The sequence below is a fragment of the Hippopotamus amphibius genome, chromosome 1 (assembly GCF_030028045.1).
Source record: "Hippopotamus amphibius kiboko isolate mHipAmp2 chromosome 1, mHipAmp2.hap2, whole genome shotgun sequence".
NCBI classification, from domain to species: domain Eukaryota; kingdom Metazoa; phylum Chordata; class Mammalia; order Artiodactyla; family Hippopotamidae; genus Hippopotamus; species Hippopotamus amphibius.
In genome coordinates this window covers 143,395,428-143,467,516 of record NC_080186.1, presented here as the reverse complement: position 1 = coordinate 143,467,516, position 72,089 = coordinate 143,395,428, and positions in this window count along the sequence as shown.

The following is a 72,089-nucleotide window of genomic DNA, read 5'->3' as shown; positions in this document are numbered from 1 at the left end:
GGTAAAACAGGTAACACCTAATCTCTTCCCAAAGGAATCAACTTTGTTTGCAACAAAGTGTGGAGTTGAAGCCAAAGGATGCTCTCAAAAACAGTGGAGATAGTGGTGAAAAGCAAGTGGGAAGAGATTCCTAGATTCAAAGAAGATGTACGCTAAACTGTAGGCTGACTACCTTGTGGGAGAAAGCTAGGAAAGGAGGTAGCTGGGAGGAGCCCTCCTTTAGTCAGAACAAATATCAGACACTGACCTCAGGAACTGTTGCTTCAAGGGAGCCCAAATCCCAGAGCAATTTATGCCCAAGGACATTCTTGAAAACAATAGAGTAATCAGCTAGCAATCAGTAGAGCCTTACTGGGCTGTGTGGTCAGAGAACGAGATGAAGAGCACTGTGACCAACCATTGTCATCCAGGGTGTCTGTGAGTATACCCCAAACTGTGCCTCCCTGAATTGTAACATCAGTCTTCACACTGTGACAAAGTGGGGGTGCAGGGGGATGGACTTCACTAAAATAATCCAGCCAATCGCTAAATAAAAAATGAAAGCAATGGCACCAGGTGATAAGGAAGTACCCAGATAATACAGATTTATTGAAAAACGCTAACATATCCAGGAAGATCAGTGAACTCCAACAGGCTAAACACAAAGAGAGTCACAAACAGACATGTCATAGTAAAAATGATGATAGTCAAAAACAAGGGGAAAATGCTGAAAGCAGCAAGAGCAAAACAACTCATTACTTACAGGGAAACCACAGTAACATTCACAGCTGATTTTTCAGTAGAAACAAAGGTGGCCAGAAGACAATGGGGTAACATATTCAGAGTGGTCAAAGAAAAAACTATCAACCAAGAATACTATACTTAACAAAGCCATCTTTCGAAAAGATGAAGGCAAGATAAATAAAATTTTTAAACAATCCCAGATATACAAATATGGAGAGAATTTTGTTGCTAGCAGACTCATAAGAAGTATTAAAGGAAGTTCTTCAGGCTGAAAGCAAGTACTTTTTCAGTGATAATTCAAAAAATCCCCCCACACAAAACCAAAGAGCACCAACAAAAGTAATTATGCAATTATCAGAAACAGTATAAATACATATTTTCTCCTTTCTTTTGTTAACTGATGCATATTGAGCTGGAAGTTCCAGCCACCAGTCCCAAGTAAGGATTCCTACTGTGTGAAGAATGGCAAAGACAATAACAATGCCAGTTGCCAGTAGTAGAAACCCACAGATTTTGGCCAACTGCATCCTCTATGGGTTTGGAGTCACCAAGGAGAACTCAGTACAGATTCTGGTTGAAACAACACCTGACTCACAGAAAGTAGAAAAGGTGCAGCAAGATCAGCATCTGCAGTATGCCCTTATCTCTCATGGCCAGTGGGTCCCTCCCAGTAGCTGATACAGGGTGATGGCCTACATGCACACCTCTCATACTTCAGATGAAGACCTGTTCTCTCCCCTGGGAGGAATATATACTAGTGGAGTTCCCAGGTGCTATATGATGCACACATTTAAGCAATACAAGGAAGTTCACTGTATAATCAGAAGAAAAATTTTTTCTCATAAGGAAGAAGAATCTGAGGCCAAGCAACAGCTTGGTACCTGGCTACCAAGTAGGGGAGTGTTCCAGGCTCAGGGGACTGTTTTGGAAATCCCAGGGAAGGGCAACACATCAAGCAACAGCTGCTTCCCCAACAATATAAAAAGCAATTGTACAACCTAATATGTGTGTAATGTATGGTTGGCCTATCATATATAGAAATGTAATATATTTGAAATATATTTGCCAATAACAGTACAAAGGAAGGGTGTGGGAGCAAAGCTGTATTGGGCAAAGGAAATGACTACAGGTGGTAAAGTAATAATTATAATGTATTTTTAGGTTTATAACATTAACAAATATAATACATATAATCCTGGAGCAGGATTTACCATATAAAAGAAAAAATTCAAAAAAGTAAAAAATCATTCATTTAAATGCTTCATTAGAAAATATTCACTTAATGCAAAAGAAAGCAGTAAAAGAATAGAGGAACAAAAAGACATGAGACACATAGGAGCTAAAGAGTAAAATGACAGACATAAATCTGATTATATCAATAATAACCCTAAATGTAATTAGATTAAACAATCCAATCAAAAGAAAGAGATTGTCAGATTGGATTAAAAAAAAATAAGATCCAATCATATGTTAACTATAAGAGGCACACCGTAGATTCCAAAATATAAATAGAATGAAAGTAAAAGGATGGAAATATATCAATATATGCCATGCAAATAGCAACCATAAGAAAACCGGAGTGGCTATACCAATATCAGACAAAGGAGACTTTAAAACAAGGAATGTTACTAGAGAGAAACAGAGACAGTTTATGATGATAAAAGGTTCAATCTGCCAGGCAAATATAACAATTATAAACATATATGCAGATAATAATGGCACCAAATACGTGAAGCAAAAACTGACAAAAATGAAGGGAGAAATAGACAATTCAATAGTAATATTAATAGTTTAAGGCTTCAGTACTTCACCTTCAATAATAAATAGGACAATTAGAAGATCAATAAGGAAAAAGAAGACTTGAACTACACAATGAACCAACTAGACTTAACAGGCATCTACAGAACACTCAACCCAACAACAGTATATATATTCTTCTCAAGTGTACAGGGAACATTTTCCAGGATAGACCATATGTCATATGAAATTAGAAATTAATAACAGAAGAGAAAGACTCATAAATGTGAAAATTAAAAAACACTCCCCTCAGCAGTGGGTCAAAGGAAAAATCAAAACAAAAATCAGAAAATACTTTGAGATGAATGAAAATGAAGACACAACATACCAGAATTTATGAGATGCAGGTAAAGCATTGCTTACAGGGAAAGTTATAGCTATAAATGCCTATATTAAGAAAGAAGAGGCTTCCTAGGTGGCGTGGTGGTTGGGAGTCCGCCTGCCACTGCAGAGAACACGGGTTCAATCCCTGCTCTAGGAAGATCCCACATGCCGCGGAGCAACTAAGCCCATGTGCCAAAAAAAAAAAAAAAAAAAAGAAAGAAGAAAAATCTCAAATCAATAACCTATTCTTCCACCTTGGGACACTGGAAAAAAGAAGAGCAAGCTAAACATAAGGAAAGTAGAAGAAAGAAAATATTAAATATTAGAGCAAAATAGAGAATAGAAAAACAATACAGAAAATCAATGAAACCAGAAGCTAGTTCTTCAAAAACATTGACACAATTGACAGACCTTTAGCCAGACTGATCAAGAGGGTGTGGGAGGGGGGACCTCAGATTACTAGAATCAGAAATGAAAGAGAGGACATCACTATAAGCCTTACAAAAATAAAAAGTAAAAAAAAATTATAAAGGAATACTATGTACAATTGCATGCCACTAAACTAGATAACTTAGATAAAATAGACAAATGTCCTAGAAAGACACAAATGACTGCAAAGGACTCAAGAAGAAATAGACAATCTGAATAGAACTATAACAACTGAAGAGATTGAACTAATAATCAAAAACTGCTCCCAAAGATAAACATAGGCCCAGATGATTTTGCTGTTGAGTTCTACCAAACATTTAGAGAAGAGTTAATACCAACTTTTCACAAACACTTCCAAAAAATAGAAGGAAACACATCCAAACTCATTTTATGAGGTCAGTATTACCCTGACACCAAAGCCATACAAAGATGTCACAAGAAAAGAAAGAGACTAAAACAAGGGACTAATATTATTTACAGATATAGATACAAAAATCCTCAACAAAACACTAGAAAACTGAATCTTACAACAATCTGGCAATACAAGAGATCCAATTTTATAGTCAAAACAAGGAAAGTTCCTATTTTCTATGCAGTTTTGTCTCCATCTGATTTATAAACACACTTTCTAGGGAAGAAGACCTCCCCTACAAGTGTGCATGCAGCTTGAGAAGTCAGCTGCGTGGAAAGGAACTGGTGGAAATGAAAATTTTCCTGAAATATTCAGAGAAAAGAACATATGGAATGCACCTGTTACTTTGTGCAATAAGCCTTGGCCTCAGAAAGTCATAGAGAAAATTCATTTTGCTTGGCTTTGAGACTTTCTTAGAAGATAAAATATTTTTTTCCTCTTATATCCATACATGTTAAGTATTCCTAGGATTTCTCAAACCCTCTATCCAGAATTCAAAATTGTCTAGCCATAAGTTGCAGGCTCTCGCAACTTTGGCTTAATACGAATTCCTAGAGCAAAGTGATAATAATTAGGTCTCACACTGGTGTTCTATCAGGATACTTTTGTCTGTATATAACAGAATACCAGATCAGCAGTGGCTGAGACAATACAGACATTTATTACCTCACCTAACAAGAAGCCCACAGGTAGATGGCTCCTGAACTAGTTTATGAGCTCAATAATGTTGCTAAAGATTTAGTTTCTTTCTATTTATTTTATCATCTTTAACCATTGGCGTGTGCCCTCATGCTTCTTGCCTCACTATTGCAAAATGGAAGCTACAACTCTAGGCATCACACCTGTGCTCAAGGCAGGAAAAAAGAAGAAGGGCTAGAACCAGCAAACTCTCTTCATTTACTTGTATCTTTTATAAAAACCAAATTCTTTTCCTAAAGTTGCCCAGAAGACTTTCACATATATCAGCATAATACTGGACAAAACTGGGTATCATGACCATGCCTAGATACAAGTGAAACTGGAAAAAAGGCCGATTAGTAAAAGTGAAAGAGTGTCAAAATTGGCTTAAAACAATCATGGTTTATTTTTTGAGCCTGGAAAAAGTACTTCCTTGAACAAAATCGGGATTCTCTAGGCATGAAGGAAGCTGAGATGACTGTGGGGTGGACTCCTCACAGCATTTGCTACAGCTGCCATAAAGTGTTCTTTTCCCAAGCCCTTTTGTCCTCATATTCTATCCCATCTCATCCTCACAACCTGCCAGGTGATCACATAGGTTCTGTATGTGTTAAAGATAAATAAAGTTAGACCCTAATAGGTGAGTGGCTCAGAGTGTTCTGTAGAGCTTTCTACAATGCGCTTCTCAGAATGAAAACTGCATTCTATGGTCAAAATCTTTGGGGGAAATATTATGTTTAAAACTTGCTGTTAAATGTCTTGCAGAGTGCTGTCTGAGATATTTGTGTCTGACTTAATTCCTACAGTTTCGCTCCCTCAGTGTGATCAGAGGAAAAGCTAACAACTGAAACTCTAAAACCATATCTATGGGATAGCTAAAGATGGATGACCATAATGTTATATACATTTGGTATCATGTTAACAAAATATCCAGAATATTGAGTAAAAAAAACCCTGCTGTTGAAACTATGTTTAACACTTGTTGAGTACCTCATAAGACCAGAACTGTGTGAGGTGCCTTAGATGTACTATCTCATGTAATCCTCTCGGCAAGCCTATGACATAGGTTCTGCTCTGATCATCTCATTTTTACAGATAAGCAATCCAAGTTTTGACAGCTTAAATAAAGTTTCCAATGACACGCAGCTGGTAAGTGGCAGAATCAGGATTCAGATCAAGGGAGTCTCTTTCCAAAGCCAGCACTCTTTATGAAAGAATGCTACAAAGCTAAAAAGATTGCCTTGCCCTGGGACTTCTCAGAACATTTACTGTACTAGGATGTATTGTATAAGCTAAAATGTATTAGAACCTCCAAGAGGAAGATCTAAATCATTGACCATGGAACTCTATTCATCAAGTACCTAGCAGGACTTTGAATTATTGTCCTGAGTAATAGAGCTCTGCAAATACTGGTGCAGTGAAAAAAGCATTAAACTATGAATTGGGAAACATGGATTCTCTCTGCCATTCCCAAATTCTACAGCCCTGATTCTTCCAGCCAATTCCTACTTACCTCTCAAAACTTCAGCATCTCATTTCAGCATATCTTCTCCAGGTAACTTTTCTGGATCTCCAGGCCCGATTTTGATGTTTTATTCTGTGGTTTCATATTGCTCTATGCAGTGATTTCCCAACAAGGAGCAAAAGTGTCTGCTCCCCAGGAGACAGTGGCAATGTTTGGAGACATTTTTGGTTGTCACAACTGGTGTGGGAGCAGGGTGCTATGAGCATTTAATAAATAAAGGCCAAGAATACTGAGCATCCTACAATGCATAGGGCAGCCATCCCGCCACAATCAAGAGTTAGCCAGCCCCAAATGTCAAGAGTGCTAAGGCTGAGCAATCCTGGTCTATGATTATTTGAAATATACACTTACCATGCTGCTTGAGTCTTCTATTTATTTGTCTGTGTTAGTCCCTCACTTAACTGTCAGCTTCCTAACTAGAAACCAGGATTTCTCAGCTCACAGGAAGGGCTCAACAACAACTGTCGAAGGAAAGCAGTTAGTGCTAGGTTGTTGTAGGTTCCTTTGGGGTATCTACCTTGCACACACCCCCCGCCCCATTCTGGAGCACTGCTGCCTGTTAAATTGGTGGGTCCCAGAACCCATGTTTGTACTACATGACTCTGCTCCTTTGTCCTTGTTATTGGAATAGAGGTAGATACCAGCCCCCACCCCAGACCATCTTATTTCCTCTCCAGGAAATCTAGATTGATCCTGAGAGGCACTAGTCCGTATCTGCTAGTTATTTGAACTTGAGGCTTGTAGAGCGGCCATCTTTGCCATGGTGTGTGAAAAAACTCTGATCAAAGGAAGAGGATGAATCCATTGCAGATGAGTACAGACAGGAGAGAATGTGGCGTTCCAGAGACAGTAACCCTGGTATCCAATAGCTTTCCGTTTGCTGGTTCCACTTCAACCCATGAATATTTCTCTTGCACTTTCTCCGGGTTTCATTCCTGTACTCCTATAATAAACTCCCTCTACTTTATTTTTGTCTGAGTGGGTTTCTGTTTATACAGTACCAAAAAATCTTGATTTAGCTACAGGTCAGGAAACATAGTCCAATTTTCTTAACCTTTAATATGAGATTCTTGCTTCCCCCCAAAACATGAGAGTTTGGAGGAGAAAAGAAAAAATAGAGTCAGAGAGAGTCTATGAAATGGACATTAGAAGGCACCTCTATCATCACATTTTCAACTACAAAGGGTAGCAGGAAAGGCCATCCCTATTTTTAGATGATTACCCAGAAAGAGTGACTAATGCCTGGGGGGCTTGCTTTAGACTCTAAACTATATAATGCTGCAGAGGCTTGAGTTCCCCTCTGTAAATGAAAGGCATTAACAATCTGCTTCAGTTTCAATACATCAAAAGAGGCTTGTGGGGACAATTATTTGCTGAAGGCGCACATGACCTTGTTGGACCTGACATTCATTTTCTCTCCCTTTGAAAACAATTAGAATTATACAGTTGATATTTTGCACTTCTAATCTTTTGCTTCTTGATGATTACCACAAAGAAATGATGATGATGGTGATGAATGATTAAATCTGGCTGTTAGCTTGAAATAGACTTTGGAGTCGTTTTTTAAAAAAAGGAAAAGAGACGAATAGAAAACTTCACTGGCTGTACAAAGTTTCCAGGGATATGGCCACACAAATGTGAAGCACTCCTAGCTGTGATGGCTGGAGAAGCATAGGAAACAGCAGCTACAGTTGCTGGTGTTAGCCTGGCCATCAAGTTGGAGTTCTGTGGCTGGCTCCAAGTTGGCTTGAGAACAGGTTCCGTCAATGGTGTGTTTTCACATGCAGGGCCAGCCATTTCCCTGAAGTGCGCCGACCCTCTGCTTGTTCCTTGACCTCCTCCTACAAGTCTGGGATCATTTTCTAGAGAAATTGTGATTCCCCCCCCATCTTGTCCTTGATTTACCCAGCACAAATGCCAAGGTAACATTTACATGATGGATGAAGGACCCTCTGAAATCATCCCTGTGTTCTGTGGTAGACAGTATATTTACAAAAGCTTGACTACACTCTGGTCAGCAACTGGCCATTTGTTCTTTTTCTTTACCTTTCAAAACTCTACCCCTTATCATTTGGGACAAAGGGCAGGGGTCAACTTCTCACCTTTGTTTCCAGATCTCAAAATAATTTTTTCCTAATCTGTTTTCTGTGGTGATCCCCAACTTCAAACACCTTTCTCCTTGCTGCTGGTTGAATTACAAATTTTTAAAAATCCTATTTTCTTATAGCCTTTATTTTAGACTATAGATCTTCATTGGCGCAGAGTGTACTAGGCGAGCCCTTGGTTTGGCAAGTCTTTGCTTTCTGCTCCCTAAACCTTCAATGTCAGGATTGGATGTAGAATAAAGAGTTTAAAACATTATGTTAACTTCGTTGTCAAACGATAATCTCAGATTCAGAAAATTTTCCATTGGCATGAAAGAATTTTGTACATTGATTAAAAGAAGAAAAGAATAGCAAAAAATAAGATGATTTCTGGGATGTGAGGCCAATAATCAGAGTCAGGATTTCTTTGGTTCTGGAGAAAAATACAATGCTAGCTCACTCACATTTTTTTCTTTCAGAAGCCTGTATTAGAATGTGGAAAAGCAGCAGGGGGGAAAAAGTCTGTAATTTTAATGGGACTGCAGAGACCACTTTGAAATATTGAACATTTCCATGAGAACAAATATAATAGCTTCCACCTGATGTCACAGCCGCTTTTTCTCTTTAAGAATCCAAGCGTGTAGGCGAGTTTTCCTGACGTAGGATATGACTGGGTCCTTCAGGACACTGAACGGTGTCGCTTGCAGGGCACTGTTGGCTCCCTGCTCTGTGACTCTTCCGTGAGTCTGGGCTTTGATTTCAGTGTTCCTTCTCTAAAGCCGTAGCCACTGCAGCCGGGCAGTGACTCAAGCAGATGGCTGACTGTGACAAGCCTCTTCTGATTGGTAATAAAAATACCAGAAGCTACACTGCATTGTGTACAAATACGTGAGGCTATTGCAGATTCCTTTGTATCTCTAGATTCTGTTTTGAGAGCGGGTTGATCTTTTCCATGCAGAACCCTCACGGAATGAGCAATCACACCAGGTGTGTGTTTGAAGCATCTACGGCAGTTCGTGAGAGTCAAGATTTTTTTTTTTAAAATCAGCCTTCTAAATAATATTCTTCCCCACTAAGGTTTTGGACAGGCTGTGCCTGATTTACGGGTCGGGGAGAGAAGAATTTCGATCTTCTTATGCAAAAACCATCAGAGGCACTCCCAAATTGAAAGGCTAACCCAGACTATCTTGCCTCTCTTTCCTTTAGAGATGCTGCTAATGAACAAAACAAATGGGGAAAGGTAGAATTGAGGGTGGGAGAGAAAGTGCGGGCAGAATTTAAATGATGAGGAAACCACTCCAGTCCAGTCGAGAGTTGATTTTGAACTTCCTTTGCCTTAGTTTATTGCACTGGGTCACAAACATCTCAGCATCAGAATCACCTGGAGCACTTTTACAAAACTGCAGCTTGAGGTCCTGACTGAGCACATTTAGACTGGAGCCAGGGTATCTGCGTGTTGAAAAAGAAGCCTAGGTAGTTCTAACCTGCCACTGCTGCATTAAAATGTGATATTAATAAGTTTATACATCATGGGGCCAATTGCAACCCGAGTCAGCTATTAATGCTGTGGCCTCAATCTGCCAATCATGAGGATTCTGGGTGGGGCAGTGAGGAATAGTGGAATGGAAAGAAGAGATAGCAGATCAGGAATCAGAAGGTTCAGTTTCCAGTCCTCGCTTTGTCATTTATTAGCTGTATGACCTTGGGCAAATGTCGCTGAGGCTCAGTGCCTCGTTTTCAGAATGGGGCCCATAATTCACGCCCTGTTTTCCTCATTGGGTCAAGAGGATGAAATGAGAAATAACTTTATAAGACATTGCATATTAAAAGTGACAATATTTGCATAAAGAGGCAGTGTTTTCTCCCTTCAACCTGATGATGGTGTACTCAAACCCAAGCACCTTTGCTCAGTGAACTGAAGGAAGCCTGGTGCATTGTCATGGCTGATTCCAAACACAGTTGTCACAACCTGGAACGCAGTGGTTTTCAGAATTGCCAGCTGCATGCATAAAAAGGGGAGATTCTGGAGCTCCATCCTGAAGCAGAGTCTCCAGGAGTATGGGAGGGAATCTGCCATTTTAATAATGCCAGAGATCGTTTGTATGATATTAAAAGTAGGGGAGTCACTGGGCATGGTAATATAGAAGTTGGGAGCCTGAGAGCTGGATGTGACTTTGCAGGCCTCTTCCTTACCTCCTGTGGCCTAAGAATGAAATGTGTCTTTGTACCTGTATCGTCTTCTTTATCTCCCACCCTTCTTCCCTCTCCCGTAAGCTCTTTTTACCTGCCCCCTGGCCGGTCCAGCTGCACACTACCACAGCCTTTGACCTCTGCTCCAGAATCATCACCCTTTATCAACACTGTTCCCTTCCTGCCAGTTCTTAAGCTACCTGTCCCCAGTGCAGTTCCCATGATGGTGTTGGTATAGGTTCTGGCACTCTTAAGACTCAACTTTTGTTTTTGAATAGATTTTTTGCATTTTATCATTTTATCAAAGCATTCTGTCAAGGCATTCCTAGAAAAATTTTGGTAGAGGAATATGAGTCATTAGCACCAAGTCAGCCGGAATAGTATTGGGGACAAGGGTCCCCGCCCCCCCAGCCTGTGTAGCCGTCACAAGCCAGGCCAGCAGGCCTCCATGCCAGTCAGCCTGATTCCTGGATTCCTTCACTCTCCCTCCTCTGCTCTCCCTTCCTTTACTTTTCAAAGTAAAGCAACAGGGTGTTTCTGCATGTGGAAGATCTCCTTCCTCTGGCCTTTTGTCACTTTCTTACGCAGCTCCAGAGAGTGTCGACCTCGGCTCTGATCTGAGATGGCTGCCATAGATTTCCTAAATGCCACCAATTCCTCTCCCACGGAGCTGGCAGTCTCCTTCTGGGCAGGGCCTGACCCAGGGAGCCCTGTTTTTCTGTTTACAGATTTATGGTGTGACTCGGGGCTCATCGTATCAGAACTCTCAAGGCCGATGTTTCCCCAAAGTAACATTAATGAAAACTTATTTCATGAGTACTGTGTTTGACGAGAGCAGTGTGTCTTCAGCCAACATTTTTAAAGATTGTTTTTGCCTGGTTTGAGGGAACGATATTTTTTTTTAACTTCCTTCTTTTAAATTGAGAGGAAAAATAAAATGGACAGTAGATTAAGAAGATAAATGGGGAGGTGCAGGGTTGAAAACAAGACTAATTTTAGCAATCTTCAGTGGCGGATAGGAGATGACAGACCCTCCAGTTGGTAAGACAGCAAAGTCAGGCAGCTAAGGGTCAGAGAATACCGGAAACTAGTGAAACTGAGAGGGACTAGAACATAGTTACCCTTTTATGATAGCCTATGTCTTATAGAAATACTTTCAGGAATAATTGCCTGAAAAGCCCTGCTGCATCTCGTCAACATCTTGAACAGGGGTCAACAAACTGCCATCTGCCTCCCGTTTTCATAAATAAAGTTTTATTGGAACAGAGCCATGCCCGTTCCTATTGTCTAAAGCTGTTTTTACTCAACACCAGCAGAGTAGTTACAGCAGACCATATGGTTCACAACACGCAAAATATGTGCTATCTGCTCCTTTGCAGAAAGTTTGCTGACCCCCAGTCTAGAATGCTGTATCCCCTAGAGCACTACTTTATAAACTTTTCCCTTGGTGACAGAGTGCATTTTTGTAAAAAATGTTTTTAATGTAGACGCCCAAGAAAAAGATACGGGGTGACATGCGGAGGGATGAGTCACAGAGTCCACGAGCTCAGCCTTTCCCCGTTCTCCTCCCCCAGTGATGTCTCCAGAACCCAGGGTTCCATGAAATGGAGTTTGAACATCACTCAGGGGGCTTCCCTGGTGGCGCAGTGGTTAAGAATCCACCTGCCAATGCAGGGGACATGGGTTCGAGCCGTGGTCCAGGAGGATCCCACATGCTGTGGAGCAACTAAACCCCTGCTGAGCCTGCGCTCTAGAGCCCACAAGCCACAACTAATGAGCCCACGTACCACAACTACTGAAGCCTACACGCCTAGAGCCCATGCTCCACAACAAGAGAAGCCACCGCAACGAGAAGCCCACACACTGCAACGAAGAGTAGCTCCTGCTCTCTGCAACTAGAGAAAACCTGCACGCAGCAATGAAGACCCAATGCAGCCAATAAATAAATAAATAAATAAAATTCATTACAAAAAAAAGAAGAAAAGGAAAATCACTCAGCATACATGCTTCTTGAAGGCAGGGTACTGCCTTAGCTTTTTATGTGTCTATTTCATGACTGACAAAATATACTCAAGGTAATATGGTGAACAGGTAATGGAATTAAATGCCTCCAGCCCAGACCCCAAACTCCCATGGCCACTGTCAAATTTCTCCATGCCCTCTGTCATTTAAACTACCCCCAAGAGTGATTTCTGCCCACTGTCTCTTTTTCCTATACCCTCACGTAGCTGATTTCTGACTTTAGCCCATCACTCTGCTGAAACTGTTGTTATTGATGTTCTTAACCACCATGGTCCTGGACGTTCTTCGGTTCCTGTTTTCTAGTGACATGCTGGATGTTTGACAATTTGAATCTCTCTATACCCAGCTTCTTTTTATGCCATAATCTCCTGGTTATTTTTATCTCTCTCTGAACTTTGATTCCCTATCTCTGAAATGGGTTCTGTCTTCTCTGACCTTAAATGATGATGTACTTGTGACACTGACATCTCAAACTAAATCTAAATACTGTGTACTCACAAGTTACTACTTCCTAAATTTCAGACATTTATCTAACCCTCTGCTGGATAGCTCCACCTGACATCCCAAACACATCCTGCCTCAATCTGAATTCTCCGTGGTTGTCAAGAGCTGCCTCCTCTTCAGTATTCTCTCTTTCACATGATAACACCATCACCTGGCCAGGTTTTGTCAACTTCAACCCCGTAACTGTGGCATTTAAAATCCAACACCAAATTATATTCATTTTGTGATCTAAGGATTTCTTGACTCTATCCCCTTTCTCCATCTCTTATCATCTCTCCTAACTGGTCTGCTGAAGTTTATAGCATAACCCATTCTCCACTGTGCAACTACAGGAATCATGTCACTCACCCCTCCCTCAGCATGCACACACTTATACATGCTCTGAATGGCTTCCCAGCACATATGGGATAAAGGCCAAAATCCATTAACATGGCTTACAAGGCACTACACGGTCTGATGCCTATTTGCCTCTCCAGTCTCATCATGCACACTTTTATTTACTCACTGCGTTCTAGCCACGCTGGTCTTTCTTTTAGTCAGATATGCCATGCTCTTTCCAACCAAAGAGCCTTTATTCATGCTATTTCCTCTGCTTGATGCAGTGTTCCCTAAATAACTCCTTTTCATCCTATGAGTCTTAGCTCAAACACTACTTTCTTGGAGATGCTGCTTTCCCTGACCAAACCAAGTACAGCCATAATGGGTTCCTAGGGCACCACGAACGTCTCCTTCCTAACTCTTGTCACAGCTGTAATTTTACACCTGTCCTTACAATTATTACTCAGTGTATATCTCCACTCACTAGACCCTAACCTCCAAGAAGGCAGGGACCAAGTCTGATTTTGCTCTTCCATATGTCCAGTGGCTACCCTGGCGCTGCATATCTGTAGTCTCTAGTACAGGGCTGGCACCTGAAATTGTTAAGTGAATGAAATTGCATCCCTTTCCTCCAGAATTGTTCCCCTTAAATTTTCCCTGAGCACATTCTATCTAAAAGACCCACAGACCTATCCCTGCCTGCCCTTAAATGGGTCCTCATTAGCTGCAAGATAAAGTCAAGCCTCACACTATACAAGCCCTGTCATGATCTTGACCTTTCCCTGGGCTTATCTCCTGCCCTCACTGCTGGGCATTTTATACTCCAGCAACCCAGGCCCACTTCCTGTCTTCAGCATCCTGTGTCCTTCCTGGCCTGTGTCATACCTTTAGGCCTTTGCTCCTTGAATAGGCTTCATCAGGATTCACAGATTGTTAACATTTAAGCACGTTTGTGCTCTCTCTCTCTCTCTCTCTCTCTCTCTCTCTCTCTCTCTGTCTCTCTGTGTGTGTGTGCGCGCGCGCGCGCGTGCTTGCGTGCACTTGGAGGAGCATTTGAATGTAAGTTGAAGCCATCAGTGGCACTTCGTCCCTGAGTATTTCAGGGACTATCATCTAAGAATGAGGTCATTCTCCTCCACAACTACAATGTAATTATCACACTTGGGAAATTTAGCATTAAAATAATACCATTATACAGACAAAATTCATATTTCCCCAGTTGTCCCAGTAATGAACCTTATAGCTTCTTGTTTTGTTTTGTTTTCCCTGCTATCTCATTTCATCCCCCTCTCTCAATTCTACATCTGGTTTGTTGACTCTACTCCTTATTTCCACGCTGATTTCAGGAAGGGTGGAGACTGTGAGCTGTACATCAAAACCTGTTTCTTTTCCCTGAGTTTGATCTCATTTCTGAGTCTCCCTTGAAATTAGGTGTGTTATTTTGTGGCCAAGTTCTAATGACAGCGATGGATGCGATGTTAGGGTCAAGGTTTTTATGAAGTCGCGAGATCTCATCCATGCTCTTCTCTTTTGCCAGCTGAGTGCAGACAATGAAGACAAAGCTCTAGGGAACAGTGAAGCCACAAGATAGAGTCCTGGGTCCTCAGAGCACTGGATGGAAGAGAGTCTCATGCCAACCAGGAACACCTACCTTATGTTGTTAAGTGAGCAGGAGTGTACTTCTATTATGTTAGAGCCTTTATGTAATCAGGGATCTATTTGTTAGAGCAGCCAGCGTCACCAAATGAGGTTAATGATCTTTCCGTGGAAAAGGGACTATAGCAATTTCCTTATCCAGAAACTCTTATCTCAGGAGAGGATGAGAAGTACAGGGGAAGGTTTGGACCTCACAGGCTGGAAAATAGGTGGTCCTGGGAGCTATTGCCCTGAGCCAGAGAAGCATGCAGGAGCTCAGGACATGGAAACTCAGGTCCCAGATCTCTATCTTCCAACATGTGGGTGTGTGCTTATATTGAATTATACCTCTGTGCAATTAGGAGTCCATTGAAATCTCTCATGTCTTAAGCAACAGTATATATTCAACAAGTATATAGTATACTCAGTGTGTGTATGTGTGTGTGTATATGTATATATATTCAAAAATATATACCATGTGCTAGGTGCTGAGGACAACCCTATTTTCAACAAGCTTATGATCTACTTGGGAAAGACTGAAGAGTGAACTAGATAATTGTAATGCAGTGGGATAAGTGTTGTGATGGGAGAAGTATAGGATTTGTTTTATAAAAGCAGAAGGACTAACAAAATAGAAGGAGAAAAATCCATGAAAGTTTGGTTTGACAGTATGAAAGTAATATGACTAAATAATTACAGCCGTTATGTGAACTTCTCAATTTGTCTAATTACCACACAGCACAATAAAAAGATTTATCATTAAATATGTCAGATTCACTTTGTTGTTTTCTGGGAGCTACTAATCCAGATTTGGGGGGAATCAGGGAAGGCTTCCTGGAGGAAGAAGCATCTATGCTGAAGCCTATAGTACAGGAGGGAATAAACCAGGAAAAGGGGGAAGGTGAAGAAAAGAGGGTCCTAGGCAATAGGACCAGTAGTGCTGTGTGGGCCAGGAGAGACTGTTGCTTACAGCCTGTTGATAGTATACTGGCTTCACCTGATAAGACTGATCCTTTCTAGAAAGTTTTCCCGTTTGCTACAATTTTCTCAACATTGCACCATTATTTCTGTCAATATATCAGTCAAGTTTATTAAGTATTTACTATAGAAGGCATTGGGTGAGGCATTGAGAAGAATTTAAAGAACTCTGAGACCCTACCTTTACCTTCAAAGAGTTTACTGAGTGTGGAGTTGAAACATCGTCAGAGGAAAAAAGAGAAAATTTAAATAAAAATGCAGACATTAAAGTAGAAGGAAGAAAAATTTGAGGATGAAACACTCAGGCTCTGGATTCAGACCCTAATTCCAACACGTTCTAGCTGTGCAGCCTCACACAGATTACTTAATCTTTGTGAGGTTCAGTTCACATCTATCGGATTGGAATAATAAAGGGCCCCTTTCCAGACTGTGGCAGGGATTAAACAGGTAATGCCTGTAAAGCACTTAAATGCTGCTCACTCCAGAATAAGCTCTCAATAAATGTTTTAGCCATAAAGATATTGTTATAATTAATTCGCTCTGTAAATACTTGAGTGCCTCCTCTGTAATGCCTTTTGTACTTTTCATTTCAGGCCTTCTGGCTTCATGCCACACCAGCCATCACCCTAGCATGACTCTCCTCCTTCCATTGGATTCTGCTCTCAAGTCAGCGTCATCTTGCCAAAGAAGCATAAACCACAAGCTCTGGGGAAGCTGATTTGTCTGTCTCACAAGCAGGCCTCTAAGTCTCCTGGGTACCTTCCTAAATCTCCCTGGATGGTATATCTCACATGTTGTCGGGGTAGAAGGGACCACTCTCTCCTGACCTCTCACCTCTTGCTCTTGTTTTTTAGCCTCTGTCTTTGGCAGCTAATTGCATATTATCCACTGACATCTTTTACCATGTCATGATATATTTTTATTTAGTATTATTTTTATTGATACCTAACATTTGTTAAGCCCTGCTATGTGCTGACAGGTCTTGGCAATGGCCTTACTTAGGGGATAGAGGATTATTAGGTTAGGTTGAAACATCTAGTCCTAAATTATTATGGAGTGCATGCTCAAATAGAATCAGTAACCAAAAGAATGTTTTTTTTTTTTTTAATACATCTTTTTTGGAGTATAACTGCTTTACAATGTTGTGTTAGTTTCTGCTGTGCAACAAAGTGAATCAGCTATATGTATACATATATCCCCATATCCTCTCCCTCTTGAGCCTCCCTCCCAGCTTCCCTATCCCATCCCTCTAGGTCATCTCAAAGCACCAAGCTGATCTCCCTGTGCTATACAGCAGCTTCCCACTAACTGTTTTACATTTGGTAGTGTATATATGTCAGTGCTACTGTCTCACTTCATCCCAGCCTCCCTTTCCCCCACTGTGTCCTCAAGTCTGTTCTCTATGTCTGTGTCTTTATTCCTGCTCTGCCACTAGGTTCATCTGTACCATTTTTCTAGATTCCATATATTTGTGTTAGCATACGGTATTTGTTTTTCTCTTTCTGACTTACTTCACTCTGTATGACAGAGTCTAGGTCCATCCACCTCACTGCAAATAACTCAATTTCATTCCTTTTTATGGCTGAGTAATATTCCACTGTATATATGGGCCACAACTTCTTTATCCTTTTATCTGTGGATGGATATTTAAGTTGCTTCCATGTTAAAAAAACAAAAAACAAAAAAACAAAACAAAAAACACTAAGAACTAGTCAATTTACTATTAAAGAACAAGTAAGGATTTGTTATGTGATGGTTTTGAAATAACAACACTAAAAGCAACTCTATTTATTTATTTACTTATTTGGTGGATGATGTTGAGGATATCTGCTATGCTTTCCAACCCAGTGCCTGGGAAAATTGGGGCACCATTAGGAGAAGCTGGGGAATGACAAGGGAGAGCAGGTTTGATGCTACTGGTGGGAAATGGTAGGTTTCGAGTTTCAGACAAGTTCATTTCAAGGCTGTGGTAGGCCATGCAAGTGAAAATGTCCAATCAAGCAGTGGACGATTTTGGAATGGAGTTGAAGGGAGAGGATGAGGCAGAAGTAGATTTAGGCATCCTTCCCAGGGGGATGGGAATTTTGAATAAAAGTCTTCTTGTGTCAGAGATCCCAGTGAAGGGGCACACGTTAACCATGGTGAGAAACGCATCACCAGGACTACGTCTGCTTCTTTGCCCAAGATGGAGGAAATTGACTGGGACCCAAGGGGCCGGGGGTGCAGCCCCCAGCAGACTTACCTTTTAAGTCTCCTCTTCTATCTTAATACATCGTGTGAATTGTCCAGTTTACTCTGCAATATACATATAAGAGTTTAAATTATTTCTGAGTAAACCTGACTCTGCAGGATGACAGGGAGCATTAAGCCTGTGGCTTCACATAAAACAAATTATCCCAGGCATACCCACATGGAAGGGAGCTCGCACTTTAGCTTAAGCGGTAAGGAGCATGCTTTTCTTTCTTTGTTTTTTTGTTTTTGTTTTTTTAAAGTTTTGTTGTTGCTTTTGTTGTTTTGGCAGAAATTCGATCATCAGATTGGCTAGCCAATTAACAGGAGAAGCCCTAGGGAGTGGGTGGGACCTCAGATAGGGATGTTTTGATGAGGGTAAGACCATCAGAAAAGGTGTGGCCGCTGGAGTGTGTGGATGGTGGAGGGGGTTGCCTGGGGTATGTCAGGTCTTAGGGCCTCATGGGTGGAGTAAAGCATGCTGGAAAGGAGAAAGAGGAAGTTGGGAAGCTGAGTCTTGGCAATGCTTTTGAACATAAGTGGAAGGAGGACGAGAATGCCTCTGGGTGATCAGGACACTGCTTTGGGGCCTTGTGAATGAGGGACTCTCTAAATTTCTCTGTAGGGCCGCTAAGAAGCTGAGAGTTGTCTCTGGAGTGGAAACAGATTGCCAGAACTTCAATCCCACAGCATATTTCACTGACAGATTGGGTGTGATTTTTCCCAAGATGGGGGTGTTACAGAAGCAGAGGAGGAAAGGGAGGCTGGGTTGGGGGAGGGGGTGGGGGAAGACAGCTGTCAGCTTCTGTGTGGCTTCAGGACAGCTCTTGCAGATGTGGGCAGAGCAACAATTGCCAAGTCCCTGAGCTGCCTGCGATTCACCAAATCCCAGGATGGGGGAGGGAAAAGGGAATCCAGATTATACGGATCCCAAGAGGCTTCTGGACACAGAACCTAACCTCAGGACAGGTTCACTTTGCACGTGAAGGAACAGCTCTCCTTGTACCAAATTAAATCAATTTGATCAAAATTTGTAATGCAGAAGAGCATAATTAAATTGAAGATTTTAATTAGGCACAGTTTTGATGAAACTTAACAGGCGCCGGCAGGAATACTTTTGCTGTCTATTAAACATAATCCTGCCTGGTGAAGAGCTCTTTAGTTGATGATCTTTAATGACTGCCCAGCTCTCAGCTTCCTCGCTGGTGTCCCAGTCAGCCTGGAGGAGGATGGGGAAGATGGGAAAGGGCATAGAGATTGGGGGGACAGAGGGAGGAGTGGGACATGCAACCCGCAGGGAGGTGTCTCTTTCAAAGCAGTGTTGGTGCTAAACTTTCAGGGTACCCAATTATTCTCTTTTCATCTGTCAAAGTGGAGAAACAGTGAAGGGTTGCGTTGAGGGCTGTTTCAGGGTAATGAGTCAGGGCAGAGAGAGCAGGGCTCCCTGCTGGTTGAGAGGCGTCTCTGCTGGCCTTTTTTACTAATCGCTTCAGCCTCTCAATTTCACTTCATAAGCTTGAATCTTGCACTGGCCTCCCAGCAGAAAAACCAGAAAGTGGGCTTCTGGGAGCAGAGACCTGGGAAGAGCCCTCAGCCTGCTGTCTTGGATGTTAGTAAACACTGTATTGCTGAGGGAATGATGGAATGAACAAAGCAGTAAATGGATAAGTGATTCACCCAGGAATTCTGTTGAGAAAGAGAAGTTAAAAAGTATGGCAGCTGCCTTTTCACAAAAAGTGCTTGGGCTTCAAAGAGAAAGTCTCCCTTCCTTCCTCAGCTGTCCTTTCCTTCCTTTATCCAGCCAGTGTTTACTGAGGCCGCACTGTGGCAAGCAGTCTACCAGGAACTATATATTTGATGGGGAATACATAAGAGCCTGAGCTCTCTGTCCTCATGGAGCTAAGAGACTAGAGGGAGAGATAGGCAGTGGGCACATGTTTAGGATTCATGAGAAGCTCTGAGAAGGAATAACAGAAGAGTCATACTTTGGTTTAGGTCAGGGATTAGCAAACCACAGCCGAGAGGCCAAATCTGCCTGTTGCCTTTTTTGGTAAATAAAGTTTTATTGTAATACAGTCATGCATATCACTTGCATATTGCCTATGGATGCTTTTGCTACAAAAAAAGAGTTGAGTAGTCATGATAGAGACTGCATGGCCTGCACAGCTTAAGATATTTCCTATCTGGCTCCTGACAAAAAAGATATTCTGAATCTTAGATGAAGAGGGCAAACCTCTTGGAATAGAGATTTAGCTCAGAATGGAGGCGGAGAATTTAGCCTGGTGAGGAGTTGCATACATTGAGAGGAGCAGGAGTGATGGCCCTGCAATGGGGAGGAGTCAGGTGTGTTCAAGGACCTGGAGGGCGGTCCATTTGATAGGAGGGTAGTGACGGAAGGACACAGGGCCTGGATAAGATGGAAGAGAAAGGAAACCCTGAAAAGGGGTTTGGATATGATTCTGAGTGCACTGGAACACCACTGGGGGGTTGTAAGCAGGGTCATGAGGTGCTGTAATTTTTAAAGAGCCCTCTAGCCTCAATGGTCAGGGTGGCTTGGAGGAGAAATGTTCCTGGGGCCTGTTAGATAAAGCAAAAGATGATGGTGGCTTGGATCACAGTCATAGAAGTAGAGATGAAGAGTTGTGGGCAGATCTGGAATACATTTGGCAAGTAAAATTCACAAGATTTAGAAATAAATGTGGAAGGGAGTGGTTAGAAAGAGGGAGGGATCAAGAATGATCTCCCTTAGGATTTTGGCTACAGTGACTGGGTAAATGGTGGTACCATTTGCTGAGGTTGAAAAGATTGGAGTTGGGGAGGAAAAGGTTAGGTAGAATGATTTATGAATTCAGCTTTCTTAAAATCGAGATTTGTATGAGACACCATCTAGAGATGACAAGGAGACAGTTGGATATATGACCCTAAAGTGCAGATGAGAGGCTCAGGATGGAAGTAAAAATTTGTGAGACATCAGCATATAGATGCTATTTAAGCAACAGGACTGGATGAGCTCACCTAGCGGGGGAGGTAAAGAGAAAAAGAAATAGGACCTACATCTGGTGATTTTCTGCAGACTGCTTAGCTTCAGCTTGGCCTGTTACTCATTGATATTTATCAAAACATTAGGCTGAGGGTAAGTTACTGAAAAGACTAAATTAAGGAATATGCTGGAAGAAATGCAATGAGTTATTCTAAAGCATATGTAGTTACTTTGGGATGAGCCACCCCCCCCCCCCAAAAAAAAGTGGTATCAAATGGAGGGCCTTGTATCTCTGTGTAATGAAAATATTGGTAGTGTATGTACTCTTGAATGTTGCATGAGAGATTTACTCCTCTGAGCATTTGTACATCCTTCTTCAAGTTGACCAATAATTGAGTTGTTAAAAGTGGTTGTTCCCAATCACAGGTTCCTAGCAGAGTCATTTGGCCAACTAGTTAAAAATATGAATTCCCTGGGCTCCCACCCAGAGGGATTTGTTAGATCTGTGGTAAGTTCCCAGGAATCTGTTTTTAATGAAGACCCCAGGGGATTCTAATATGGAGAATCCATGGTTTGGCATTTGATAACCACAGTTTTCATGGATATTTCAAAGGCAAACTTGAGACTGTGCCACTCAAATAACCATATCTTCTAAACTGACAAGGATCTCAGTATGTCAGTTTGGGATAAGATATAAATATTGTGCTTTATACATACAGTGAAATTACTGAGTTTCTTCCTTTTGCTTCCTTTCTCTCAATACCTCACCAAGGCCTGAAGATCATAGTTCATAAAAATATTTCAACCAGAGCACATATATACAACACTCACACTCACATAATCTCTCTCCTTCTCTTTCCTTCTCTTCCCCTTGTCCATATGCATTCTCATGTGCACATACACTCCTATTTTATCTTTGCCAACACTGCCTTGGTTCAGGTCCTCATCATCTTGCAATCAGGCCATTGTAATAGTTTCCTAACTGCTTGCTTTGCCCGTCCAGTCAACACTAGCTCTCGTTCATCCTCCAAATCGCTGCTGGAGTTATCTTTCATAAATCTGATTCCTTCAAGTTCCTACGCTGCGACAAAACCCTCTGTTGGCTCCTCATTGCCTATTGGGAAAAGTCCAAGTCCCTTGGTATAGTGTTCAAGGACTGCTAAGAGAATGACATTGATCTCCTGGTCAACAAGGCTTCCTCCATTTCTGATCCTAATTCACTCCTGCCCATCCACACTTCACATCTATACTTGCCTGTGCTCATCTGCCTCTCACATCTACCCAGCCACCTCTTTCCGTCTTCACCTGCTTATCCAAACCTGCTCACATACATCTGTCCAAACTCAACTCCACGTCTTGGTTTGAAATTCATTCATCCCCATAACTACCTGATCAATTCTGACCTGTCCTTGGAGATTCAACTCTGATATATCCTTTATTCAAAAGTCTTCCTAGGCTCCAAAGGCAGAGCCTGGTATTTCTGCCTTTGCTCTCAAAGTAGCGATGTGTACATATTTTTACTGAAACACTTACCATGTTGCATTTTGATTATTTTTTTCTTTCTCACCAATCCCCAATTCCTAAATCAACCTGATATTATTTATCTTTCTATCTGTAGCACCTAGCTCAAAGGCGGACCTAAAGTGGGCCCTTAACAATGCACTGAGAATTTTTTTCCCTCTGCCCTTGCTGTCAGTTTCTCAATATGCTGAGTTCTTTAGGTGATCAGTATGCCTGTCTGTAGCAGCCCGTTTTCCATTGTTTGATTTTCTGGTGGCTAGGAGAGCAGATAGTTGATCTTATTAGAATTTTGTGAAAAACAAGAGTTAATGGGTTCCTGCAATGCACCAGAGTAACTCTTCAGGTCTTCCTGTAGTGTTGTATCTTGCTTGCTTTTGGGTTCTCAGTTGTGTCCTGGTAAGTTAGACTGCTACATACTAATCGTTGGACAATTGAGTAGTGTGTGTTGCGTATAAACACCATGATGTTCATCTGTTCATTGAGCTCATACTGAAAATTAAAATGGAGAACAATGAAGAGGAGAGGCCATGAAAATTCACGGACAGTAGTAGGTGTCCTTAACCTAGAGTCCACAGATGGGCTTCAAGCCTTCCATGAGTCCTTGCTGTGTTGTATATGACATGTGTTCACGCACACGTGGATTCTTCTGAGCATAGGTTCCACAGTTTTATAAGAAACCGTAAGAGTCAAGACCCACCAATGTAGAATGTTTTCATGCCTTTCATTTTAAATGCGCATCTTTAAAATTAGCCCATGAATCTTATGAGGCCTTGAGAATGTAAATGATGTCTCTGCTGTGTGTTGGCTCCCTTGTCCTCCAATCTTCTCAAGAATCTCCAGACTTGCTCTGTGCACCCATTATTAAGGCCTCAAAGCCAAGGAGAGAGAGGGCGGAGTCATTTCTAAACAAGCCCTGTAAATAAACCTGACTTCTGCTGTATTAGATCACTGTAAAACAATTCCCTGAAGCCCAAAGGATTAAATAATAGAAGAAAATGCTTTCCATGAAACCATGCAGATGATAGAAAACATTCTCGCTATGGTAATTTACACAGATTACTTCATGACAAATTGATTGTTTGAGCTGATCATGTTCATCATTGAAACACTGCAGATTTTCTCCTAAGTTTGGAAATGTTGCAAATGCATTGTGGGGCCCAGGGCCTTTGTTACGGACTCACCACCATGCAAATGAACTTTAAGAAGTATTTGGTGGTCTTACAGCCAAGAGTGACTGTGTTTTGCTTATAAAAGAGTTGCCTTCAGTCTTCCATGTCAACATGTAGAAATTGCCAGGGTTCATTTAACATTTTTTGAGCAGTGCTGCCATCAGAGTCTGCTGGGGAAAGGACATGTGATACCCTTGGTATCTTCATCTCTCCTCCATCTCCCACTGTCCCCGTGTATTTCCATCTCACTACGTGATAGTCATTCACTCACTTGACCAGAGAGGAAACCAGGGGCACCATTTGGACTCCTCTCTCTCCTCATAGCTTACTCCTAAGTGCTGTTGAGCTTACTCCCTATCTTCTCATATCTGTCCACTTCCTTTGGTTCAGGACACCAAATTCTCTTGTCTGGATGACAGCTATGGCTCCTAACTGGTCTCCCTCACTCCAACCTGTACTACCTTAACTCTGACAAGGTATCCTTTTCTGGTGTCTAGGGGCCACATGCCCATCTACCTAATAGGCATAGAGTGGAATGGGTAGTATTTCACATATTTGTTTATTCCACCCCAGCCTGCATTTTATACTCCATCTGGGATAGAGCCCACTTTTCCACTGCAAGTTATGGGCCTATGGAATCCAACTTGAGGCTATACCCTAAGGATACAGTCACTGATTTCTGTGACTGAATAGCAAGAGGTTTAGAAGACTCAATTCAAGAAAGTCCCTCTTTGATAGCAATAATATTTTGATTGCCTATTCCCAGTCCTCTTTTATTCTCCAGGGGAGCTCTTTCATTCTCCGAAGCCCTGGTGAGGCTGTCAATTACAGTTCCCCAGCCCCACCATAGGAAACACCTGTGACCCAGACTGGCCAATCCACATGTTCCTGACCTCCTGGGCCACAGTCACAGGCTCATGTCTGGGCATGGAACCAGGCCAGGCCATTTAGAGTCTCCTCAGATTGATAATTGAACACAAAGAGAAATCCTCTTTCCTTTGAGGATGCTAAGCTCAAAGGATGTAGGTGTATGGCTGCTGGTAGCTATTTTGCCATTGATGAGATCTTATCTGCCAAATATAGTCAACAAAGGCAAGTGATGATGGTGGTGGTGATGGATAACATTTATTGAGTGCCACCCATAGCCAAGAACTAATCTAAGTGTTTTACGTATGTTAACTCATTTAATCTTCATAGACTTATAGTTATGATTATTATTATTGCTATTGTTATTATTCTCCCTATTTCACAAATGAGAAGAAAACTGTGACATTTAGGGGTTAAATAACTCTAGGTTAAAAAAAGCTCTTAAGTGGGGAAGGCACAATTTGAACCCAGGCAGCCTGGCTCCTGAGCCTCTGCTCTCCACCATTTCACTCTGTGGTCTCTAGCACTATTGACAGAACAGGAGTAAAGAGGGGAGGAGGTGAAGGGGGGGTGAGGGGAGGGGGGAGGAGGAGGGAGACATGGGTCCCTAGGACATTGCTGGAGTCCTTGGATCCTGAACCCAGGGTTCCTGGATTCCTAGTGGAAACCCAGTACATTTTCTTTTTTTTTTTTACTTAAGTCTGTTTGAATTGAGTTTCTGTTCCTTGCAGCTTGCCTGAAATATACTGCCTCCCATCCTCTCCCATTCTGTCTCTTGTCTTACTGCCTTGCCTTAAATAATAATATCTTAAAAAAATAATATTAGAACATGGTAGAAATTTGGAGGATATAAAAAGGTAGCATAAAGAAGATATCTTAAATGATGTCATAACATTTGTATGTGATACAACCCATTCAAGATTATTATTTTGTTTTCTCCCAGTCTGTTTTCTAATCATTTACATATACATATATACACACATAAGGTTATGCCTATGTTTCTTATCTTTCATTTTTCTCTTAACGCTATATCAGGTGCATTCCCCCATGTTACATATTTTTGAAAGCATGATCCTAATGACAACATAATGTGCGTGTGTGTGTGGGTGTATCTTTCCACTGACTTCCTTGTGCTTTCTAGTGCTTGACATCTTTCCTGATTTAACCTTCTGCTCTGGAACCAGGAAGGATAACAAGGGCTATGGGGTCATGCTTGCCTTCTGCCTGTATTCCTTGGCCTGTCTCTCACTGTTCAGAGCTCTGGTGACCAGGCCTACACCCCACATCAGCCCCTGCTCGGCTTATCAGCCAGGAAGGAGACCGCGTCAGAAATGTTGGAGGCAGAAGCCATTTTGCCAGTGGTCCTCCCTCTGCCCTTGAGCCAGGAGGGCTCTGCAGCCAGCAGACTGGGAATAAGACACACTCAAGAAAAGGTCTAAGCCCCTTCACAGATCAGCAAGCAGAAAGCCAGGATGGCTTGGCAGTTCTGGGCATGATTTATTTTAAGGCATGCAGAGTTACCAGTTAGCACAGTAAGAAACCTCTTGTTCCTGCCTTTTTAACTCCACACATCAATACCAGTTTGCTTGGCAAAGCCCCAGGTGCTGGACCTAAATATGCAAACCACCGGGGGGAAACACAAGGATAACGTTGAGAGATTAGATTTAAAATACCAAATAAACTCTTTTCACCATATCCCTCTCAGTTAGTGCCGTATAAAGCCTCATAACATTTATAAAGCATTAAATGCCACATAAATGACTAGTTATTGATGGAAAAGAAAAAGCTGAACGAAGGAGTAAAAATAGCACAACTGTGTATAATGCAGATGCCAGTCTCCTATTTGATAAATCTCTGGATGTTACCCAAAGCCATGAGCAGTGGTAGATTAGGAAAACAGATTTTAAGCTTCCAAAAAGGTACTGAAGGCGAAGGCTAGAGATATGCGGTGTTAGGTAGAGTACAGCCAAGGAGAACGTGAAGCCAGAAGAGTTCCGAACAGCACAGTCATTCCAAGTCAAGTACAATCACAAAAGCAGAAGCATCTACCCATTTATGCATTCACCCATATTTCATTATCTATCAGCTATACTACTGCTCTCACGACTATTGTTCAATTTCGGACTTACTATTAATTACTATCATTTACTAAGGGCTAAGTTTGTGTCAAGTATTTTACACAGTGTTTTGCATGAATCATCTCATTTAATCCTCATAACCATCCTTTGAATTGGGGTTTTATCTTTACCTTAAAATGGTGAGCAAAAGAGCTCAGAGAGCTTAAGTGATCTGTGGAAGGTCAAGCAGAGGGCATGTGTCAGACCCACAAACCCATTGATCCAGCTATCCTCTCCTCCATATTGTAGCTGTTGAGTTCCTGCCACATATCAAGATTTGGATTAGGCATTGGGGCTACAAAGGAACCTTCAACAAGGCCTCTACAGCACTAATCCTGCGATAGATAAAGCTGAAATTGACTGGAAGCTTTGGAGTCAGAGCCTGGTGGTTGCGGAGGTTGTCACTAGAACACCCAGAAAACAGTGTGCAGAGGGTCATGGTGACCTCAGAAAGAGATACCTAATGTCAGTTGGGTGGATTTGGTATGATTCAACCTGGATCTTGAAGAATGAGTCATGTTCATGAGATAGAGAAGAGGGAAACATACTCTAGGTGGGGGAAACAGCATAGGAAGAGACAATAAGAATGATAAAATACACAGATTAAAACATTGTAGAAATTTTAAAAATACACACACACACAAATCCACAAAGAAAATGAAATTTGCCGAGAAACATGAGGAATAGAGCTATAGCAAGTGATTCAAAGACCACACAACAGAAGTGAGCGGATACGGGAACCAAGGCATCTCCTGTATTAAGCTGTGCATGTTGACATACAACTCATTGCAGCTGAGAGCCTGAGAGTACAAATGTGTCCGTGTCATTGTGAAGTTGACAACTGGACAACCAGACCTTCCCCCCCAACCCCTACCTAAGTCTCCACCTGTCTCAGCCCTCTTGCTAGATCCCCTTATTTGCTTGACTTTTTCACAGCACTTAAAATTGAAATATTATATGAAATTGTTTGCTTCTTTACCAGTTTATTGCCTGTCTTCCCACTAGAAAATAAACTTCAGGAGAGCGCAGATTATGTCTATCTTGTTCTGTGCTCTTTCCTTAGTAGGTAGAATACTGTTAGGCATGTGGTATGTGTCAAGTAAATAACTGAGACAACAGGATTCTTCCACTAATGAGAGGCAGAAGCAATGAAGACCTGTTATGGGCCAGGCTCCTGTCACTCACCTGGGCCTCATGGTTTCTCCCTAATCACTTTTAAGTGGTTTGGAGTCAAAATCACTTCTGTTGTCCTTGAATGACTTGGGGAACATAAGAAGCAGTGGTCCTAGACCTGCTATCCAAATGCTTCCTTTCACCACCTTCAGATGCTGGCGGGCAGATTGCTTGCAATTGGTCAACACTTCCCCTCCTGTGCCCACGGCAGACATTGTAAATCAATCACCGCAATTTTTCCTGTTGTCTTAGAAGCCTTGTCAATACCACACTCTAGACAGACACTGCTAATCAATAGGAGGTGGCATTAGAGATGACACTTCTCATCCTGGGCATGAAAAATACTAAACAGATGTGAGAAGGGAGTAATGTTACTAGATATAAGGAGGAAGAGGCAAATCTATATTCCAAGAAAATATTGTGAGCTTTATGTCTACAGGCTTCCCTGGCAATGACAAATAGAACAGCTTAGGGACTATATAGCACAGTGATTATGAACATGAACACCGATGTCGAGCTGACTGGGTTGCAGTCCCTGTTTTACAGTTTTCTAGCCATGTAGTTGTGAGCAAGTTACTTAACCTCTCTCAACCTGTGTCATCATATTTAAAATATAACTAATAACCCTATCTAACTCATCAGATAGTTGCAGAGAACACACTAAAATAATCCATAAAAAGCACCTAGTCCAGTGCCTAGGACACAGTAAGTGATCAATAAATGTTAATTATTGATTTTTGTTCAAAATTGACAGATTTATAAGCATAAAATTAACAATGGGCTGGATCTTGAACTCCAGAAATATTTGAGCTGAAATTGGTCCCCTCCCTCTCAGGAACACAGAAGACAAGACCACTTTCTATGTAACTTCAGCAAGTTTTCTGTTTCCTTTTTCCGATTTTTATTCATTCATGTTTAAACTACCCTTATAAAAACATTAAAGAAAACATTTTAAACAATAAGCACTTACCTGTAATCACAGCCATTTTACACAACTCATTTTATTTTTCCCGTTCCTTTCCAGTCTTTTCCCAAATGTAGGGTAATTTTTTTAAAAATGGTAATCTAGGTCTTCCTGGGTTTTTTAAATTAATTCTCTGAGCCAAGAGATTTAGTTTTGGAGCCTTTCTCCATCACTTTGTTGCCACATGCAAGTCACTTGTTCTCTCTCAGGCTTAGTGCTCCCATTTGTCAAATGAGGTAATAACAGATGCGTTGCTTACCTCATAGATTTGTTGTATGGAGTAGATGAGAAAATGGATATAAAAATAAGGTTTATAAAAACAATTGTCTTTAACCACCTCAAAGGGGAATTATCTACAGGAGCAAATAAAATGATAAATGTGGAGGAACGTATATAAAATGGTTAAATTATTAAATGAGTGGGTTGGGAGAAAAAGTTGAAATGTAAAATTGAAAGGAAATTAGGAAATAATTCTGTAAATTGTGGAATTGAAGTCCTTTCAGAAATGATAGTAAATCTTACTTAAGTAATTCTCTTTGGTGATTATGGTAAATTGTTAGATTTTCTTTTTTGGTTTTATTTTTTTCTCTTTTCTACAAAACACTTTAGAGTCAATGGCAGTTTTTCTTCATAAGTAATACAATATCCTCCAAGGTCCTCAAATAGTTAGAGAACCTATTGAATAAAATGACCTATGTTACACTAGGTGGCAAAGAAAAAGTATCAAACTGAAATCACAGGCAAAAGTAGATAAACATACAAACTAGGAATGAAACCTAGACATCAGCAGTTCCTTCATCTTCCTGGAGTTTCCCAAAGGAATCCCCTCACAACAAAGGATTAGTGAACAATGTTGGATTCACTTAGGACCTCACAGGAGAGATGACAGAGAGTTTAACCACAGTAAACTTGAAATATTCCACCTCAGTCAGGAAGATTGAGGTGATGTTGCATTAACAAATAATCCCCACATCTCAGGGTCTTAGCACAGCCAAACACTATTTCTCACTCACAGTAAATGCCCAAGATGGGTCGACAGGGAGATTCTGCTCAGTGTGGTTACTCAGGGAGAAGGACTGATAGAGATTCCATCTTGATATGTGCTTCCATGATCACCTCACCAAGGGTAAGAAAACAGTGCCCATAAGTAACACGTGTCTCTTCTTGTCACTTCTGCTCTCATTCCATTGTCTGAAGCCAGTCACGTGTCACACCTAACTTTAAAGGAGGTAGGGAAATGTAACTGCGTGTGGCTAGGAGGAGAGGCAGAGATTTTTGGTACACAGCAGTAATGACTATCATTACTACTTAGATATGCTTCATCTCAGATGTCCATTTATCTCTGTTCTTCCCAAGAAGGGTTGGGGAACAAGGAAAAATAAGAGGAGTGGAAAGAATCCTTTTTTTCTCCATTTCCTATTTGCAGTATTTGGTTTTCCTGGCTTCTCTTTCTTTCCAGATCATTCCTTGACCTCTAAATTCCTCAGCCTTTTACCATAAAGAGCAATTCCACTGTGGCATATAGTATTATTGCTCTCAAATTTTCATATCAAATCCATCACTGGCCTCAGCTAATAAATGGACCTTCTGTTACCAGATCTCATCTTCTTCAGAAGGGTGTGTGATATGTTGGAGACAATAAAAGAAAAACAAATTTTTCAAATATGTATGTATTGGCAAGTGGATATTTCTCTGAATTTTACATTAGAGAAGTCTTAAGAGGACCGAGCAGTTCAGCTTTGAAATCAAGAACATGGGATCTGGGTCCAGGCAGTCATGGATGCAAATTTGGCTCCTTCACTGACCAACTGTGTGACTTTAAGGAAATTTCTTAGCATGTTTAAGCCTCATTTTCCTAATCTGTAATACGAGGAATAGTACTTCCTATTTCTACATAGAGTTGTAATGAAGATCTAATGAAGACAGTACCTGACACATAATAAGTGCTCAGTAAATACTGGCTCCTGTTGTAATGCTCATCTCCTCCTACAACCAGGAATCCCTTTCTTAACCTTAAACTTTGTGACTAGCACAGAAAACAGTGGGATCATCACCTCCTTGAATATGGTGTATTTACTTCTATTAAATCACAATATTAAGGATTCTTTGGTTAAAAGTGCCAGGAAATCAAACTCAAAATGTCTTAAAAGCAAAAAGAAACAAAAAGCCAGCTCATATGACTGAAGGATCAGGAACAGTAGGCTTCAGGTACAGTTGAATCCAGTTGCATAAATAATTTCATCAGAGCTCTCATTTTCTTTATTTTCTTTTTGTTTCTATTATCAGGCTGTTTTCTCCATCATGGTGACAAAAAGACTGCTAAGCAGCGTCAGGGTCACTTCGTACTTTCCTAGTAACCATGCTAAACAGAAAGATTTCCTTTTGCCCAAGTTTTAAATAAAAACCTCAGAATTGCCTTTGATTCTGCTGGGAACCTGATTATCCTCAAAATAACCATTGTGGCCATGGGGATGTGATACACTGATGGGGCAAGGCTGGTATTCTCTACACCAGAACTAGGAGTAGAATCAGCAACACTGGAATCATTTGCACTGAGACTGGTGAAGGGGTGTATATCCAGAGAAAAACAGGTTTCACTTATCAGAAAAAGGGTGAATGGATATTGGGCAAGAAAAAACAACAGGTAACTTTACATATTTTATGGATATACATCAATTTTGTCCCGCCACTGGCAAATAGGCAATATCTGCATTAGTGCCCTCCCATTCCTAACCCACAGCCCACAATGGAAATCAGTCATAGCCCTGCTGTCCAATGAGCTCAGCGTTTATTTCAGAATCCTACTAAATACAGTAAGATTCCCGTGCTCCTGGAAGCTAGTACAAATTGACAGAAGTTTCCATGAAAGATGAAACTATTTTCTCTCTCCAGGTTATTTTCAGGTGACCTGTTAAACCGTGTTATTGCTTCCTCGTGCATTCTAGTTGACTTTTTTTAAACTTCATAACATGATGTTGTTACTCACGTTTTATCTTGCCGCATTTGGCCTGTTGTCCTAGTCTGTTGGGATCTTACTCAGTCTTGGTTCTCTCACTCAAATTTCTGTTATACTTCATTTCATGCCATCCGTAAGAGCAGGCCATGTCTGTTTTGATGAACGGAAATTGGAAAGGCTAAAAACTGAGTTCTTGGTACATCTCACAACATCACTCTCTAGTTGATTCCAGTTGTGAACAACAGAATTGACTCTGGAATGGGAAAACACCAAGTGGATTATAGTAACACACACATACATTCAAGTGCTATTACATCTCCATTTGTTTTTCTACTTTTGATTGACCTTGTAAAATAAACCGGTCATGCCTAAACTGATGGAATCTGCAGGATTCCATCAGGACAAAAGGCAGTTCTCTAACAAAGAAGGGAAAGAACTTTGATCTCTCTTAACTAAGTCCATCATAGCTCCAAAATAAAATATTTTTCTTTTCTCAACATGGCAAGTTGCAGGAAACACCATGCCCTGGCCCTGAAAACAGTGTGCTTGGGTGAAGCAGAATCAGTTTGGCTCATGTCAGCAGTTTGTTTCACTTGCCATAGGAAGAATTTAGGGGCATACATGGAGTGGGAGAGCTGTGTCCTGCCTCCCGTGGGAATCCAGATCTGCAGGGCAGGAATATAACTCCACATCAGAATACAAGCTCCTCCTGGTATTTGGGAATCTGCGTCTTGCGGCTTAACACAGACTGTTCTCACACCCCAGCCTGGAAGGTTCATCTGGGATGCCAAGGGACAAGGCCTCCATGGGACATTTGATTCCTATTGTAGAAGTTTAACCAAGAAAGGTCATTGGGTTTTTTTTTGTTTTAGTAGTGGAAGAGCACATGGGAGCAAGGGCTGGGCTGGTTGTTTGTACAGTACAGACCCCATCAGTCTTTTTCTTTGGCCCCCTGCTATTTGAAGAGGTCTTTCAGAGTATAATTGTTGGGACTCAGGAAGTCAGAAGCAGAAGTGACATAGCTTCTTGTTAGTTGGCCTTAAACCATCCCTGTATCTCTCAGCTGATCCTGTAGTCTTGTTTCTTGAGCTAAGACTCTTTCTTACTTTTTCAACAATGTCATGTACCTTCTAGCCCTCTCCCTCATTTCTACCACTGAGATCATTCTTTCCTACAGTGTGCAGAGGCCTCCAATATTGGAGAAGCTGTGCTAAGCACTGTACATCTATTATAGCTTATATAATATTCACTCAAGCCCTAAGAGAGAAGCCATATTATAAACTTATTTTGCAAACAAGGACACTGAGGCTCAGAAATGCCAAGGTCTGGATACATGGGAACAGAAGCAAGAATCTAAGCCAGGACTCACCTCAGAGCTAACTGGTACCCAAGCATTCGTCACCCTTCCTTCCTAGTGGGTAATTCAACCATTGTTGACTGAGCGCCTACTGTATCTACTGTATCATGCTGGCCTTGTGGGGACATCATGAGAGATGTGACTCTGTCAAGTCCTTCAAGAAGCTGTCTGTCATCACTTCAAGCACTGATCCAGAGCAAGGGGTTTGTAGCCAATTGGAAATTTCTTCATGGTCAAAAGTAATGCTCCACCCCTGAGTTGGATCCAGAGCCAGCCTTAGATGTGCCATGAATGCTGGTCACCACACACCTCCGAACTCCTCTCCAAAGGCCTGATGTGCCTCTGTTAGAGGTGTGATCCTTCAGCCAAAGATGCCTGTGACAGCAGTAGGCACAGCGCCTTGGGGAGGGCCTCTGGTTACCTGAGTCAAGTTCAGAGATGCAAAGACTGTGTCTACAGAGTTGACATGGTTGAGGCTTTGCAACTAAGGCTTGAAGAAGACACTAGTGAGCCTTGGGTATTATTTGGGTGGGGTGGGCAACAGAAGGCCCCTATTAAAAGTATTGCTTCTGAGGAGGCCGGAATGGGAAGTGACTGTTTAATGAGTAGGCAGTCTCCTTCGGGGTGATGGAAAAGTTTGCAACGAGACTCAGGTATTGGTTGTACAGCGTGGTGAATGCACTAAATACCACTAAAATGTATACTATTAAGTGGATAATTTTATGTGAATTTCTCCTCTATAAAAATAATAAGAAAGGTTAAAAAAATATTGCCTCTGCCAAGTGCCATAGTGTGTGCAGTGCTGTTGTCCATGGTAGGGCTAACCATCCTCTACCACCGCCTCCTTCCAGCCCCTGTTCCTACCTGGACCCATGAAATAGGACCTTCTGCTTGTCTGAAGCATTGAGAAGGTAGCTTCTAGACCTTCTTTTCTCTCATATTTTCTCTTCCCTGTGAGAAGAGGTATGCCTCTCCAGATTGGTGGTGTTGGGGAAGGGAAGTAAACTGTCTCATGTCTTTGTCTTAAGGTCATCCACGGACCTAGTTAGGAGCTTTGAGTTTATATTGTTACCAGTTTTACTTCATAACACAAAGGGACCTGAGGCCTTTCCGGTGCTGCCCAGAGCCACATCGTTCCTCACCAGCTGCTCCCTGAGTCACTGCCCATCACCAGATGAAAGTATAGTTCTCCATCTGTGTGCACGCTCTTGTTTGCAGGAATACATTGGCCTCATTTGTCTGGGAAGAGCTCTTCTTTAGGGAACATCTTACCTACTTCCTTATCTACCTTGAAATTCTCAGTGTTCAACAACAACCAGCAAAAAGTGACACGAAGCTATTTGTATAGTAAAAAAATGTAGTTATTGATTTCCTTTACATCAGTTTGCATTTTAAATTCAAATCAAAGGGCCCTTTTCACAGTCAGTCACCAGCTGCTTCAGTTCCATTTGCCCTTCTAGGCCAATGGACACGTGACTAAACGTTTAGAAGGACAAGTATGCTCATTCTTGCGAAATCTGTCATATTCAGAAATCTGGAACTTCAAGGGAAAACAGAAGGATCTTTCCATCCCTTTCCTTAGTTTGAATTGCTTCTTCTTTGGAAGGTAATTTCTAACTGTAATCACAGGAGAAAGGAGGTTTGAGCAATTATGCTGTGAATCTGATCTACAGAGGTATCCCACTGGGATGCTGTTTTCCTCAAGAGCTGTAACTTTGGCCAAAATCATCCGGGAAACTTTCCTCTTCTAATTTATTCCGCCTATGGAGACATTGTTAACCATGCCAAAAATGCTTCACATTTGTATAGCCATTTTAGATTTTTTTCCAAACCCTTGTCACATTAATCATCTCACTTGATCTTCACAAGTCTCTTGAGAGATGGATAGAGAAGGGATTGAGATTCATGTATTACAGATGAGGAAAGTGAATTCCAGAGAGGTTAAGCAACTTGCCCAAAGTCACACAGCCTTCAGTCAGAGAGCACCAAGTCTAGAGACCATATTTCCAACTCTCTAGCTTTACGCATAGAGTGAATCACAAATACGGATTGCTGCCCTGCTGGCCCACCTCAGAAACCCAACTATAAAGTTCCAAAAAGTGAAATTCTGTCCCTGGACATATTTGGTTCTCCCTCCTCCTTAACTTCTGACTTGGGCATCACAGTTCTTCCCTCAAAGTTACATTTATCATGAAGTGACTTGTTGTTCTCTTTGCTATCTGCTTGATAGTTGCAGAAATCAGAGGATGGGAGAGTGATTTGGGTAAATCTTCCTTTGATCTGTTTTAAGTGAAATCCTATTTACAAGATACACTTGACTTCTTTTGATGTGCAGCTCACTAATTAGCTCACATCTGAGAGCAGTTTCCCTGGGAGAAAAAAAAATTAATTAGCTCATTCCATCTCGAAAAGACACAATTCTTGAACTAATTATGGTATTTGAATGATTAATCTCCTTTAAATACACATGTGTTCAGGAATTTTACAATTAGGAAGAATGTGTAATGAGAAAGAAGACAGAAAGCAAAGGGAAAGGAACAAGGTAGAAATTCAAGGCAAAAGTCCTGTTGAGGGCTGGCAGAAAGTTTGGGTATCCTTTATTATTCAGGTTGAATATCTTTAATTTGCAAAATGATGGAGTAAGCAATACTTATTCTGAAACCTTCTCAGGTCTCTAATTTTTTTCTTTTTTACCAGCCCCTGGAGGCCAGTATGTTTAAGGTCATTCAAACTACTGTGAACCTGCTGTCAGAAAAAAAAGAGAGAGTTTACTTATACTAAATTGTTAATGGCTGATATCACTTTCCATCTAGCTTTACTCCCCCCACAATTATTTACTCTTTAATAGGGAACTGAAATTGTATCACGATGAGTGATCCTCTATTTATGGACTTTAGGAGATGGCGTATATTCCTTTCTGATTGTCAGTGACTTTCTGATTCATGCTGCAGCCTGTATACAATAGGTTTGTGAAAAATAATGCTGTGTGGGCTTCCTAGGTGGCGCAGTGGTTAAGAATCCGCCTGCCAATGCAGGGGTCACAGGTTCGATCCCAGCTCTAGGAAGATCCCACATGCCGCGGAGCAACTAAGCCCGTGTGCCCAAAAAAAAAAAAAAAAAAAATAATGCTGTGATACGTTGAGATATCTGCCATGGGCACAGAAATTGAGAGTGGCCATATATAAATCATGCATCTACCCTCCTGATTATAGCTTGTGGGAGAGAGCAACATTATTTAGCGTAGCAGGTAGACCTCTTCACGGTTCATGAAATCATATTGTAAAGGGTATCACCTATTCCACTCAAAAGGCTGGCTGCCACTATAGATTATATTTCCGGTGGGTAGGTGTTTTTCTTCACTTCAACATTTATATCGTAAATTCCTTGAGAATAGAAACTATTTCTTTTTGTATTTCAAGGGTATGGCTCTTAGTTGGCCCTAAATGAATATTTGTTGAAGAAAGCACAAAGAAGCTAATAATAAGTGTGGAAAGAAATGTGCTACTAAATACAAGTTGGGTGAGACTGAAGGAAGGTATAATGTAACAGACCTGTAGTAGCCAGGGCTCGCCAGAAAATAAATATATATATTTATTTAAATATATGTATTTAATCTTTCTTTGTATATATCCTCTTTTTTTTTAATTTATTTATTATTTTTTGGGGGGTACACCAAGTTCAATCATCTGTTTTTATACACACATCCCCGTATTCCCTCTCTTCCTTGACTCCCCCCCCGCCGAGTCCTCCCAACCCTCCCCGCCCCGGTCCTCTAAGGCATCTTCCATCCTCGGGTTGGACTCCCTTTGTTATACAACAACTTCCCACTGGCTATCTATTTTACAGTTGGTAGTATATATATGTCTGTGCTACTCTCTCGCTTCGTCTCAGTTTCCCCTTCACCCCCCGCCCCCTCCCAAACCTCGAGTTCTCCAATCCATTCTCTGTATCTGCGTCCTTGTTCTTGTCACTGAGTTCATCAGTACCATTTTTAGATTCCGTATATGTGAGTTAGCATACAATATTTGTCTTTCTCTTTCTGGCTTACTTCACTCTGTATGACAGACTGTAGTTCTATCCACCTCATTACATATAGCTCCATCTCATCCCTTTTTATAGCTGAGTAATATTCCATTGTATATATATGCCACATCTTCTTTATCCATTCATTTGTTGATGGGCATTTGGGTTGCTTCCATGTCCTGGCTATTGTAAAGAGTGCTGCAATAAACATTATGGTACAAGTTTCTTTTGGGATTACGGTTTTCTTTGGGTATATGCCCAGTAATGGGATTACTGGATCATATGGTAGTTCTATTTGTAGTTTTTTAAGGAACCTCCAAATTGTTTTCCATAGTGGCTGTACCAACTTACAGTCCCACCAACAGTGCAGGAGAGTTCCCTTTTCTCCACACCCTCTCCAACATTTGTTGTTTCCAGATTTTGTGATGATGGACATTCTTATCAGTATGAGGTGACACCTCATTGTGGCTTTGACTTGCATTTCTCTGATGATTAGTGATGCTGAGCATCTTTTCATGTGTTTGTTGGCCATGTGTATGTCTTCTTTGGAGAAATGTCTATTTAGGTCTTCTGCCCATTTGTGAATTGAGTTATTTGCTTTTTTGGTATGAAGCTGCATGAGCTGCTTGTATATTTTGGAGGTTAATCCTTTGTCCATTGTTTCATAGGCAATTATTTTTTCCCACTCTGAGGGTTGCCTTTTAGTCTTATGGTTTCTTTCGCTGTGCAAAAGCTTTTGAGTTTCATGAGGTCCCATTTGTTTATTCTTGATTTTATGTCCATGATTCTAGGAGGTGGGTCAAAAAGGATCTTGCTTTGATGTATGTCATAGAGTGTTCTGCCTATGTTTTCCTCTAGGAGTTTTATAGTGTCTGGCCTTACAAGTAGGTCTTTAATCCATTTGGAGTTTATTTTTGTGTATGGTGTTAGGAAGTGTGCTAATTTCATTCTTTTCCATGTTGCTGTCCAATTTTCCCAGCACCACTTATTGAAGAGGCTGTCTTTTTTCCATTGTATATTCGTGCCTCTTTTGTCAAAGATAAGGTGCCCATATGTGTTTGGGCTTACCTCTGAGTTCTCTATTCTATTCCATTGATCGTCCTTTCTATTTTTGTGCCAGTACCATACTGTCTTGATCACTATGGGCTTGTAGTATAGTTTGAAGTCAGGAAGCCTGATTCCACCAACTCCATTTTTCCTTCTCAAGATTGCTTTGGCTATTCAGGGTCTTTTGCGTTTCCATACAAATCGTAAGATTTCTTGCTCTAGTTCTGTGAAAAATGCCATTGGTAATTTGATCGGGATTGCATTGAATCTGTAAATTGCTTTGGGTAGTACAGTCATTTTCACGATGTTGATTCTTCCAACCCAGGAACAGGGTATGTCCCTCCATCTGTTTGTGTCATCTTTGATTTCTTTCATCAATGTCTTAAAGTTTTCTGCATACAGATCTTTTGCCTCCTTAGGCAGGTTTATTCCTAGGTATTTTATTCTTTTGGTTGCAATGGTGAATGGGAGAGTTTCCTTAATTTCTCTTTCTGCTCTTCCGTTGTTAGTGTATAGGAATGCAAGAGATTTCTGTGCATTCATTTTGTATCCTGCTACTTTACTAAACTCATCAATGAGTGCTAGCAGTTTTCTGGTAGAGTCTTTAGGGTTTTCTATATATAATATCATGTCATCTGCAAAGAGTGACAATTTTACTTCTTCTTTTCCAATTTGGATTCCTTTTATTTCTTTTTCTTCTCTGATTGCTGTGGCTAACACTTCCAAAACTATGTTGAATAGTAATGGTGAGAGTGGACACCCTTGTCTTGTTCCTGTTCTTAGAGGGAATTCTTCCAGTTTTTCCCCATTGAGAACGATGTTGGCTTTTGGTTTCTCATATATGGCTTTTATTATGTTGAGGTAATTTCCTTCTATGCCCATTTTCTGGAGAGCTTTTATCATAAATCGATGTTGAACTCTGTCAAAAGCTTTTTCTGCATCTATTGAGATGATCATATGGTTTTTATCCTTCAGTTTGTTGATATGATGTATCACATTGATTGATTTGCGTATATTGAAGAATCCTTGCATCCCAGGGATAAACCCCACTTGATCATGGTGTATGATTTTTTGAATGTGCTGTTGGAGTCTGTTAGCTAGTATTTTGTTGAGGATTTTTGCATCTATATTCATCAGTGATATTGGTCTGTAGTTTTCTTTTTTTGTGACATCTTTGCCTGGTTTTGGTATCAGGGTGATGGTGACCTCGTAGAATGAGTTTGGGAATGTTCCGCCTTCTGCAATATTTTGGAAGAGTTTGAGAAGGATAGGTGTTAGCTCTTCTCGAAATGTTTGATAGAATTTGCCCGTGAACCCATCTGGTCCTGGGCTTTTGTGTGTTGGGAGATTTTTAATCACTGCCTCAATTTCCGTACTTGTGATTGGTCTGTTCATGGTTTCTATTTCTTCCTGGTTCAGTCTTGGAAGATTGTATTTTTCTAAGAATGTATCCATTTCTTCCAGGTTATCCAATTGATTGGCATATAGTTGCTTGTAGTAGTCTCTCATGATGTTTTGTATTTCTGAGGTGTCCGTTGTTACTTCTTTTTCATTTCTAATTCTGTTGATTTGCATCTTCTCCCTTTTTTTCTTGATGTATATATCCTCTTATTTCCATTTATTATGAGGAATTGATTCATACAATTACAAAAGCTAAAAAATGCTAAGGTCTGTCATCTACAGGCTGGAGACTCAGGAAAGCTGGTCGTGTAGCTCAGTCCAAGTATAAAGGCCTATGAACCAGGGAAGCTGACGGTGTAAGTCTCAGTCTGAGGGCAGGAGACTGATGTCCCAGCCAACAAGGAATAAATTCTCCTTTGCTCCATCTTTTGTTCTATTCAAATTGGGTGGTGCTCACACACCTAGGGGAGGGCAGTCTGCTTTACTGAGTAGACTGATTTCAAACGCTAATTTCATCTGGAAACTCTGTCACAGACACACCCAGAAATAATGTTTAGCCAAATACCTACTAGACATTGCATGAAGCAGGCAATTTGACACGTAAAATTAACCATCACAAGACCTCTTGGATGAACTGGTAACTGAAATTAAGCAGATTTACCTCCAGTCATCCTGGGAGCCCACACAAAATGACCAATATGTTGGGTTATAGAATTCTCATTCTATTATTTACAAACCAATGCAGGTCCATCGGGAGGGACAACATTTTTCCTTTCGCTCAGTCCTAGGAGAAATATGTCATGTGGTTTATCCTTATTAAAGACCATTGAGTAATATAATGGCCAAGTCTTTGAAGAGGGTTTTGTAAATAATTCAACAACATTTTCTAAATGGAGCAAGTTTGGTTTTTTTTTGGTTTTTTGTGGGTTTGATTTTTTCTTTTTTTTTTTTTTTTACTCAACCCTCTAAGATGTAGGAGAAATAGCACTAAACTGTGACCCCATGACAATATTTCTGAAATAATATGAAACAAAGTAGTAGTATGGTAGGAGAGTTAGCCTTGGAACTCTCACCAGCCCCCTAACCCCAAGGTGGGCTCTAGCCTTCTCTGTGAGCCTTTTCCTGTGTCTTGCTTTTTTGTTCAGGGCCCTCCTGTGCCCTGGGATGGAGCTGAATCTCTCACTGTGAGGTAGAGGCTGTGTTCATCCTCCTACATGGAATAACTTCCTCCATCTCAGTCCCATCAAGTAAACTGAGGCACGGTGTAATTCAAGGAGCAGTAACAAGTATAGCCCTGCCTCTGCCTCACATGTTCACGTGCCCTTGGGTTAGTTACTTTCTCTTTCTGGGCTTTGCTTTCTCCCTTGGAAAATATGGAGAGTTGGATTATCAGGAATCTGCAAACTTTTTCTATAAAAGTCCAAATAATAAATATTTTAGGCCTTGCAGCCCATATAGCCACTTTGCAACAACTCGTCATACATTATAGTGTGAAAACAGTCATGCAGATGATACGCACAGAAATGGTGTAACTGTGTTCCCTTGTAGCTTTAGTGACAAAAACAGATAGTGGGCTGGATTTTGGCCCACAGGCCATAGTTTGCCTCCCGTTGGATTAGATGATCGAAAAACAGCACGAGAATGCAAGCCACAGATGTGAGCCGTGTATGTGATTTTCAGTTTTCTGATAGCCACGTTTAAGTCCTTTTTTAAAAAGTAAAATTGATGTCACTAATATATTTTATTTAACTCGGTATATCCAAACATGACCATTTCAGCATATAATCAACATGGAAACTTACCCATGAGGTAGTTTTCTTTTATACTAGGTCTTCAAAATCTAGGCTGTACTTTACATGCCAACACATCTCAGTTGGACTGGCCACATTACAAAGGGCTCAGTAGGCACGTGTGGTTAAAGACTACCATGCTGGACAGCGAACTTCTAAGAGATTTTTTTTTCCTACTCTGTACATATTCCCCACATTCTGCCAAAAAACACAAAGCAACATCTGTTTCCTCATCCCTGATAATTTAATATACAAGTCTGCAAAAATGTGATAATGAATGTCGGTAGGTCAGTGCAGCTTTCTGGGTAACTTGATTACTATCTCCACTGCAATTAGTAAATAGCTGATAATGTCTTCATGCAGAGCTGCAAGGAGTGCCTCCTCGCACCCACACCCAGCATCTTCCTAATGGGAGAGACGTGTGAACGTTCACTGCTGGGGGTGGTGGAGAGTGGGGGTGGGCTAGAGACTTTGCTTGCAAAAGCCACCACAAGTAAGGCATTTCTTTGAAGTTTCATGTTATACTTGAATATGCATTCAACTTTGCTTTCCACTCTGCATTATAATCTAGTTTAATTTTTAATATGTGTTTCTTACCGCATAAAGCAGTTAAACCCCTACCCTGCACAGCCCTCCTCCAGTCCCTGGCCTTTCACCACACATCTGTGACTAATGTTTGAGCTTGCAGAAGACACACCACATTTATCATGGTACGCTTGGGGATAGGTTTGCGTAATAATGTGTTAAACTAGAAGTTTTAACTGAGACCTCAAACGCTAAAGTCAGGTGAGACACACCATAATGCAGAAATTTTCTTTGAGAATTGGTTAGGTGACTCTTAAATCCCATAGTGAGGGTATAAAAGTGTTGGGAGAGAGGATTTGTGGTGAGGTTTTTTTTTTTTAGAGAAAGCTGGGCTGTGAGTCTTACTCTCCTCTTCAGTCCACTTCCCTCTAACCTGAGGCATTTACCTGGAACTTTAAAGGTAGCCAGGGGGCTTGATGGCACACAGGGATAGGATCTGAAGGGTGAGAAAAGGACTGGTTAGAGCCATGGAGCTGAGGAGAGGTGGCTGTGCTGGGATCAGCTGGAACTTCCAGAATTTTCCAGAGTCAGGGATCCCTGTGGACCAGACATGGGCCGTGAATGAGGAAAAGCAGGTGGGTGGTGGGGGAAGATGGGGAAAGAAAGACACTGGTCCCTTTCCCACACCTCCAACCTAGTTGAAGGTGGGTGACAAATATAAGTGAATGTTGGAACTTTGACTTTTTGACCTTCTTAGGACCAAGTGAGACTGCACTTCAGGAGTTAAAGTGATCAGGGTACTTTGTATTGTCTAGGAGTAATCAGAAAAATACTCCTCCCCCAATAAAAGAAAGAAAATAGGAGAATAAAACATGACTGTGTGATGCATTAATTAAGATTCTTGGCCTTAGGATATTATAGACTCTTGGATAATATATTTATATTAAATGACAGACAGGTAATGACGGAAGTTTCCTGCCCATTGGATTAACTCCAAAGATGGGAATTTCAGGCCCCATTCACCTGGCTGGTCATGGGGATACTTGGTGGGGGTGGGGGGTTTTCTGGTTCCTCAAGTTATACCAAATTATCACCTATAACAATAATAGTGTCTATGATTTGTAGCTAGCACTCAGTCTTAAAAAAACAGGAAGATCCAATCTAGAGGAAGGGTTAATCATAATAATAATAGATAATAGTTTACTGAGAGATCAGCATGTTTTATGCACTGTACTTTTCTTACACCAAAATGATATTTTTATATCATTTTATAGAAGAGGAAAGTGAAGCTATGCAACTTCCTCCAAGTCCCACAGGCAGCAAGTAGTAATGCTGGAATTTGAATGAGGTTTTGTTCACCTTAACCACTACTCCTTGCTCATCCTCTTTCCCAGCCCAACCATGGCCTTGGGGCTTTTATTGTACTTTTCTGTCTCTGTTCTCTTCTTCCTTCATCCTCCTTCCTCTTTCCTAGGTGATGAGATTTCATTGTCAGCTAAACATAAGTCCCTCTAACTTCCCCTCACTGGGACACTTGAAATGAACAGAGGGACCTGACAACCTTGAGGCAGCAAGCTCTTCTGGCTCCAGGGAGTACACCAGGAATCTTAACCAAATCCTGCAAAATGCTGGCCAGGAAAGAAAACAAAGATGGAGAGAGGCAAGTTCTCACTACTTGGTAGAATCAGGTCAGAGTTCTGTTGACATGGGGTTGGGTTGAGGATGAAGAGGGATCTCTCTGGGGGTTCCAAGAAAATATCACAGTTGGAACTTGTAGGATAAAAGCAAAAATGCCACATTTTCATTAATTTGTCCACCCCTACCGGCTATCCTGAGAAAGCATCTGGTATCCCCCAGGAAAGCAATTTGCTGCTGGAAAATGGGTCAGTAATTTGGCCCTGGTGTCTTCCTTCCTTCTTTCAGGGCAATGCTAGAACACACCCATTCAAGACTGCAGGAGCACCCCCACAGCAGTTGCTAGACACCCTCAAAAGAGCTAAGCCCCATTAAAATTGTCTGTGTGGGCCTCATCTCTTGCTTACTCCTCCTGAACTTCGCTGAGTTATTTTTCTTAGGTTCCCCATAGTGGAACTATAAAAGCTAGTGTTCAGACAGCCAGTATAATCAGCAATTCAGTAGGCCTCATGCTAAAGCAGTGCTAGATTCAAATGACATTTTTTGACAGGTAGCATGAGATTTCAGATTTACATGGGACACTTCCCAGAATGAGCTTCTTGACCTGGGAGGAAGCCAGAAGAGCATTTTTTGCCTGGGTCTTCTTGTGAACTCTGCCCTTGGATGTAAGAAGATGATAGAAATTCCTCTCTGCAAGGAGCTGATCTGAATCCTGATTAAAATATGTTCAACTGTGAAATTAGTAGAGATCAGTGAAAAGAATGAATGATGGCTGGCTTGATCCCTAATGCTGGCACTTCTAGACTGGGAAGGGGCAAGACCCAGAGCAGGAAGAGGTAACATTTAATCTTTGCTGAAATAGAACCAGGCGAGGAAGACTCAAAGAGATTCATCTACAAAGTCTTTCATTAAACCACTGATTTTAAAAAAAAATGTATTTAGCACCTAGTAGGTTCAACATTGCTTAAAATAAGAAGCATCAGTGTTAAAATATCAGTGTTACCCAGCCACTATGGAAAAAGTGAACATTTTAGAAATTATAATTATTGCTATTATTATGCCAGTGTCACGGCTAAATAGCATAGTAAGTATAGGTTGAAAGACAATAAGTAAACTTATTTTATGGAGGACAGAGCTGAAGAAATTACCTAGAATACACCATAACGAGACAAGGAGATGGGAAATATGAGTGATTAAAAGATATTGAGAACAGTAAGAGAAAGTATCATGCTTACATTATCTAATAGAGACCCAGGACAAGAAAATAGAAGAGGGGATTACACATAGAGATAATGGCTGAGAATTTCCCAGAATTGACAACGAACCTGAGTCTACAGATGCAGGAAGCACAGTGTATAATAATTAGGATAAATAAAAAGAAACCCATATCTACAAGCACCACAACGAAGCTGAAGAAAAATCAAAGACAAGGAAAAAAATCTTAAAAATGGCCAGAGAGAAAAAATACGTGCCCCCCATAAAGACTGATGTTGATTTCTCAATATTAACAGCGGGTATCAAATGACAGAGGAAAACAGTTTTCAAAGTGCTGAGAGTAAATACTATCAGACTAAAATTGTGTGCTAGTTAAAAGCTATCTGTCAAGAATGAGGGATAAATAAAAAATATTTCCAGACAAATTCGGGGAATTTACCTCCAGCACATCCTCATCACAGAACTTCTGTTGTCTTTCAGTGGGGGAGAAAAACAACTTCATTCATAACAAAAGCTTTCAGCCTATGAGAGCTAGAAGGGAATTTTCTTAACCAAATAAAGGATACCTATCAAAACCCCTACTGAAATCTTATTCTTAGTGGTGATATACCAACATGCTCTTGAAAATGAGGACCCAGGTCAGGAAGCTGTTACAAGCTGTGTTCCACAGGAAGCAGAACCTGAGAGAGGTCAGCATACAAAATGTTTGTTGGGGAGTTCTGAAATGGATGTATGTGGAAGGGAGAGGGAAAAAGCTAGCCTGGGCAGAGGGAGAAATTGAGCTAGAAAACATTTCTAATGAAGACCCCAAACAAACTCAGAGTTCTGGAGCCAGGATGGCCCTTTAGAAGTGCACCCAATTGGGACAAAGAGGCTAGGCATTTATACCATCTTGTCAGTCAGTCATTGGATGAGAGTTGGTCCTGGGAGAAACCATACCTTGAGTGTGACAACTTTCTTCAACCAAGGCAATCCCCAGAAAGGACTCACAACTGAGGGCCATTTTCCAGCAGCACTCCCAGCAGCTGTGAGAGTGAATCGTTGATTCTCGAAGGGTTGTCTGGGTAGTATATTACATCACATCATCCACCACGTATACCCATTAACACAATTTCTATTCAATATTGTCTGGAATTTTTCCGAAGAAGACATACAGATGGCCAACAGGCACATGAAAAAAAGGTTCAACATCTCTAATTACTAGTGAAAAACAAATCAAAACCACAATGAGAGAGCACGTTACACCCATGAGAATGGCTGTTATCAAAAAGACAAGAAATACCAAGTGTTGGTGAGGATGCGGAGAAAAGAGAAGCCTCATGCACTGTTGGTGGGAATGTACATTGGAGCAGCCACTATGGAAAACAGTATTAAGATTCTTCAAAAGATTAAGAGTAGAACTACCATATGATTTGGCTTTTCCATGTAAGGGTATTTACCTGAAGAATACAAAACACTAATTTGAAAAGATATATGCACCCTGTGTTCATCACAGCATTACTGACAAGAGCCAAGATATGAAAACAATATAGGTGCCCATCAATAGATGAATGGATAAAGAAGATGTGGGATATAGATGTACAATATAATATTCCTCAGCCATAAATAAGAATAAAATCTTGCCATCTGCAACAACACGGTTGGACCCAGAGGGTATTATGCTAAATGAAAAAAGGCAGATGGAAAGGGACAAATACCATATGATTCCACTTACATGTAAATTATAAAAAATAAACTAACCAAAAATAAACAAACAAAACAAAACAAATAGAAACAGACACATAGATAGAACAGAGTAGTGGTTACCAGTGGGGAGGCGTGGGGGAGGGCAAAATGGGTAAAGGGGGTCACCTGCATGGCGACGGGTGAAAACTAAATTTTTGGTGGTGAGCATGCTGTAGTGTATACAGAAGTTGAAATATAATGTTTTTCACATGAAACCTATATATATGTATTCTAGATATCTAAGCAATGCCATAAGACATGATAAAAACAGTTACAGAAAGATAATAGCAAGTGATTAAGGAAGTGGCTGGACATGAGATTAAAATGTAAAAATCAGTTGCACTCCTAAACACCAGCCAAAGCAGAATTCTTACATCAGGCGGTAGGTTCATGGACATTTTTTTTATAATTATGCTTTACAAGTTGCACATATATCCACAAGTGCTCTTTTGTATGCATCAAACATTTTGAAATTTAAAAAATCTTTTTAAAGAAAGAAAATCCTGCATCATGAGAGATCCTGGATAAGTGCTACAGTGGAAAGACTAGAAAGGCATTCATGGAGAAGCTGGATGAGAACCTGCCCTTGAATTACAAATAGGATTTGAAGAACAATGAAACGAATTAAGTGGCAAATGACTGAAGGGGAGGTAGAGTCCCTCCTACCACCCAGTGTAGTGACAAGGCAGTACTTAAAACTTTCTTAGGGCAAAAGTGTAACCTTTTTCAAAATGAGGAGAGAAACCTGCCCTTGTTTCTGCCTTGAGAGCTGTGGGGGCCTTATGAGGCATTGGGTGGAGGTACAAAAGGAGAGACAATGGAGAGGCGGCCCAGGATGACAATATTAATACATTACACCTGGCCCAAGCTCAGGTACCAGAAGAAATTCTGAACTTTTAGAACTTGACCAGAGCAAAGCTTCTAACTGCTATATACAGCATGAATACAAGGCCAATCCTTTGAGAATATTATGGTGTTGCATAGATACAAGTTTAGTGAGTGGACATCTGATGTTTTTGCCTGCCTGCTGATACCCATCCACTTTTCTTCAAGATGCCATACCTGAATTTTGTTTAGGAGAATATCTCCTTCTAATTTTTAGCCCCTGCAATCTGGAAGCTTTTTTTCTCCCATTACCTCCAGGGATGGACAGTTGACCCAGATCTGGATGATCAAGTCATTTCTTTTTGGTTGGCCATAGTGATGCTTCAGAGGTAGGGACTGATTGGAAGCCAGGCCAAAAGACACAATCCCAGATTTTTACCAGGACCGAGGAGAGAGAGAATCAGTTCTCCAGTTCTCCAGGTCTGGTGTTGATGGTGGCCATCTTGCCACCACGAAGGGACAGATTACCTAAGAACAGAGTGAAAGCGGAGCCAATAGACGAAGAGGAACAGTTCCCTGATAATGAGTATTCTGTTATTTACACTGAACTAGACTTGACTAAGGCACCTGAGGTGGTTTGAGAAAGTTCTTCAGTATTGAATTGGGTGAGTCAGTGTGGTGTGGTGGAAGAAGTCAGAGAGACCTGACTCAGATTTACCTCTATAACAAAAAGACTGTAGAACCCTAGAAAAATTCATTAACACCCTGTGCCTAAACTTTCTCATCTGTAAAATGGAGATGAATAATAGTACATATCTCCTAGGTTGTCAGGATTAAATGTGATAGCACAGTGTTTGACACACGAAAAGTACACAGTAAATATTGTCTATTATTCTTCCTATTAGCTTTCTTACATACTGACTTGTCTACCCTCTGGTGGTCTGTCATTTGCCTTACTTTTCTCCGTATAAAATTATTTATTTCAGATCTACTATCGGGGAGAGAGAGATTGAGATTATTGATCTAGTCTCCAGGACAAACAAAAACAATTTCAGCCTGAAACAAGACAAGAAAACATAGTTTCTTGCCAAGGAAGATGCTAGCAATGACTGCTTAACAGGTGACAGCCCTAGGGGTTTTCTTTGACACTGTCAGTCACTAATCTGATTGTTACAACTCCAGAGAGCTTGTCTGGAAGTTGGGAAGCGTTAATAAACCATACCTCATGGCCCCTGCAGTGGTGTGGACACCTAACACTTGTTATGTTGGATGTGTCCAGATACAGTCCAGGTTGGAGCTTTGGGATAGCAGTGTCACATAAATGCTCCTATTTTCCTAAAGAGATGAAAACTCCAAGTCCCCGAAACACAGAATGCTTGAATGGAGGGGACTAGGCAATTCTCCATTTACAAATCAGAGCCCAAAGTAAGGAACTTGCCCAAGGTCCTTTGTAAAGTTAAAATTACAAACCTCTTTGCAGTACTTTTCTCTGCTGGAATGAGGAGGAAATTTGAGCCCAGGTTGGCAAACAGATCTTAGCTGACATTCCAACTCCAAACAGTTGTTGACGTTTGGAGCAGCACAGTATTGTGAGAGATTCCCAGTTTCGCTTTAGAAGAAAATAGTACTGTATTCAGTTAGCAGTGCCTGCCACGGACAACAGCCAGAAGAAGTTTGCTAACCTTCAAGACTGGACCAACAGGTGGTTGCAGCAGGGGAAGGGTTAAGTTGGACCTGTTGTACTCTCTCTCTTTCTTCCTAGACAGGCCCTCTATTTCTGCTTATTCTATGGTGTATTTGATTTTGCACATGTCAGAAAGACTGTGAAGCATTGCTCCAGGTTATGCCCCATCCTACCTGAGATAAGATAAGTTGCAAAGTCAGGTCCTGGGCTAGCCAGATAACAGCTTTTTGTTTGTTTTTCTTCTTACAGAGGCATGATCACCTGGTCAAACAGATATCTCTCCAGTGCACAAGACCAGACTGCTGCAGAAGCCTATTGTTGCCTTTTCTTTGACTTCTTTGAGGTAAAGATATCATAGATTCTAGAATATAGGAGAGGCTTTCGGGATCATCTGGTGAGATCAGATTTTACAGATGAGGAAACTGAGGCCCAAAGGAGGGAATGGCTTGTCTGAAGTTACAGAGGGAAAAGAGGGCTGCTAGTCTTTCCACAATACCATATTCATTTGCTTTATTCTTTCTCCAACTTTATCTCCTCAGTTATGGTCATCAAATCTTCCACATGGGAATCTTTTGAAAAATAACAAATGGCATGTGACGTACTGCAACTTTAGCAGAGAAGAAGCAATATAAATACAAAGTGACCATGACTAGCTTGTATCTCAAAAGCAAGTAACAGAAAGTGACAGAAGACTTGAAATGGTAGTGATAGTATTATTCTACTAAGGAGTGTGTCCCATTTCCTAAGTCACATCAGAAGTCACATCAGAAATTTTTTCTACGGCAGAATATAAAGTATTTCTTTATTTGTAATATTTGCTAAAGAAAATATATGAATATGTTAATAATTATACATTTTTATAAATTTGAAAGTTTCGATAGTTTTGCACTTGAACAGAAAATGAACCTCTACTCTGTGCCAGGATTGTTGCTGGGTGTTAGTAAGACAGAGGTGAATAAAGCACAGTCCCAGATTTGCAAAGCTCACGGTCTGGTAGGGAAGACAAGTAGACTTAAAAAAAAAAGTACAGTGCAATATGAAGGAAATTATAAATGTGTGCGGAGGGTACAGTAATGGCACAGAGGAGGGACAGATTAAATTTGGGAGGCAGCAGGAAGTTTTTACAGAAACAACATCTGAGTTAGGCTTTGAAGGATAAAGAGGCGTTCTTTAGTAGCTCTTGTGCACTGGTGCACTCAATAAACTTAACAGCTAAGGCATGCCAATTACTGTGTTAGGCACTGGATGTTGAGATACATAAGATGGAGTCCCTGGCCTCTCAGAGCTCATAGACCAGACAAAAGATAAGTATATAAACAAAGAATGACATTGCAGTATGTTAAGAGCAAGAGTCATTGAGAGAGCCCAAGAGAGTCATAAGGAAACGCCATGTTGAAGAAAGGCCTCAGTGGTATTTTCCCTCTGTGTTTGTAATGCTCCTTTTCAGCAAGCTTATGGGTCATCATGACTGCAATGGAATATCAACAGGAAAATAACTATTTACAAGATAATCAGTGAGAAGATAAGGAAATGGAAAAATTGATAGAAATGTAGCTATCAACATCCATTTAACAAAAAAAGTTTAAGCCTCTGCCATGTGCTAAGCACCATAATAATTTGTGGGCATACAAGAGAGAAATACCAGATGGCCATAAAATAAAGGAGTTAATGGCATGGGTGATGGAGTCAGCCTACCTGGATTCTAATCCTGGTTTCCCAACCCACTAGCTATGAGATTTAGGACTAGTTGTTGAACCTCTCCAGTTAATTTCCTCATTTGCAAAAAGTGGATGACAAAATAATTCTGGTTATTTTGATATTAAAAACAATAAGGCTGATTCACTTTGTTGTACAGCAAAAACTGGCACAACAATGTAAAGCAATTACATTCCAATAAAGAGCTTAAAAAATAAAAATAAAACAATAAATAAAAATAATAAAGCAAGCAAAGGGCTCAACTTAGTCCTGGACACCTGGTAAGTGTTCAATAAAAGTTTTACCATGAAGAAGATGATAGGAGGAGGAGGATAAACAGATGCTGAAATTGAAAAGCCTTGTAATGAATTTGGACTTCCTCTACAATCACTGAAGCCATAAAGGCTTTGGTTAAGACCAAAGAAATGGCATGATTGGATTAAATTTTTAAAATATTTCTATTAAATAACTTTTAAATATACACAAAAGCAAAGAACATACTTTATTTAATATACTCATATACAGACCACTCAGATTCCACAAATATCTAGATTTTGCCACATTTGCTTCATCTATCAATTTTTCCTCTGCTTAAGAATTTTAGTGTTATAAAGCAATCACAGATAAGTGAATCCTTACATTCCTACAAATCCATCTTGTAAAAATATGTATATATCCTTACAAGACTACCATGACATTATCATTCTTAACAACAGTACTAATCTCTTGGAGTTATCTAACACTCATTCTATATTCAGATTTCTGTAGTTGTCTCAAGTGGCTTCTTAGTTGTTTGAAATCAGGATCTAAAAAATGCCTACATATCACATTTAATTGTTAAGCCTCTTGGTCTTTTTAATCCTTTTTTTTTCATACAACAGGTTTTTTGAAAACAATTAGATTTGTCCTTTTGCTATTTATGGTGTCATTTAACTTGTTCCTCTATATACAGTTTTCATATAAATTGGAAGCTAACTCTAAAGTTTTGATTAGATTTGGGTTCAGCAGATTTTGGCAGGAATATTTCATAGTAGTGTGCCAATTATAAGCACTTTTCACCAAAAATTTTTAGGTCTCCTTCCTGGTGTATGGTAGAATAGCACTTCCTTGCCCCATTAAAATTGACTGTGATCATGTGATTTACTTTGTTTAATTAAATGAGTGGAAGCAAAATGTGTCTGTTCCTGAAAAGAGGTCTAAGAGCCAGTATATGATTTGCCTTTTTCCTTTTCCTCTGCCAGTGTGATCATGGGAGGACATGTTGAGTTGTTCTTCTATCAGCCTGGGCCCTGGTTAGGTAAGTAATCACTGAAATTTAGGTATATTTGTTATTGCAGCATAATCTTGTCCATTTGACTAATATGTTGCATCAGATCATAAGGTACATAATGTCTAGTTGTCACACTTGCGGTAATTGATTGGTATATTCACCCTTTTCGAGCATACGTGAAACATCCCCAGGATAGATCACGTGCTAGGCCACAAAATAAGTCTCAATAAACTTAAGAGAACTGAAATAACACAAAGTATGTTCTCCAACCACAACAGAATTAAATTAGAAATCAACAGCAGAAAGAAATTTGAGAAACCACAAATATTTGGAAATTAAACAACACATTTCTAGATAACTCACAGGTCAAAGAAGAAACCACAAGGGAAATTTGAACTGATTTAAAATGAAAGCAAAATATATCAAAATTTATGGGATGCAACTAAAGCAGTACTAAGAGGGAAATATATAGCTTTGAATACCTATGTTAAACAAAAATAATCTCAAATCAATAACCAAATCTTCCACCTTAAGAATCTAGAAAGTGAAGAGCAAAGTAAACACAAAATAAGGAGAAGAAAGTAAATAAGATTAGAGAGCAAATAAATGAAATATACAACAAAAAGTTAAGGAAATCAATGAAATCATAAGTTGAATATATGAAAAGATCATCAAAATTGACAAACCTTTAGCTAGACTAAGGAAAAGATGCATATCATCAAATCAGGAATGAAAGAGAGGATATCACCATTAACTCTACAGAAATTAAAAAGATAAGGGAAAACCACGAATAGGTTTATACCAAAAAATAGACAAAATGGAAATTTTTTTTAATTCTTAGAAAGATACAAATTACCAAAACTAACCCAAGAAGAAATAGAAAATCTGAATAGATCCATAACAAATAAAGAAATTTAATTAGGAATTAAAAATATTCCCAGAAAAAAAAAAAAAAGCCTGAACCTAGATGACTTCATTGATGAACCCTTTCAAACATTTGAAGATACACTAGCATATAAATACAGCTGATTCACTTAGTTGTAGAGCAGAAACTGGCACAGCAGTGTAAAGCAATTATACTCCAATAAAGAGCTTAAAAAAAGTAAAGATACACTAGCAATCCTTCACAAATTCTTCCAGAACATATTGGAAGAAGGAACACTTCCCAACTCACTTTATGAGACCAGCATTTCTCTGATCCCAAAGCAAAAGACATAACACAAATATAATATTTAGGCCAATATCCCCAACATAGACATAAAAATCCTCAACAAAATATTAGCAAACCAAATCCATTGTCATAAAAAGATTAGACATTATGATCAAGTGAGAATTATCCCAGAAAAGCAAAATTGGTTTAACATTCAAGAGGATAAAAGCCTACATCCCTCCACTGTAAATTTCCTCAAAGTTTTTAATCCAATGATTTTATCCACTGATGATCATTGTCTGAATCAATTATTTCATTAAGAATTGCAGAATGATGAGTTTCTAAAGCTGTCCTTCCTAACACATTTATTAGTTTGAATCCCTCTATAAAAGATAAAAAAATTTCCCACATCAACTAGGGCTATTATGCTACTCTGGAATACAGTTCATCCAGGAAAGGCAGGATATGTATTTGTTTCTTTCCCTTTAATTTCAAGTTTGCAGAGTAAGGTGTTGATGACCTAGTTACTGCTAATTGTGTCCAATGATGTGTTTTTCTCCTTCCTTCCTTTTTTTCCCCTTTCTTTTCACTTTCTCTCTCTTTTTTTTATCATTATGAATTTATGGTTTTTATATATTTAATGTGTTTTATTCAATTTTAGTCATTATTCTATTGATGCATAAATTGTTTTGTTTTAGCTAATGGGAACTCCTTTGTGTCAGATCTTTTTAACTGGACCTCGTTACTCTTTGATAGTTTCCTTGCTTCCTTACACAATAACATACCCCCAACTCATTTTTTCTATTTCCTGCCATTTCTACATGCGTCTCTGCTTCCTTTTAGTGGGAAGGTATTTGGAGCCTACAATTTGGGTCCTCGGCTTACTCATTATTCCTGAGTCAACATTGCTTCTAGGCCTTTTTAACAGACAATTAGGAATAAATATTTTTGGAAAGGAATCATGAGTTCACACTGATATTTGCAATTTATTTTGAGAGCATTATGCTAAGTGAGATAAGTCAGAAAGAGAAAGACAGGTACTGTATGCTATCACTTACATGTGCAACCTAAAAAAGTTGAATGTGAAAAAAACAGAGTAGAATGATGGTTACCAGTGGTTGGGGGCTGGGGGAATTGGGAGATGTCATTTAAGGGTACAAATTTGCAACTAGTGGATAAATAAGTTCTGGAGATCTAATGCATAGCATAGACATTATGGTCAGCAATGAACTTCAAAGTTGCTAACGGACTAGATTTTACTTTTCTCAACACAAAGAAAAGACGGTGATTACTATGTTACTGTAGTAATCATATTGCATTTATAAATGTACCAAACCGAAGCATTGTACACCTCAGACTTATACAATGTTATATGTCAATTATATCTCAATTAAAAATTAAGGTATTTATTAACTTCTAAAATAATAGTTGTCAACAACAATAATAAGGGTACTGAATGAAGTTTAAGATTTATTTGTAACTTTCCTTGGTTCTTAAAATACACTTCACAAGAATGTAAAGTCAAAATATTATTATGAAAATTACTTGAAATAATTATTTTCTTTGTGTGGTTAACAAACAGTTTTTATTTTTTTCATTTTAATTTGGTTTCAGTTTTTAGAAATCTCTTATTTTATTTTACTTTTTTGGGGGGGCAAGGAATAGCAAGTTTATATGTTTATTTGTTTATTTGTTTATTTTGTCTGTGTTGGGTCTTCATTGCTGCGAGTGGGCTTTTTCTAGCAGCAGCGTGTGGGGACTACTCTTCATTGTGGTATGCGGGTTTCTCATTGCAGTGGCTTCTCTTGTGGAGCACGGGCTCTAGGCACATGGGCTTCAGTAGTTGCCACAGGCAGGCTCAAGTAGTTTTGGCTTGTGGTCTCTAGAGAGCAGGCTCAGTAGTTGTGTTGCATGGGCTTAGTTGTTCTGCGGCTTGTGGGATCTTCCTGGGCCAGGGATCGAACCCATGTTCCCTGCATTGGCAGGCGGATTCTTAACCACTGTGCCACCAGGGAAGTCCCTATTTTATTTTACTTTTACTTAATGTTATTTTTTGAATGTGTAAACATTTACATGGTTCCAAGGTCAAGATTTATAAAAGGACAAATTCAGGGAAGTTTTGCTGCCAACCTATCTCCTCAATTGTGTACTTCCTCCTCTTTTATTTTTATAAGTTTTGGTTTATCTTCCAGAATTTTCCTTTGTAAATATAAGCAAATAGTATATACATATGTGTGTATGCATATGTGGTTTCCTTTTCCTTATGCAAAGTTATGTATCCTGTTCTGCATTTTGCTTTTTTCTCATGAGAGTATCAGATCAGCATTTTGAAAAGATCACTCCATCTCCTGTAGGCAGAAGAGACTGGAAATAGATATCCTACTGGAAATAGGAAGGCAAATTAGGAGGCCATGGCAGTTGCCTAAGCAAGCAATGTTGGTTGTGGTCAGGACTAGGGTAGTGGCAGTGGAGATGGAGAGAAGTGGACAGATTGGAGATAAATTTTGGAGGTTGGAGGTATAGGACCTAGAAATTGTTTGGATGTAGGGGGAACCCACAACTTTGTGCAGAAAATCCAGGCCATCTCCCTGGTCACATTTACATTCCCACTGGGATGAAATTTTCTATGAAATAGAATACTAGACTATATCTATACTTTTTTAAAAAAAAGTTATAGAAAATTTCAAACCTACATAAACTAGAAGAGTATACTGGACCCCAGCATACTAATCACAGAGATTCAACAATTATCAACCTATGGCCTATCTAATTTTATCTATATTCCCAGCCACTCTTTTTAACCTCCCCCCACCCCCTAAGAATATTTTGAAGTGAATACTGGGAAACTTATCATTTTATCTGTCTGTTCAGTATTTTCCAGCACCTTGGGGAGACACTGTTATCCAAATCTTGCTGTTCCTTTCTCTGATACCTGCCACTCTAAGTGACTCATTAAAGTTCATTCCTTTATTGTAAGACTTTGATCCCTTTAAAATTTCAGCACAGCTTGTGTTTCACAGAGATACTCAATGTACAGTTTGACTTAAAAATAGAATTCCCTTTGCTTGCTGGATGTTAGTGGTGGAGAAAAAGGTCAGGTATAATGGTGACTTATTCATCCATAAACACTCCTTGGAGCCCGACTTCCCCATGAAAACACTGCAGTGTGGTTGGCAGTAGAAGCCCTAGCGAAGTGCCCTTGTGCCACAGGGCACGTGGCATGTCATTCCTCCTATTGAAGCTCCCTGACTCATGGCAACCAGTCAGCCTCTCCTTTTTGACTTCCTACTGAGCTGTGACTCAGAGATAACTTTTTCTGCTCATGTCACCAAACACTTGGACTGAATGTGTTACAGCCTATTAACTTGCTTAAGTGGAAGGCCTTTCTTCCTGCTTGAAGTCTTCATTGTTATTACTTGCAGCCTGAAGCTGTCCTGACTTACCTCAATGTCCTTTGCACCAGTGTCTGTTTTATTGTACAAGCATGTCTGTAGGAGTTACCATGCAACGCTCAGTTACTGGCAGTTTTCCTAACCTCCCTCAGAACTCCATTTCCCCAGCTCTAAAATAGAGCCCATTTTACTACCTACTTCCTAGCCCTGATGTGATGATTAGATTAAAGATGGTACCTGAAGATACCTAGCACCATGTCCCAGACACACTGTTGTTACCGCATAACTCATCTCATGGATACCAATTTGTTTTCCACATTTCTGATTAACCCCATGTAGTTCTGAACTCTCTTTCCTGTCTATTTTGGTTATTATTATTATAGGGAGTAGAACTATCTGACCAAGGAAAGATTCTTGATCATTGTGAATTTCAATATTTTCGAGTGTAAAAGGGGATTTTTACATGTTGTGTAAAGCATTTTATGGGTTAAACCAAAAATGGTTATGAAAGTGGCACATAGTAAGTGTTCTACAAAGACAGGGGATTGTCAGAGCCTGGTCTGGGTCACCAATTGGAATGGGGTATGCCTCTCTGACAGGCCCTTTTTCTCAGGTTGAAAAGACTTAGGTGTCATTCCTCAGGTGTGCAGAGAGGAAAAGCTTTTCCTGCCGATCTACAAGGCTCATGTCAGAGGACTATGAACAGTAGTTGTTCTCCTTGGACACTATTTGGGCCCCAAAGCAAGCTCAGCTCCAACCATAAAATTATTTGGACTAACTTGAATTGTTTAATAAATGCCACAAATTTCCAGAGTTCTACTTAAAATGAGCTTGTTTCGTTATGTATCAATTCTCTCCATACTATCAACCACAGTCAACTAATCAATTATCTTGTCCTGGAGCTAAGAAATCAGTCCATTTTAGGTAGATTATGACACTATAGTTCTGGAACTCAGTAGCCTTTGTGCTAGTAAACTCAGCTGAACAGGCCCCCAGGGATGAGGGGGTGGGAAGGAGACAGCACCATAGTGGAAAAAGTGGTTTTAATTTTAACTTTTATTCGATATTAACCATTTTCCCACACTGCTTTGTAAATCACAGAGAGGAAAAAGAAAAAAGCAATAAAAGCAAAATATATTCAAATAAAGCCCCACAGTGTAGCACAGAAGTAGGTGGTGAAGCCCTTGGGGGCTTAATTTTTTTTTAAATGCCTCATTTGCTTTGCTCTGAATTTGAAATTTCAGAAGGCAGAGGAAAACCTCAGTTTTGACTTGTTTATAAAATAGTTTAGATTGCTTTTGAATCAAGACTGGAAAAATGCCCCCTCAGAACTCTCTTCCAGGACACCGTTCCTGATTATTATCTCACCCATTTTTTTTATTTATTATTATTATTATTTTTTAAGAACTTTTATTGAGATACAGTTCACCCATTTTTTAAACAAGGGAGATAGTAGTCTCTTCTAAGTTTTGTGTAGGGCGATTGTATTGTTTAGGTCAATTGTGTTAGTCCTTCTCTGGTGTATGGTGGAGCTGCATCAAATACACGTTAAACTCTGAATTCAGCTACCTGCATTTAGCAAAAGAGGAGAGAGGCAGAGAGGATTTGAAAAGTGTGAGCAAGTCTATGCACCATTCCACTGGCCCCTGAGCAAATGTTCATTGGTTTCCTGGGATGTAAAAATGTTTCTCCAGGCTAAGTGTGAGTTTCAGTGCTGAAAACCCCAATTTTTTTATAGTGTCATCTTAAAACTTCTTTATTTGGTGATCAGAGGAATAGAAAGCAATGTCTCCCACCCCTAGAGAGAAACGTACTGGACTTTGAAGGGTAGTTATAGCTTTATGCACCAGCTTCAAACCAACTCCCACAAAAGATGGAACTCTACTGCAAGCCAGATGTAGGAGACATAAATCAGTGTGGTTGCCCAGATCATAGCAGTTTCCTTTTAATAGTACCTCTGTCCTGTCTTCCCTGGCTGAATGATCCTGGGGCAAACACATGGCCTAAGCAGGGACAACCAGATTCTCCATCCCAGGAACCTGAAATCTGAGTGAAGAGATGCAGACAGTGATGTCTCCACAGCAGAGTTATTTGAGTGGCAGCTTCAGTGACTCTCAGGGCTGAAATCCCCCAGACTGCCCTCCTTCCTGCTCTTTTCAAATCCTAATTGTCTGAAAACTCTTATGATTCCGTGAGTTTTCCTAATATCTTAAAGGAAGTTAGTCGAGTTGCTTTTTGTGTTTGCAACCTAAAGAACTCTAATTAATACCAAAGTTATCATCCCATGAAGTTAAAACCTCCTTGGAATTAGAACTGAATCATTAACAAAAGCTCAAAGGGCCTGAAGGGTGCCTGCTACACAAACAGCTCTGGATGATGCAAAATGAAGATGCCAAAGGACAGAACCAGGGCAGTTCAAGGCTATAGGCCAATATTTCCTAAAGTGGGTTCCGTGGAACCCTAATCCAGCAAAATGATTTCTGATTTAAAAGATTCCATGGTCAAATCAGTTAGAGAAATGCAGTATACCCTATTCCTTATCTAGAAAGTCATGTAAATAAGCCCTTCAAACTCACTTAAAAGCCCAGCAGTAAAGACATTTAATTTGCTAAACCAGAATTTTTTAAATGTATTACATAGCACCCAATCTCCTCTACTTCCATTCCTCTATCCACCCCTCAAAACATCTATTAACACATATTAATAGAAACTACAGGGAGACAACTGCTAGTGAGATGTTTTCTGGGAGCTTTGACTTTACATTCACACCTCTCTGGTAAACGGATCTGGTCTCTCCATCATTCCTCAGGTCTTTACTGAGAACTATAGTGTGCCCAGCCCTGTGCTGGATGTTCTAGGGGCAGCTATGGTATGGTGGAAGGAGCCTTGTAGGAGAAGTGAGAAGACCTGGTTGGAGCGCAGCTCTCATCTGGAATTTGAAACTGGCTTTGTTTCCATGGGTAATCCTCGACCTCATTCTGAATCAATTTCTTTGTCTCTCAAATGGGGCTAGTAATATCGACCTCACCTTACAACTGGATTGTTAAAAAGATGTAATAGGATAATGGATGTGAGGACACTTTGTAAGCTGCAAGGCATTGCATGAATATTAGCTGTTAGAAGGAATAAGTAACTTAGAAAATGATGTCAGATATTATGGAGAGAGAGAGCATGCAAGCCGTAGGATCACAGGCTTATAGCTGTGATTTTTGGATGCAATAAGTATTTTAATATCACAGTTGAATGTTAAGTGTGTCAGGACAATTTGCTAATCTACTGAAATGTTAATTTTTCATTTGTACCTGTATCTGTTATTTTATGTAGCCAACTACCCCAAAACTCAGTGGCATAGAATAATCAATATTTATTTCTTGTTTGTGTGTCTGAAGGTTGCCTGGGATTCAGCTGATCTGGGCTGGACTTGGCTGGGTTTGGCTCTAAACTGTGAGTTGTTCCAGGTCTGCTCTACATGTTTCTTATCCTCCTTGGACACGTGACATTGATAATGGCAGAGTACAAAAGAGCACACCTAACCACACAAGCACATTTCAAGGCCTAGCTTTGTCACATCTATTAACATCCCATTGGATGAAGCAAGTCACATGACAAATCCCAACATCAGTGGGTAAGGGAAGGAGACTTCTCCCATGGATGTGGAATAGGGGTAGGAGAAGAGAATATTTACTGAGCAATAACTCATCTTGTGCAGTCTCCATGTTCTTACTTTCTTCCATTTCAACCAGGTATTCAACCCCAGAAAGGATTACTTCCTCAGGGATTATTTTGTGTCTAAGAGGCAGCAGGAGTAGAAATACTTGAAGACAGAAACTTTTCCTATTTGTCATAAGAGCCTAAAAATTACTGAAGCAACTATACATTTGAGGTCAATCAGAAGTGAGAGAATGCCTTTGAAGTTAAACAGAGGAAAAAGGAAGAGAGTTCACAGAATTTAGATGGAAGTCAGTAAGTACGGAAGAATCATTGGTCAAAACATGGTGCCTAAGTACAGAGATGCTGTGTCTCCAAAAAAAAAAAAAAATTCCCCTAGCCCCACAGGAAACTCAAGATAGAGCCCCCATACCTAAAATGACCACTGAGCCCCAAGCCATGAGGACATGACTGGCCACCATGATAGTCCGGAGTTTGGAACACTACCCCTACTCTTTGGACACCACCTAAGGTTCTGGATTGAGATGGGGCCCTGGGAAGGTGCAGGGTCCATAATGACAGGCTGAATTTCCTGCTGACTTAGGCATTCGGAAGAAGAATATGTTGCTCTTTAAAAGGTGAAAAAGATGATATAACTTGCACACCTGTATTTACAGCCTAAGATTCATACCTACCACATGAGTTATTTTATTTTGCTATTATAAATGGTGTTATGAACTTTTTGCAGGATTTGAAGTTTGTTGCCAGACTTAGCAAATCAAAATAGACACCAAATTAAATTCGTATTTCAGATGAACAACAAATAATTTTGGGGGGCAATATTTCAGACATACTAAAAGTTATTCTTTATTTCTCTAAAATACAAATTTAATTCGGTGTCCTGTATTTTATTTGATAATGCTATGTAGGGCTCTATAAGCATAAAGCATATTTGGACCAGTAAAGGGTGACTTTTGGATGACCTAGCCATTTCTGGCCTGTTCTACAGCCATCCAGCATACTCTTTGAGGGCTGGGGTTACTCTGAAGTAGAAGGTGGAGTTCCCACAGGGGACCTTTGAGGGGTCCTGAGCTCCCCTGTTCCTGATAAATCGAGTGCTTCACCCGCGACTTGCCTCTCTATTCAGAAGACATGTCAGGCAAGAGCAGCGGGAATTCTCACATCCCATCTGCTTTGTCCCTGCCCTTACTAATTTAGGATGGTTTCCACAATTTTGTGGACATAACTATATAATCTAATAAAGGTAGATTAAATTACAGTTGAGTATTTTCAGATCTGAACATGGGAAAAATGTATCCTGTTTCAAAAAAATGATCAACCACCCCGCACTTGTTTTGTTTTCCTTTTATCTGGGAACTGGGCAAACAGGAACTATCTTGGGTTATTGTATGTGAAAGTCTCGAAGCTGTGTTGATTTTGTAACAAAAAAAAAAAAAAGAAAGAAAAGAAAGCAAAAAAAGAAAACACTCAAATCCACAAAATTTTGTTCTACCACACACCAAAAATATGAGGCACCTAAACTATAGCTTCAGAAATACATATTTCACATTAAGAAAAACAAAAGCGCTCATCTTGATCACCACCGCATAGCGCAGATACACACACACACACACACACACACACACACATACACACCATTTCTGAAGGCTCTTCAAGTGAGAAATGCTGGCTACTAAATCACTTAGGTAATTCTGTGAGCAGAAAAAAAGAACACGAATTTGAACCAAATGAAACATTGGCTCTGTTCAGGTTCAGCTGGCAGCATATTTAGACACAGAGATTTTGATCTGGTTCAATAGGTTTAGAGTATTAGGGTGGTGAACTCTGGTTTTTGGTTCACAGTGGAGGTTCAGTCCCAAGAGAGAGAAAATGATGTTCTTTCCCACTTTGCATCTTTGAAAAAAGACCTTATGTTTCCCTTTATTTATTTGTTTATTGTTTGGCACTGTTAGCTTTACCCTGTGGGCTAATGCATAATAGCACATATCCATTGAAGTAAAGTTCGTTTGCTAAAAACTTGTGGGTGTTTCTTGGCCATTTTCTCATTAGTAGAGTGTGATAGACAGGGCCCATGGCAAGTCATAAAGGCTAGAGTTGAACAGAAGACCATTGGAAATGCAATCTAATTCTATTTTGGATACCCTCCAAGAAATTTTTTTTTCTTCTTGCCTCAGCAAATAGATTTGGAGCTTTCCAGAACTCAGAAGATTCAACGTGAGATGCTCAGAGCTCAAGAAAGCATTAGAAGCTTTCCTTAATTCAGGCAGTAGACATATTTAATCTGTTGTTTGAGGATGACCTCTCCATGTTTTAAGAATAAAAAGTCTGAAAACAAAGTGAGAAAGTATCCAAAACAAAAAACAAAAAAAACCCCGAAAACAAAAAATCTTTGGAGGAGTAAAATTAAAGTGTCCAAGAGAACAAGCATTTAAACACAATAAAACTCTTTAGAAACACCTGTGTATTCAGGGTACATGTTAAAAACAATTCTTAGTTGTTTATTTTATTTTTTTAATTGAAGTGTAGTTGACTTACAATGCTGTGTTAGTTTGCTGGTGTATAGCAAAGTAATTTAGTTATACATATATATAAATATTATTTTTTGCATCCTCTTCCATTATGGTTTATTACAGGATATTTAATATAGTTCACTGTGCTATACAGTAGGAACTTGTTGTTTATCTGTTTTATATATAGTAGTTTGTATCTGCTAATCCCAAAACTCCTCATTTATTCCCTCCCCACTCCCTTTCTCCTTTGGTAGCCATAAGTTTGTTTTCTATGTCTGCAAGTCTGTTTCTGTTTTGCAGATAAGTTCATTACAAAACTTATGTAGATTTCACATATAAGTGATATCATATGGTATTTGTCTTTCTTTCTGACTTACTTCACTTAGTATGATAATCTCTAGAACCATCCATGTTGCTACAAATGGCATTATTTCATTGTTTTATGGCTCATAGTATTCCATTGTATATATGTACCACATCTTCTTTATCCATTCATCTGTCGATGGACATTTAGGTTACTTCCATGTGTTGGCTATTGTAAATAGTGTTGCTGTGAACATTGGGGTGCATATATCTTTTCGAATTATAGTTTTCTCTGGGTATATGCCCCAGAGTGAGATTGCTGGATCATATGGTAGTTCTATTTTTCATTTTTAGGGAACCTCGATACTGTTTTTTATAGTGGTTGTACCAATTTACATTCCCACCAACAGTATAGGAGGGAATTCCATACCCTCTCCATCATTTGTTATTTGTAGACTTTTTAATGATGGCCATTTTGACCAGTGTGAGATGACACGTCATTGTAGTTTTGATTTGCATCTCTAATAATTGGTGGTGTCGAGCATCTTTTCATGTGTCTATTGGCCATCTTATGTCTTCTTTAGAAAAGTGAGTATTAAGGACTTCTGCCCATTTTTGGATTGGGTTGTTTGGGTTTTATTTCAGTTATTGAGTTGTATGAGCTGTTTGTATGTTTTAGAAATTAAGGCCTTGTTGGTCACATTGTTTACAAATATTTTCTCCCAGTCCACTTAGTTTGTCTTTTCATTTTGTTTATGGTTTCCTTTGCTGTGCAAAAGCATGTAAGCTTGATTAGATCCCATTTATCTATTTTTGATTTTATTTCTATTGTCTTGGGAGGCTGACTTAAGAAAACATTGGTATGATTTATGTCAGAGAATGTTTTGCCTATGTTTTCTTCTAGGAGTTTTACAGTGTCATGTCTTATATTTGTCTTATGCCATTTTGAGTTTATTTTTGTGTATGGTTTATAGGTGTTCTGACTTCATTGATTTGCATTTGATTGTCCAACTTTCCCAACAGCACTTGCTGAAGAGACTATCTTTTCTCCATTGAATATTCTTGCCTCCTTTGTCAAAGATTAAATGACCATAGATGTGTGGGTTTCTTTCTGGGCTCTCTATTCTGTTCCATTGATTCATATGACTGTTTTTGTGCCAGTATCATGCTGTTTTGATTACTGTAGCTTTTAGTATTGTGTGAAGTCTGGGAAAGTTATGCCTCCAGCTTTCTTTTTCCTCAGGATTGCTTTGGCAATTCTGGGCCTTTTATAGTTCCATATAAATGTTTAGGATTATTTGTTCTAGTTCTGTTAAAATGTCATGGATAATTTGATAGGGATCACATTAAATCTGTAGATTGTTTTGGGTAGTATGGCCATTTTAACAATATTAATTCTTCCAACCTAAGAGCATGGGATATATTTCCATTTCTTTGAATTATCTTCAGTTTCCTTTATCAATGTTTTATAGTTCTCAGCATATAAGTCTTTCACCTCCTTGGTCAGATTTATTCCTAAGTGTTTTGTTTTATTTTATTTTATTTTATTTTATTTTTATTTTATTCAATTTTAAAGGGGATTTTTTAAAACTTTCCCTTTGTGATATTTCATTGTTAGGATAAAGAAATGCAACAGATTTCTGTATGTTAATCTTGTATCATGCTACCTTGCTGAATTTATCAGTTCTAGTAGTTTTTGTGTGGAGTCTTTAGACTTTTCTATATATAGTATCATGTTATCTGCATACAGTGACAGTTTTACCTCTTCTCTTCCAATTTGGATACCTTTTATTTCTTTTTCTTGTCTGATTGCTGTAGCTAGGACTTCCAATACTCTGTTGAATAGAAGTGGTAAGAGTGGGCATCCTTGTCTTGTTACAGATTTTAGCAGGACGGCTTTCAGCTTTTCATTATTGAGTATTGTGTTTGTCATAAATACCTTTTATTATGTTGACATATGTTCCCTCTGTACCACTTTGGTAAGTGTTCTTACCATGAATGGATGCTGAATTTTATCAAATGATTTTTCTGCATCTAGAAGTGATCATGTGATTTTTGTTTTTTCTTTTGTTGATATGGGTATCACATTGATTGATTTGCATATGTTGAACCATCCTTGTGACCCTGGGATGAATTCAGCTTGATCATGGTGTATGATCTTTTTTATGTGTTGCTGGATTCGTTTTGCTAATATTTTATTGAGAATTTTTACATCTATATTCATCAAAGATATTGGCCTGCAGTTTTATTTTTTGGTATTGTCTTTGTCTAGTTTTGGTATCAGGGTAATGGTGGATTCAGAGAATGACTTTGGGAGTGTTACCTCCTCTTAAATCTTTCAGAAGCGTTTGAGAAGGACTTAGTTGTTTATTTTTAATGGTTTCCCAAAATCTTAAGAAGAAATAGATAAATGCCCTCTCACCACCACCACTCTACAAGTAGACCTCTTGCATCTAAAATATATTTAAAAAGCATGAGAGATGTCTGTCCTAGTTTGATTACATACTTAACCCTGTATCCTAAAATTGCTGTAAGTGCAGGCTTTTAAAGTCAGGAACATAGAAATTTCAAGCTATCCAGAGCATAACCCTTGATTCTTCAAATGAGTAAACTGAGGTTCAGAGAGGTGAAGTAATTTACCCAAGGTACATGATTCATGCTTTATGGAGCCAGAACCAAAACTTGAATCTCTTGTTCTTAGGTCAGAGCATAAAAAGAATTAATGCTCACAATAGTGTCCCGAAAGCCTCACAACTCAAATCATCCCAGAATGACTGTCCTGGGATGACTTATCTTTAGCCATCCTGCAGTCCTTACTAGGTAAGAAAGAGAATGTGGACGTTCTGATAAGACGTCGAACAATCCTGGGACTGGAAAGAAAGGATTTTCTGCCTGACCCTTAATTACACACAAAAATTCCAAAACAACCCAGTTTCCATAAGCATTCATTGCTGTTTTGCATTATTTGGAGGGCCCTTACATTCTCTGTATCCCCTTTTCCCCTATATATAAAAAAATAAAGGTCTTTGCTAACTCAGGCTTAAGCCACAGGATTTTCTAAGCTGTCCTAAAAGGGTCCTACATGCTTAAAACTTATTTTTCCTTAAAGACCTAGGGTCTTGACTTATAGGACACTGCTATCTGTTAAGCATTATGGGATGATTAATCAATGTTTTGCCATCTCTCTTTTCAACTCTATGAGGAGGACATAGTTGTTCAGCTTCCATTCTTCCTTTCTGACCACAACTGCAAACCCCGACTCTTGGTTGACAAAGAAGAAAAAATTTGTAAACATCCTGGGATTAATTACTACTGGGATTTATCTGCCCATCCATGCTAATAAAGTATAAGACTACCCTCTATTTATCATCTTTTATTTCCTCAGAGACACCAGAGAACAGCCCTCCCTAACAGAGTGGAATGAATCTGATTAAGGCAGGAGCCCAGCATCCTGAATCCTTCATCACACCATCAGAAATAAAAAAGATGTTGGGGGGTAGGGGGAGAGGCATACAGTACAGAGTACCTATGTGACCTTCTGTCTCCTGTAGACCACTGCCACCAGCCAGATTAGCATCTGAGGCAGGGAGTGGAAGGGCCTAATGTTCAGCCCTGTGTTTTGGCTGAAACTAATTTCCTTTCCAGCATTTGAGGCCTCAGCCACCAGGAAGACAGGTCGGGCTTTTTTTTTTCCCCCCCAAAGAGCAAATGTCAGGTTCTTTCTTGTCTTAGAAGGGAATGTGCTGTCTCACTGACCTGCAGCAGGTTCTTGAGACCCCAGATGCCAGGTCAGAGCCTTGTTTGTGCTGGTTGTTGACTAGTTGCAAGGAAGATTGCCCAAGCAATGTCAAGGCCCTCAGCATGGTACCCCTTTAGTCAGGCCTTCCCATTCTTTGGAAAGAAAAGAGGATAAGAGGGTTAAGGGAACGGGTCCTTGGGATAGGAGAAAGGCAGAAGTCAACACAAAGAAGTCATAAAATCGGGAAAATGTTAGATCCCTTAGGACGCTAACATGTCCTTCAAGCCCCGCGTGGCTGACCTCTAATTCTTCAGCTTCCTCTCCCTTCACACCCCCTCTCACCCTGTGCCCTAGACTCACTGGCCTTATTACAGGGCCAAGTTCCCTCCCTCCACAGGGCCTTTTGCACAAGCAGTCTTAGCTCCTGGAACATCACCCACCGCACACTCCCCTTTATCTAATTTCACTTAACACTCAGCTCTTAGTTCTAAAGTCACAGACTCAGGTTGCCATGCCTGGACTTTGGGGCAAGGCAGGGCCCACCTGTGCAAGGACTCAGAATACCTGCTTTCACTGTAATTTTATACTTATTTGTGGGATCATTTGAATAATATCCATTCCTTTCCCACGATGGAAATCTCCATGAAGCCAACTTCTGCATCCTGTTGCCCTGGTATCTGCAGCCCCCAGCACACTTCATGGCACATAGGAGACATCTGTGGAATGGGTGCAGTCTAGTTAGACTAAGCAGGTATCATGAGCAGCACTTTCCCCGATAAGCAAACTAAGCCCTTAGAGAGGTTAAGCACCTCACCCAAGGTCATAAGCTAGTTAATGGCAGAGCAGAGACTAGAAACTAGGCCACTTAACTTCTAATACAGCGTACTTACTACACTTACATGTAGGTAGTCCAGAGGACATGGGTTTTAATCTTGACTCTTCCATTTCCTTGCCTTGTAACCCTGACGAAGTGACATAACTTCTCTAAGCCTTCTTTTCCTCATTTGCAAAATGGAGTTAAAAATGTACCCACATTGTAAATTGATATAACTAATATAATAACTATCAAATATTATTCTAGGAATGCCTCAAAAAATCTAGACTTTATGAATTAAAAATTTGTGATAATGCAGGTAAGAACTTGACGGGTGTTGGCCTTTTCAAAATCTATGAAGAACTCCAAGCTCTTAAGAGCTATTCAGAACTTGTTTGAGGGGAAAAGGGAAAGAAGAGACAAAAGATTTAGAATGCAAATGGAAGGTCTTAACAACATTTGGGAAACAGTGGGTTTAAACTGCTTAAAAGGACAAATTGTTTTAAAAATGTCAAATTAGGTGTTTTTAGAAGCATCTATTTACAGACAACCCTGTTATGATAATTACAAACACTTCTTCTCTCTTCATTAAAGTAGGTTCCCTAAGGGGTTTCTATAGTACAGTTATTTATTAGCCTGCTTCCAATTAGTACTGGTGCTTAAAAGTAACAAAACTCTATGCCCCTTAAAATGTTTCGTAACTGATCTTCTCACTGGTTCCAGCAAGCCTGCGTTTCCCAGCTCCGGCGCCGCCACTTCTTCGCAGGGCGAGCTCTTCCATGCCTGCTGACCTTGCGTTTGCTGTTCCCATTGCCGGGAGCACCCTCCCCCAGATCTTCACAGAGAAGTTTCCTTCCCATTACCGGGTGCCAGGGCACGTCCATTCCTCAGTGTGCACCGTGCTAAAAGAGCCCTCTGCCCCGCACACTGCCTCACTCGACTTGGTTTAAACTACTTCATTCCCAGCCCCCACTGGGAATTAATCTGGACCTGTGTGAGTTTATTTAATGCCTGTCTCCACCTTCTAGGCTGAGAGGAGAGGCCTTTCCTGCTTTGTTCTAGCACCTGGAACAATGCCTGGTGTATAGCTGGTGCTCAGGAATTATTCAGTGAATGAATGAAATGTGCAGTTTCTAGACCAACTTGGTGTTTGGGTTAGGAAAAGCCAATCAGAGTTAATCCTAATAGATGCAACCAAGTAAACAGAAAGTCCTTAAATCTCTCTAGCATGAGAGCTCTTTCTTTCAAAAATAGCATACAGTTTCAGCATTTTTACAGCAAATCAGCTGCAATATTGGCAAACACCGGTAGTCAGGGAGATGAGAGCTGTTTAAAGGGTGGATAAGACTGACTGATGTTTTAATGAAACAACGTACAATAAACCTCACCTTTCTCTCTCTCCTTACCCAACCCATACAACTCCACCACCCTTTTGAAAGCTTTAACCTAGAAATGCCTTGTTTTGTGAAATTAATACAAGCTGGAAGAAGGTAGTAATGGTATCATTTATACGGATGCACAGATTCTAAGCTTGATAAATATTAAATCAATCATCCAGGGAAGCCAATATAAACAGTGTGTTATCATTGATTAATTTATTTAAGAACCTCCATCTTATTTACTCTCAGAGGAGCTCCATGGAAATTTCATTATTTGATGATGAACATGGTGATGCAAGCTTGTACTAATGAGGAAAGTTACTGACCCACAAAGATTACGTGCCTTGTTTAAGGTAATCCAGGGAGCCAGTGGGGACAGATGGGAGGGGAGAATTCTGACTCTTCCCTCTCTCTCCACTTGTCAAACCTTCCTCTCCTCACCCTAGATTTTTTCCTTTGGAAATTTTCTCTCCCTTTTTACCTCTTCTCCTGTCTCCACCCTTCTCTACTCCACCTTTCAAAATCATCTTTCAGTTTTTTCCTTTGCATTCAGGTCTGTATTTTGGGGGTAGCTTGTTGAGAAGGAGGTGGTTTCACTAACTGGTACTAAGAATGATACTTATAAACTAAGGCTCCCAAACTCAGGTACCTACAGGGACTTAGATAATTTAAGTAAGTGAACCAGGCTAAGTGCCACACAATAGAGAGTGGTGGAGACTGTGGCAAATAGGGGTGGCATGTGCCCCTTGTAAAGGGGACAGCTACTACACAGCTCCAGTCCATTGCTGCCATGAAATGTGAACCCAGCATGACCAGATTTTTCATGCTGGGTACTTGGATTTTTATGGCAAATGCTCCAAATTCTAAAGCCCCCAATATTTTTGTGGCTAGATGCAGCCCATAGGCTGGCTATTTGCAAAGTTGATGTTGAATGTCTTTGGCTCAGAGTCCGTATCAATGGCTGAACCCACTCCACCTCCTGGGACCTTGTCTTCCTGTCTTACTTTCTTCCTCCCTTCCCATCATACCATCCCCGCACCCCTCCCCAGCCCAACATGTACTCCTTTTTTTTTTTTTTTTTAAGTTTATTTTCTCTCTCTCTCTCTCTTTTGCTCTCTCTGTGCTCTGATGTTTACAGAGCTGTGTTCCCTTGCAAGGCAGAGTTAGTGAAGAGAAGAGAGGTGGGGCCAGGAAGAGTGGGGACTCATTTACCAGGCTCAGGCTGGGTGCTTGTGGTGGAAGGGAACAGACAGAGTAGGGTGGGGGGAACTTGGCTTGGCCGTAGCCCCTGCGTACTTAGGAAGATACTTCTTAGAAAAATGTGGTGAATAAAACGCCAAGGTAGAGGCCCCAGGAACCCCCATGCTCCTCTCTTATTTTCCTCTCAGCTTCTCCCTCATCATTTCTCCAGTCTCATGATAACATTGTCCAAAGGTTCCAGAGAGCTTTCCAGATAATCTGAGAACAATAAGTAAACAACCAAAGAGAGAATTTCTGATGCCTTCCAAAGCAAAATTCTGGGCTAAAGTTGTGAGGCCAGAGTGGATACCAGCCCACATTCTGTCTTGGTGGGAAACTGTCTGCCAGTGGTCAGGGTCTATAATGGCGACCTTGAGAAGGAGCTGACGTTATTCACAGCTCTGTCGCCACATTCCAAGGCACCATTTAAATAGACTGTCTCCCGGGAATGGAGAACAGGCCACGATACGTAGAAATAACAGTCCTTATGGAAAGACTCTAATGCTTTACATGTATTATCCATTAATTCTAACTCTATGGGGTAGGTACTATTAATTTCACTTTATAGATGGGAGAACTAGGGCAAAGAAAGGTTAAATACTTTACCCAAGGTCACAAATATACCTTTCCCAAGAATGCTGTGAAAACTAAATGGGATTCTGCATGTGCAATATTAATAAGATGCAAAGTACTGAAGAAGTGTTCATTTTAATTTTAAACTAATTTGCACAAAGCCATTAGCAGCAGATAATATGTTAATATATTACCCTTCCCAGGGGACTTATTCACTCAATAAATATTGATTGAGCATCCACTATTGCACCTTGGATGTAGGGATGTATATAGGAGGTTCTAGAATCTCCAGGACTCAGTCCAAAGTGAGGACATGACAGATGAGGAGTGCTGCCTCCTCCTACCACATGGCCCTAGACTGAGCACACCACTCAGCCTTGTTCTTAAGTTAGGTGGTTCTTTCCCGAGAATGCATAGTTCAGTGGGAAGACCCTGCCCTAAGACTCCCATGATTTGCAGGACTGCTGAGGCCCTCTGCCCAATCTGTGGTCTGCCTGTGAGTGGACGATAAATCCTTAAGCCCTTGTGTTACTCAACACCACCTTTGCTGGCTTGCCTACTCTGCACCAAGGCCCCTTCCCAGACTCTCCTTCCTCCTCACATTCCTATTCCTGGGTCCAGGGTCAAGTCCATGATAGGTCCCCTTGACATGATTATAAATAGCAAGTTCCAGGAGAGGCCCTGAATGAACTTGCTTCCCGTCCCTTCTCACAGGACAAACTCTTTCCTCCTACTTTGGGGCATTACAAGGACATCCAGAAAGACCAGTGATGTGGTGGCCCAGTAGTGTATGTGGGAAGGTACTGGTATTCAGGCCAGCTGGTGCTTGTCAGGTGCGAGAGTGACTTCCCTCTGGGGAGTCCCATTTTCTCCATGAGTGAACTGGGAAAGCTGGTCAAGATGTTCTCTGGGTTTCTTTACTGTTGTCACTGTCATATTCAAAAGATCTTCTTAGACACTCAGACAGATGGAAGGGGATGCAGGGTCACTCTAGGCAAAGCCAGGCTTTCTTACAAGCAGGATAGACATCCATCTCTAAGGTATAATTCCAGGAGTGGGAGGCCCTTCCACCTTCATGATGACAGAAACTCTCCCAACTTATAATCATTTGGGAAGACTGAATCAATGTTAAAATGCAGTATCATTACAGAATCTTAGCTTTAAGTATCCTTAGCTCTGAAGGGGAATTCATCTTGGGATTGCATTAAAAAAACTTTCACTGTGGTGTGAAGCTGGCAGTTGCCAAGGGAAATAAATAAGATAGGGCTTTTTGGAACTAGCAGGGAGAAAACATTAGATGAAGTCTCTGGGGAGGAGAAGCAGCATTTGTCTTTTCACTGCTATATTCCTGGTATATCCATAGTCCTCTTTTATCTTTAAGCCCATCTCATTTGACAGAGAGGTAAATGAACAGTCCTCAGCTTTGGATGAAGGAAGGTAGAAGTCCTGGGAAGAGCCTTGTGCTTTCTGGCAGAGGGTGAACAGAACCAATCCAAGATGAGTTGAGTGAGCACAGACAATTCAGAGTTGCACA